Source organism: Colobus angolensis, unplaced genomic scaffold (genome assembly GCF_000951035.1).
Source record: "Colobus angolensis palliatus isolate OR3802 unplaced genomic scaffold, Cang.pa_1.0 Scaffold37, whole genome shotgun sequence".
Classification (NCBI taxonomy): Eukaryota; Metazoa; Chordata; class Mammalia; order Primates; family Cercopithecidae; genus Colobus; species Colobus angolensis.
The window spans coordinates 8303123-8375211 of record NW_012117043.1 but is presented as its reverse complement, the minus strand read 5'-3'; the positions used below and the strand labels follow the sequence as shown (position 1 = coordinate 8375211).

The following is a 72089-nucleotide window of genomic DNA, read 5'->3' as shown; positions in this document are numbered from 1 at the left end:
CCACTGCTGTCTTTTTGTTTGTTTGTTTGTTTGTTTTTTTCCTCGGAGATGGAGTCTTGCTCTGTTGCCCAAGCCGGAGTGCAGTGGCATGATCTCTGCTCACTGCAACCTCCACCTCCCCGATTCAGGTGATTCTCCTGCCTCAGCTTCCTGAGTGACTGGGACTATAGGCGTGCACCAACACACCTGGCTAATTTTTTATTTTTAATAGAAACAGGGTTTCACTATGTTGTCCAGGCTGGTCTTGAACTCCTGACCTCAGGTGATCCACCCTCCTTGGCCTCCCAAAGTGCTCGTATTACAGGCGTGAGCCACTGCGCTTGGCCTGTACCACTGCTGTTTCATCTAAAATGAAAGGGAGAGGGGCGTGGTGGCATGAGCCTATAGTTCCAGCTACTTGTGAGGGTGAGGTAGGAGGATCACCGAAACCCAGAATTTCAAGGTTACGGTGAACTATGATCATGCCACTGCACTCCAGCTTGGGCAACAGAGCAAACTCCATCTCTAAAAAAATTTATTTTAAAGGGAGAGGGAATAATAATGCTTTGCTCTTCCCATGTATTCAAATAAAAACTTTAGGCAAATTAAATTCAGCAGAATTTAATTGAGCAAAGAACTATTCATAAATTGGGCAACCCTCAGAGCCAGAGAGTTCCCCTTTACAACATGGGTGGACAGCATTTATGAAAATGGAAGTGAGGCACAGAAACAGCTTGATTTACTGTAGCTTGGTGTTTGCCCTATTTGCATAAGGTCTGATCAGTGATTGATTGGAGCTTAGCTGTTCTGTTGGGCCAAGACTCAGTTATTTGTTATGACAGTATATCCCTATGGTTGGCTTTCAGTTAGTTTCTGTACTAAGTTAGGTTGCAGGGGTTAAATAAAGAATCAAAGTATAGAGTCATTCTCAGGCCAAATTTGGTTCAATTCAACACAAGCAACAAGAAATTCAAGAATGATAAGTATAAACACACCTTGGAAAATTCATGAAGAACCACATAAATATTAAGGAATACCATTCTCAATAGAGCATTATTGAAATAGAATTAAGAACTGCTCTAGGTCCATGTGATTCGGAGTAGAAGTTTACATTTAATTCCTAAGTCAATTTGTCAAGTAAAGCAATTCAACACATCTCCTCTCCCCAGAGACCAATCCATAACTGTCATTTGACACATTTACAGCCCACTTCCTTCAGAGAAAATGCTTATTGAATGTTGTACAATAAACCGTTTCCTAGTCTTGGTGCTGAACAACAGTGACCCACAGGCCCCTTCTCTGTTTCAATGAGCTAAATGCTGGTAGTTTTTTCTTTTTTTCTTCCCCACAGCCTAACCAACTCAGCTTCCCACCAAATTCCAAAGGGATTAACTCTTACTGCTCAAGGGGGCTCAAACTCTGAGCTAGCAGAAGTGTATTCTTTCTAAAACTGGAAACAGAACAGGATAAAATAGACCATTTGAGTTTTCCTTAGAGCTTGGCTCTTCTTCGCTGTTTCAAAATCCCTGACTCACCATTTGTACTGAACCAAAATGACCAGGACTCCAGAGGATAAAACTACATCCACACTTTACAGTCATGGTAGTTATCTCTGCCCTGGCAGGGTTCAATGTTCAGGTTTTACCTAAAGGCCTCAAGGACTTCGATACCTGTGATTCCTGGACTACTCTCTTAGGTAGACCTTTTAACAAACTCCACCTTGGTGCTTCTTGCCAGTTAGGCTGGTCTTGCTCACTCTCTGAATCTGTTGTCTCGCTTTTGACACCAGGGAACCTGCCTGTTCCTCACTGCCTTGTCTCCTTTAGAGCACTGGTCAGTAAGCGACAAGTCATAGGTTTGATTCCTGATGCAGAGACTTGCTAGTTGTGGCTGCATGGGCAAGTCAGCTTAACTCTTTGAGTCTCTATGTCTTTTTATTTTTTAATCTGCAGAACGGAGTTTCATGAGTTTCTCTGTATGGATGTTATGATAATTAAGTGAAACAATGAATGCAGAAGTTGCTTTTACAACAACTGGTACATGAGATGGTCTCAGCAATATTAATTAAAGTCGGGTGTTTTTCTGTGCCTCCAATATCTGTCTCCTTGTAGTTTCCATATCCTCCAGATGCTTCTAGTGCTGACCTCAGCTGCCTTGCCCATCTTCGTTGTTATTTATACCCCTTCAAGTGCACACACTGACCTTTGCATTTGATGCCTGGAAAACAATTTGTCTCAACATTCTAAGTCTATGTCAATTAAAATAAATTTAATGCATTTCTCAAGCCCTCCACATTCATTTCTACTGGAAAGATCCAAATGCAAATGAGACATCTGGTTCTCATGTACAGATGGTCTGTGCATTATTTGCGTCTTTGTCAAATCAAGCTAATGTGAAACCTCATGTCATATGGTCTTCATGTCCTCTGTTTCTTTGCAAGGGATTATACATGATGAAAAAATATGACGAGGATATGATGAAAATATTTTCCGAAGTCACACTAATTTGTGTTTTGCTATAAGTCAAATCATTTGATTGTTCTGATAAAATATTTGTTGAATGTTCCCATGTCTGTGGCACTGTTTTTGATTCTGTGGGAAATTCTTGATTTTCTGTAGACTCTGCTCAGGAGGGAACATCAGAAGCCTTGTCATTTCATAGAGAAAGCATAGGATTATGCATTGCAAATCCTAGGTCTGAGTTTTGTCACTGGAGTCAGGTTTTTTAAACTCTGGGTCTGATGATTAATTTAAGATCAATAAAATTTAGTAAAGATTTTAAAAATGTATACTATTACTAGTAGTAGTATAGGTTCAATGATGAACAAGCTTCAGTACTTTCCCTTTAAGAGTTTTCAGCTTGATCGAGAAAGGCAGACAAGTAACTGGATAATTGTAATACAGTGGGATTAGTACAAACGTCATTCCTATAAGAAGGCATTGAAAGCATGCACTTGCACACACATACAAGAGCTAGGGTGGATTTTAGTCCCAGCTCAAATGCCAGCTTCCTCCTCTAAACTCCCCCAGCATTTTATCTGAATGTCCATGATGGCCCTGTTCCATTTTTGCATCCTCCGCAAGTATTTGTAGAATGAATGAACAATTTCCTTACCTTTTCCAAACACAGGAAGCTGGTATCTATAGCTGAATAGTTACTGCTCGATATCTGATCCTGCATACTATTAGGCAAGCTGCTAGCGGAGTGATAAAGTCCCTTGGAACCTCACCCCTGAGAACTTGTATCTTTGCATGACCCTGAAAAGGGTGGGAATTCAATGAAATGAGTAAATTATCAAAAACAAACAAGAAGAACCAAACTCTGGAATTTTAAAAACGGATGACCTTGCCTCACATCATGCTGAGGGTCATATGAAAGCCCACTTTGGCCAAAACATCTTCCCAAATATCCACCGAAGAACACCCTCCTTCCTTCCCTTTGCCCATGGTCCCCATACTCCTCAGTTTGCTTCTCCAGCCCCTGTGTTTACCCTGGCTTCTGTCTCTTTGCCTGACCCTTCTCAGGTCTAAAGACTGGCCGTGGTGCCCGTATCTGATCTTTGTTTCCATCTTTATTCTCTGCTGTTTCTGTCCCCTTGACCTGAGTGTTATGTAAGACTTCAAGTAAAGAACTCCCACAAGGTGGCTTCCTCTCTAAGAAACTCTCAGCCTAGGCGGGTCCCCGGTTTTCTACTAGAGAGGGGGAATTTGGATAGGTAAAGAAGGATGGGATTGAGGTGTCTGGGTTCCAGATACAACACTTACCATATGCATAATCTCAGATAATAGGTTGTACCTGTATTTTGCCTACTTTCCCATCTGTAAAAGTGGAGGTAGGATCTACCTCAGGTGCTTATGAAAATCAAACTTGAATCAATGTATGTATAAGCACTTCAGAGGAAGGTAACGTTAAAAAAAAACAGCAGTTCTTTCCTCTCTCACCTCTCCCTCATGTGGCCTCGGTTTCCTCCCAGGCCCGAGTGTCAATGTGATATTCTTCTTAAGGCAGAAGAATTAGGAAGGCCCTTTCCTAAGGACATTCCAGGCTTACCTATCTTTGATGCTTCTTCCTTGTCTTCAAAGATTGTTTCCTGTTCACTCAATTCATCTCAGGAACGCTGAAGTATTCCCCCAGTCCAATGCATGCCAATTATTTTGCAGCTAACTCATTGACAGTTGAACATGACATAAACCCAAGTATTGATAATAATAATACCAAAAGAATCAAGGTCAGCAAGAAAGGACTCATGATGTGTTACGTCACTTCCAATGGTCTCCAGTAGGACTGTTCTGGCTATCTTAGTTTTTACTTTTGCCTTAAGGATTTTATACTGCCTTTATGTGTGCATAATTTTTGCCTTAGTCATCTGGGTCTAAGTGGTTCCTTATTCCCTGAGCCTCACCCTGATGCTCTCTTGAGGAGGAATTTGTAATCCTTTGTTAACATACTAGCAGTGTGGGTGCATCAAGAAAGAGAAGCAATTTGAGGGATTGCTAAAAAAGCCAAGAGTGCATTCCAAGATATGGAATCAAAAGAATATGTCAGAAGGGGCTCAAGTTTTCAACAATTTGGCTTTTATCCTCTACCTTCCAGACCTATGTCTAAATAAATATCCTTATCTTTGATCTTTAAAGGCAAAGGGGACATTTACCCCATTATGTATTAGTCTATCTCCATCTTGTCTCTGTCTCTGCGTCTGTCTCTGTCACTAATCTATCAATGTAGAGATGTACCAATGTCTTTTGGGAAGTTTCTGCACCTGTATTACCATTGTATATCATGCTATGTATGTGAGTGGATAGGTCTGCCTCTATATTTTTTTCTACAATTAAGTGCATAGGCAAGTGCCAATGAACTCCTTATAATACAGGTTTTTGTGTTTGGGACATAAGCACTGATTTCTGGATCTTGGAGTTGAATGCCATCATTGACAGGAAGGAGTGAAGTCAGTTGCTCTTCAGTCCAAGAGGTAGAAGGACCCCCAACCCATTACATTCCCAGGCAGACAAATGAAACTGTCAGAGAGGCTGCTTCTCAGGCCCCCAGTCTTTCCATCCAGACTTTGTTTCATGGCATATCAGCATGCTCTAAAATGTGAGGAAGATGAGAAAGTCTATTAAGGATCAACCTTGTAAAGATCTTGTCCTTCTACCATATTCAGCAGTCGGTGCAGCATGGAAGAAAGGATACACATGCTCTCCATGGAGGAAGTACAACCTAGCACTAAGGCCAGTGTCTGTAGGGCCAGGCTGCCTCCTTCCTCATTCTGCCCCCCACTCCTTATTTTCTAGCTGGGAGACTTTGAGAAAATTATTTATCTCCTTGGACTCCAATTTTCTCAAAGTTAGTAATATTGCTAATTTCATAGTGAAGTTTAATGCTATAAAGGACTTAAAACAGTGGGTATTTACAGGTAGAGCTCTGGACAGAGTTATTCTATGTCCTAAAATCTAATGAAGGACTTACATTCTTTGCTCTCCTTCCTCAATCTCACATCTATCCTGCAAAATGTCTGAGAAGTTATTTTCCCTGATTTTCAGGCATAGAAACTGAGGCCTGAGAGAACAAGGGGACATAGTCTGGGTAAGAATGAAGCTGTCTAAATACAGAAACCAAAGCTCATGTTTTTCTCCTGTAAACCATTCTATATTACTTGCTCTTTAGGATAGGATGAAAGGCATAATTTTAGCCCAAATTCCCCCAAAAGGGTTTCTTTGTTAATACTCCTTTTATTGTTCCTCCTCTACCTCCAAAGAAGCCTTCAACTTTTGCTGGAGTGGAGGAAAAACAATGTCTGCATCATACCTACACAGCAAAAAGCCTGTCTCTCCTCCACCTCCCATCCCCTGGTTATATACAACAAAATATCATGAATGAGAGGTGTCTTAAGGCAGGGACTTAAAAAATTGCTATATCCTCCACTAGATATTTGTTGAATAAATAGATGGTTGATGATTCATTTCTTTTGGTCTCCTTTATCAAGATCTCATTAGGTGTCTGGTACTTCACTCTCTCAAGAAACACTTATTAAAAGCCGAGTATGGTCCAGCCATGGTAGCAGATGCCAGGGATACAGACAGAGACAGAATTGATGCTTTCAAGAGCCCAGAATCCAGTAAGGAAAGTGGGAAATGTAGAGAGATCTGAGGACACAAGGAGTGTTCAACTTTTGACATTACAATAGAGTAAAGGAATTGATCTGAAAATCCCAGCTTGCATTATGTTTGTAGTGTAAACCTAATGGAAATCGTCACATTAGAAAACTTAGCAAAACAACAGACGCTGAACCTTAAGAATCATAAAAAATATGTAGAGAAAGGAAACAATGCTATGCCATTTTCCTGTAGCTAAGAAGTGGTTCAGCCAGATTGTTGTTGTTGTTGTTGTTGGTTTGAAGGAACTATTTCCCTGAAATGTTTACATATGTCCTTTGCAGGCTTCCCTTTGCCACTATATATGGACCAATTCATTGTAGCTCCTAATCAGCCCAAGGACCCAGAAATAAGAGCAACCCTACAGCTAACCACTCTGTCTACTGTACCTGATAAGGATGTAACTGAGCCTCTTCTGGCTGTATCCACTAGGCCTGTTCTTGGCTTACCTGAACTAACTGGCCATAGGCTTGATTGAACTTGAGAAATGAGATTTTGGAAACAAAATGTGATTTTTATCAAGGATCCTTATTAAGCATCTACCTGTATGTGGGTTCTGCCAGATCAGTGAAGACTGTGTGGTTCTGCCTGCCTTCTGATGGCTCCTAACTGAGATGTTGCATGTGTATAGATAAAGGATGGTAAAGGGGCTTCGCCTTTTGGCAGTTGCATTCATGGCCTTTCAGAGGAATCCAGGGGCCTGCACTTTGGCTTATCTAAGCATCAGGATCTCATTAAGCCTCCACGTGTGAGTGAGACCAGATCTCTTTACCCAGATACTTTCAAGTTGTGTCGAAGAACATACACACTTGCCCATCATTGAAATATCAGCATCACAGGACACCCAGAGACACCACACAAAGGAAACAGAAGAATTTGAAGAAACAAATTCTATCCATCGAGAAACTGGTCCATCGTCGGCATCTAGAGAGAGGTAGAGAAGAAAATAATGATGTGGAGACCAAAGGGCTTGCATTCTGCTTGAGTCTAGAACAGACACCACCAACTGCTTCAAAGCTAGCAGATCATAGTCCTTCGCACACAACGTGGTTATCATCCAGATGGAAATCCCAACATCGTAACACATGCCTAGGATAATCAAACACATTGCTGGAGCAACCCTGCTTCTGAGAGAAGTTTCTCCGGGGAAAGTTAGACTCCTTTCTCTCCACACTGCCACACAACCTAGGTGTAATGTAACCAGGTGACCAAACCTATGCACACATTCTAGTCTCTTTTTCAGACCTATCCAGGTTAAGTGACTTGCCTGAGACCACCCAGCAAACAGGTGATCCACTGGTGCTTATCCTTGCCAGAGTTTTATTTCCAGCCACATCTTCTCTACTCATTGTTTCTTCTCAGTCTAAATGAATCTCTTCTTTCTCTCCAATATAGACTTTTTACTCAAGCTAGGCCATATACCCAGGCACCCTATCTAGAGTACGTTTTCATTTCTCCCTTATCCACTTTGTGCTTTTATAATTTGGCACAGAGGTCACCTGCATTAGCAAGTATTTTCCAAAAACCCTGACTTGCGTTGGGCTCTAAATGAGGAAGGAAGGAGATGTAGCAACAGGGATAAGTGGGCTGGGGCCGAGCATAGTGGCTCATGCCTGTAATCCCAGCACTTTGGGAGGCTAACGCAGGTGGATTACTTGAACCTAAAAGGTGGAGACTAGCTTGGGCAACATGGCAAAACCCTATCTTCACAAAAAATGCAAAAATTATCCGGGCTTGGTGGTGCATGCCAGCCTCCCAACTACTAGGGAGGTTGAGGTGGGAGGATCACCTGAACCCAGGAAGGCAGAGGGTGCAGTGAGCCAAGATTGTGCCACTGCACTCCAGGCTGGGTGACAGAGTGAGACCCTGTCTCAAAAACAAAAACAAAAACAAAACAAACAAGCAAAAAAAACAGGACTAGGAGTGGGGTTCAGACAGAAGTTGATGAATAGATAGATGTCAGATTTTTAAGAGACAGATGCCAGATTTTTTGTGTCTTTTTTCCATTTCCTCAACCAGAACTTTTACATCAGCCTTTATATCCATGCGCATGCAGTCCAGTTTGCTTGGTGCATTTCATAGGAGATGAAACCAAGGCTCAGAGAGGTGAAATTACTTTCCCAAGGTTACATAACTAGTTAATAAAAGCTAGAATCTAGGTAATTTTTCAGTGAAGTCTTCTATTTTACAGGAAGTGGTGAAGACGACCTCCTCACACACTTCTCCAAGTTTTCACTATGAGAATGTTGATTTCCATACAAGGAATGCTACGTGATGCTGTTCCCAAAGCTGCTTATCCTATCTCCTGACTCTGGTCCTTCCTTCTGCTGCGTCTAGGTGGCACTGCCGCCGTGGGACACCTCCACCATCATCGCTAATACAATGGGAGCCCCAAACCTTGGTTTGGTCACCTCCTATTCCCCTTGTTGGTGAGGGACGAATTACCACCTTAGGATTTGGGAGGTGTCTGGCACTGGACAGAAGATATTTACAGTTTACTAGCTACGTACACTCACAGTCTGGCAAAGGACCACAACCCACACCATGCAGGACCACACAGTGCTTTCCTTTAAGAACAGAGTGAATGACCAAGGTGTGGGAGACAGGCTTTACAGTGACAAAAGGGCAAGGTGCCCCTGCTTCTTATGGAAGAAAATGATTGACTTATTTAAATAACTTCCTGGGCTGGCAGGGATCTGAAATCCACTATTCAGGAATAAGCAGGAACTGCACGTGGTCCATTTGATGAGTATTGCTTGGCTGGGGGACATTATCTGTGGGAGCAGAGTGAGGAAAGGAACGTGTGGTTAGGCCTTTTGAGGTGCTCCTGGTTTCACCAAATGTCAAAGTAGCACATAACACTGGCCCTGAATTTCAGGCCTTACGCACCAGCCCATCTGTGTTCTCACTGAGGGCAGAATGCCTCCCTCCCCTGTGCTTTACAGTTTGTTGAAGGCTTACCAAAGCAGAGTTTTCAATATAAACAGTTCTTTCACTTTTGTTTTGTTTTACTACTCATAGAATCCCTCTTAACAGGGAAGACATCCAAATTACAGACACAAAGCTGTACTCACAAACCCAAGGCCCCTTTGGACACTGGGATTTTGTTTCTGGTAAGCTCATCTGTCTGCCTCCCTCAGTCCTTTCCCAGGGATCCTCTCAAGCTCTCAAGTGAATAGATCCACGGTGGGCCCTACCCAGGAGCCTGGCCAGTGTTCACAGATGTCACAGACTCCAGAAGTGGTCAGGGTCTCAAACTGGCATCTCTGTCCTACTAGCACTGTGTATTCCAGAGTCAGAGCAAACTGTGTTGAGTCAGGGAAAGTAGCAGCTACTTAGTCCCTGCAGCTATTTTTGTTCATGCAGCCCCAGGCATTTCTGGTTGAATGCTGCCACTCACAGCATTCCCACAAGATCTGGAAGCTATTTGGAGTTCAAAGGCATCCACAGAATTTAGCAAAGAAAAACTGGAAGCAGCTCCTGGCTGGACAAAGGATATTAACATATATGTCAGTTTATGGGGCTTGGAGGTTTCTCGGTAGAGTTTCTGGATGGAAAGTCACTAAAGAAAATTCATGCCTGCAACATTTGCTCTGAGCCCAAACTCAGGTGGGTTTGGAATAGGACTGGGAAGCACCCTTAGCGATACAGTGTCCAGAGTGAGATCTGTCGAAGGTCAGGAAATGAGGGTCCCTGTCCACCCTCTTCTCAGCATGCAAATGGCAAGGACTCCTGATTGCTCAGGATGCAAATGGGATCCTAGGATGCATTTAACCCAGAGTCTATTTTTGCTCCTTGGAGCACACAGCAGTCTTTATGTGATGCTCAGATTTGGAGTTTCTGAACCAACAACAAAAAGATAATGCTCAATTCTGCTTCTTATTTAGTAACTTCCCTTCTCTTTCCTTCCTTTCCTTTGTTTTTTTCTCCTTTATGCTCTGCCTTCTTACCTCCTCTTATTCATCTTCCCTCTCCCCTTTCTACCATTAGTTCCTCCCAAACCCTTTTCTCCCTCCTCCTTTTCTTTCTCCCCTCCCTCCTCTTCTCTTGTTTTTGATCATCTCAGAGCTACACTTTGGCACAAGACCACTTAATCTAAAATCTCACCTTCTTGATCGGAGTCCAGTGGTCCTTCATAACTGAGAGGGAAGAGGGCATTCCTTTGGTGTTCATGAATCTGAGCCCTGAGCTCAGAAGAAGATTGCTTCCAGCAATCTTGCTAACAATTCATCTCTCCACTGAGAAGCTGGACAGACTTCAAGAGTGAGACATGGAGGCAGAAACCACTGGGTAGACTCCCTGGGGCAGGCGTTAAGGAGAGGGAGGGCGTGGAACCTGGAGAGAATCAGACAACCTGTGGTCTGATCCTTACTTTCCCTTTTGTGAGCTTTTGGGTAGGCACCTTCCCCCTCTGCACCTCAGAGTTCTAGCTGCAAAAATAATAATGCTGGACTCAAAGAGCCTTACCAGTTTCTTAATTTCTGATCCATTTTGTTTTAGCATTACCATAAAACTTCAGGCTTTTAACCCCATGTAATAAATGTTACCCTCTTTGATGAATGAACAGGCTTATAATGAGTGGCTTTGACAGAATTTCCAAGCAGAGAGAGGGAAGCAGATTTGACCCCAGGACTATGGATTGCAGGTTCCGCCTTGTCTTCTTCCCAGCTGCTACAGTCTCTGGCTCCCACCCCAGTAGCCCCTTTCTTACTGACAACCCAGTGGCCCAAAAAAATGCTGACCTCCTCCTTTCTTCAGTGTGTGTGTGTGTGTGTGTGTGTTGGGGGAATCTTCCTTTTAGAAACTCAGAAGCAGGTTTGGAGGTTAAAAAATGAATACTTACTAAAGGCAATACTACAAGGGGAAAAAAGGTCTTTCTGAATTCAAGCTTCTGAATATATTTGGGTGCCAAGCTCACATAAACTCTGGATTTAGGTTGTTTGGGGGCCAACTGAGTTTCCGGATCTGATGAGATCTTCAGACTGTCTCGGAAGACTTGCTTGTTCCAATTTTTATGGAAAATAAATTCCATTGTTACCACAAGACTTCTGACAGTCTCCAAAGCTGGCTTATGGGAATATGATCAATGTTAACTAAAGGTAGAGTCATCTGTTGAAGGCGGGGCAATGGTCAGGGGCCCATCAGAGATCACTCTCCTTCTGCAGGGAAGAGGGTGATCTTTACCACGGACTCTGCCCACTTGGACCAAGGTTCTGGTCTTAGTTCCCTCTGTAGGAGACAAATGAAGAGTATCAGACTTTCTGTTCCATGGCCAGTGAAGTGTCGAGGGATGGAAAACTTAATTCAGGAATTCATTTGGGGAAAGAATCACTGGCTTGTTGGTTTGTTTTCTTGTCATCAGGCTTTGTTTTGTCCCTGTTCATAACAGATCATTCCCATTGCCCTGATATGAGCCAGACCTACGTGAGAGGAGTCAGTTATAACCTTGGTCTTTGCTCCATTTCTGTGGTGAGGTGCTGCCAAGAGCTGTGGGGAAAGGGGTGGGGCTCAGAGCTGATGCCCATCTGTAGAAAAATAAAATAAAAGTTAAAGAAAATGACTTGTGTGAGAAAATGGATTGTGAGGAAGGAGCTCTTAGAAGAAATGAATCAGGATAGAAAACAGATGCTGCTCCTGATTCACTGAATTGTAAAATGACTTGGTCTAGTTTCTTCTTTCTGATGTATTTCACCTTCGAATTCTTTGATCGATGGTACCTGGAGGGCATTGGCAACAGACGTCTATGATGTTCATACTTCTGTAACTCTTTAAACATGACAATCTTCATAAATTATTACATGAGGAGATTGATGGAGATATAGCCCTTATCCTTGTGATATGGTTTGGCTCTGTGTTCCCACGCACATCTCACCTTGAATTGTAATAATCCCCACATGTCAAAGGTGAGGTCAGGTGGAGATAATTGAATCATTTACTGTATTCATCCTCATGTTCATGCTTCTATAAAGAAATAGCCAGGACTGGGTAATTTATTATAAAAAAAGAAGTTTAATTGACTTAGAGTTCCACATGGCTAGGGAGGCCTCAGGAAACTTACAATCATGGCAGAAGGCACCTCTTCACAAACTGTCATGAGAGAAAATTACAGAGCAAAGAGGAGAAAGCCCCTTATAAAACCATCAGATCTCATGAGAACTCACTTGCTATCATGAGAAGAGCATGGGAGCATGGCCTCCGTGATCTAATCCCATGATTCAATTATTTCCATCTGATCCCGCCCTTGACGTGTAATGATTTTTGTAATTCAAGTTGAGAGTTTGGTGGAGACACAGAGCCAAACCATATCATTCCACCACTGGCCCCTCCTAAACCTCATGTCCTCACATTTCAAAACACAAACATGCCCTCCCAGCATTCCCCAAAGTCTTAACTCATTCCAGCACTAACCCAAAAGTCCAAGTCCAGAGTCTAATCTGAGACAAGGCAAGTCCCTTCCACCTATGAGCCTGTAAAATCAAAAGCAAGTTAGTTATTTCCTAGATACAATGGGGGTACAGGCATTGGGTAAATATAGACATTCTAAATGGGATAAAATGGCCAAAATAAAGTGGCCACAGGTCCCAGGCAAGTCCAAAATCCAATAGGGCAGTCATTAAACCTTAAAGTTTCAAAATGATCTTCTTTGACTCCATATCTCACATCTAGGTCATGTTGATGTAAGAGGTGGGCTCCCACACACTTGGGCAGCTCTGCCTCTGTGGCTTTGTAGGGTAAGGCCCCCTTCCTGGCTGATTTCACTGCTGGCATTCAGCATCTGCAGCTTTTCCAGGCACACAGTACAAGCTGTTGGTGGATCTACCATCCTGGGATCTGGAGGACAATGGCCCTCTTCTCATAGCTCCACTAGGCAATGCCTCATTGGGAACTCTGTCTGGGGGCTCCAACCCCAACACTTCCCTTCCATACTGCCCTAGCAGAGGTTCTCCATGAGGGCTCTGCCGCTGCAGCGGGCTGGACATCCAGGTGTTTCCATAAATCCTTTGAAATCTGGGTGGAGGTTCCCAAACCTCAATTCTTGTCTTCTGCGCACCCTCAGGACCAACACCATGCGGAAGCTACCAAGGCTAGAGGCTTGCACCCTCTGAAGCAATAGCCTGAGCTGTACCTGAGCCCCTTTTAGCCACAGCTGGAACTGAAGCAGCTGGGTATCATGGACACAGGATACCATGTTATGAGGCTGCACAGAGCAGGGGGGGCCTGGACCAGGCCCACTAAACCATTTTTCCCTCCTAAGCCTCTGAGACTGTGGTGGGAGGGGCTACTGTGAAGGTCTCTGACATGCCCTGGAAACATTTTCCCCATTGTCTTGGTGACTAACATTCAGCTCTTCATTAGTTATGCAAATTTCTGCAACTGGCTTAAATTTCTCAATTTGTCTTTTCTACTGCATCATCAGGCTGCAAATTTTCCAAACTTTTTATGCTCTCCTTCCTCTTGAATGCTTTGCTGCTTAGAAATTTCTTCCACCAGATACTGTAAATCATCTCTCTCAAGTTCAAAGTTTCACAGATCTCTAGGGCAGGGGCAAAATGCCACCAGTCTCTTTGCTAAAGCATAGAAAGGGTCACCTTTGTTCCAGTTCCCAAGAAGTTCCTCATTTCCATCTGAGAACACCTCAGCTTGGACTTCATTGTTCATATCACTATCAGGATTTTGGTCAAGACCATTCAACAAGTCTCCAGGAAGTTTCAAACTTTTCCACATCTTTCTGTCTTCTTCTGAGCCCTCCAAACTGTTCCAGCCTCTCTGCCTGTTATGCAATTCCAAAGCCATTTCCTCATTTTCAAGTATCTTTATAGCAGCACCCCACACTCTGTGGTACCAGTTTGCCATCTTAGTTTGTTCTCACACTGCTATGAATAAATTCCTGAGACTGGGTAATTTATAAGAAAAAGAGATTTAATTGGTTCACAGTTCCAAATGGTTGTAGAGGCCTCAGGAAACTTACATTCATGGCAGAAGGCACTTCTTCTCTCTCCTGCTGTCCTGTAAAGAGGTGCGTTTTGCCATGATTGTAAGTTTCCTGAGGCCTCCCCAGTCATGCAGAACTGTGAGTCCATCACACTGCTTTTCTTTATAACTTATCGAATCTCACGTATTTCTTCACAGTAGTGTGATAATGAACTAACACACCTTGTTACTATGCCTAGAAATGCTTGGGATGGAACAGAATTGGCCTCTCATTTCTCCTTTAAATGCCTTATAATAATCATGACTGCCCCGCAAATCTCTTGGATTTATGTCAATAGACTCTTTTTCTTTCACAGTTGAAAAACAAGGCCAAGTGATTTTTTATGACTTGATACACTGGGGTAGTATTAGAAATGAGACACTATCAAATGCTCCAACTTTCTGATATTTGTCCTGCTTTGAAACGCAGGAATGTGGAAGAATGCTAGATATACATGTTCTCATTCAGAACCTCCCTTTGTAAAGTCCTGCCAATATCCCAGGGTGCATAATTTCCGGTAAAAATGGACACCGAGGTGAGTGTAGATACTATGCTTGGGCAGTAGTGACTGTTAACTGTTAGGAAAACCAATACTGGGAACACCTGAGATTCAAGGAAGCCCCCTAAAGCTACACTAAATTGTTCTTTCTGCTATTTGCGTAATTTCCTGCCTTTGCTGTCACCCTTCCCATTAAGGGTTTATTCTTCAAAGACAAGGCCTCTGGGAACATCACCCTACGCCTTTTGTGACTCCTCCCCATTGTTTCTTGGGCCAGATGGTCAGAGCTAACTTTACTACAGTGTGTGAAAATATCAGGCTATAACTCTGTCCTGGTGAGTAATGATGAACCTGCACTCATTACTCAGCTTGGCTCGGGTTGCTGCAGGGATAGTTTCATCATCCTCTGCATTTCAACTTCCTATTTCATGCTATCTACCACCCCCTCCACTAACCTTTCCTGCCTTTTAAGCGAGAAATCTCTCTTATGCTCTCCCTTCACCCTCAGCTGTCAAAGACAAACAAGAGTCTTTCTAGATGAATCTCAACTTCATAGGCTGTGTCTGTGCAAGACAGATCTCCCAAAAATAAAATAATTCTTGACTTGGAAGTTTCTCTGGATTATACCCCCCAGATTTCCAGACATAAGAGTTTTCCTTTTATGGCACAGACCCCAATAGGAAAAAATAAAAGAAATATACTTCCAAGATGTTCTTTCTTTCAGCAATTGTTCTGCCCTTTGCACTTCTGTCATCAGACAATGCTGTAAATTTTTGCCTGCAATTTCTCCAAATCCTCGTAGTTTTTAACCCACCACACAAGTCATTGAAGTATTTGAATAACAGTTTCTATTTCCATATGATCTTCAATATAAATATGCATATATACAAAACCTAATTATTTAAACTAAGATAGACACACATATATAGTTTCTTCTTCCTGTGTCTGTTAAAGAAGACGTGTGTGTGTGTGTGTGTGTGTGCGTGCGTGTGTGTGTGTGTATGTATATATATATATCTGGGGGGATTTACTTTAAAAAACTTTTTGTTATTTGAATTATAAAAGTAAAAGGTATATGTTTTAACAATTCAAAAGCATAAAAGGCTCTAAAGTCAAATTAATGGTCTTATGTCTTCCTCCTCCAGTCCCACAATGGGAGGTATCCAGTGACATAGTATACACAAATAGATGAATACAAGTAGTATTTTTATTCAAAATTTGCAAATACCCTACCTTTTATTAGTCTTTAACTCTGTTTTTCACTAAATGATGTATCATGACTATTCTTCTTTATTAATATGCAAATTTTCACGTTTCTGTTGTTTTAAATTATCTGTTTTAAGAGTAGATAAACTATGTAAAGAACATCTAGCTAGGAGCGATGGCTTGTGCCTATAGTTCCAGCTACTCAGGAGGCGGAGGCAGGATGGCTTCAGGCCAAGAGTTTGAGAGCAGCCTGGGCAACGTAGTGAGACTCTAAAAAAATCATCCAAAAAAAATTAGTTGGTGTGGTGGTACACTCCTGTAGTCCTAGGTACTCAGGATGCTGAGGTGAGAGAATCACTTGATCTCAGGAGATTGAGGTCTACGGTGGGCTATGATTGCACCACTACAGCCTGGACAACAGAGCCAGATCCTGTTTCTGAAAGTAAAAAAATTAAAGAAATAAATTTATAGTCTAATGAGATGACTGGACAAGGGATTGAAAATTTTCCTTTTGCCTTCTCTCCAGTTAATGCTCTGAAAGAGATTTGGACAGTGTGCTAAAGGAAGCACATTCCCTCTTTATATTTACTGCAAACCATGGATTCATTCATCTGCTTGACTTGTTTGACCTTGTCTTAGCTCACCCCATACTAAATTATCTATATCCCAAATCCAGTTTCTCTACAGTGTTTATATCAGACAAAATTATTTCAATGGTTTTCAGGTGCATCACATACTGGGGAGTGAGGAGTTTGGGCTCAGAGTATGACTGAGTTTGTGGCTCATATCAGTCACATCAATGGGAGAAGGAAGCCATTTGGGTTAGTTTGGGTCCCAAGAAACACGATCTTTGGCATCTGCATAAATTGAAGCCCCTTTTAGGGAGGCAGTTGGGTATCTGATGGATTTCTAAAATAAGAGTTCCATTAACAAGGTTGCTGTGTTGTGCTGTTATGTTAGCAATTATCACAGAGGAAGTCAGTCTGGGATTAGGACCAGATTTTCCAAAGTGGGACTTGTAAACACTATGGAAGTAGACTTTCCTGTTGGTGATAGAAAGATTGACATTTAACAGCAGCCTTTTGTGCAGCAATGACAGGTCTGATTATCCTGAAATTTGACCAAGTGTGTAGGTTGATTAGATTATGGTTTAGTGGATATTTAGATTTTCAGCTCACCAAGAGCTAGCTATAAGCTGTGGGTTCAAGAATTTAATTGCTAATATGTTTGTGCTGCACTAACCTATGTGGTATTTGTAGGTGAGGGAAAGGCTCTGGATTGTGTTAACTATTTAAAATTAAAGAGGAAGATTATATTATAGGCTAGTCATGGAAATCCCAGTCCTATCACCCCAAATAGGCTAAAAGTTATCATGAAACCAATTTGTAGTTTTTATTCCAGAAGAATTTATGTTCCACTTCAGAATTTAAAAATTAAGCAACGGGTGTATTCACTAAATACTAGAAATAAGAGAGTGCGCACATTATCTTTATCCAAACTCAAACTGAATGAACTAAACCTTATTCTGTTGAAGAAACAGTCTCTTAGTTTCAAATAGGACCTAATATCTGGAACAGATTAAAATGGTAAGAAGCTTAATGTTGTTTACTTTTGAGCCAACAAAATAAAACATTGGTGGAAAACAACTCTATTACCCAGAAGAGAGAGAAATAGGAAAGATTTCCAATTAGGTCAACTCCCAAAGAATGTTTTGACCTTACCTCATTAACTTGTCCTGGACCAGAAAAGGAGAGCTAAAAGCTGTTAATAAAAGTAATTACCATGCTAGCATTAATGAGGTAAACTTTTGATGTTATTCAGTGCATTACAAAAGAAGCACTCAGGTATCATTTTGTTTCAATCTGGCTGATTATCTACAAAACCAGATTTAAGACACATGCTGAGAGAGTTTAGCAATGTATAAAAATCATCTATAATTAGTTCTTTCAAAGTATTGTGGAATAAACTTAGAGAAACATGGCGAAACATAAGGAGCAGAGTCTAATTTGAAGTCAGTCTTGATCCTAGTGTAATGAAAATTATTCCTAATGGTATTCACAAACCACTGAGATTAATAATAATATTCTAAAACCCAATGGATATGCTGTTTTGCTGGGTGATGTAAGTAATAACATGGACTGCTATTTGTGATCACAGTGAAACTGGGCTCCACAAACTGATGATTATGTTGGCAGTGTATCCTTGGAGTCTCTCACTGCTGCAGGAAGCAAGAAAAGGGGTGAGGCAAGACTGAGAAATGTTTTCGTTAGCCTGAGTCTCATGAAAGTCTGTGGCTTTTTCCAACAAGATGACACTAAAAGACATCTCAGTGACCCTGGATATTGTGATATAGCAGTTCAAATATTGAGGTGGGGATGAACCAACAAAATACCAAAATAAGGTTTCTAGAAAAATATTGAATGGATAGTAGATATGAACAGGAATGTGGCATACTTTCCATAAATCCTAATAGTATAGAAATCTACAACTGTTTTCTAGACTTCCTTGCCTGTGTCTTCAGCTTTTCAGTTTCGCTCCTTCCTCTCAACCTGTGAAAATGTTTGTTTTTAGAGCTTCTGTTAGCATAATTTATCTTTAGAGCTATTGCTTTTATTCTTTCCTATCATCCTTAAATGTCTGAAAGATTAGTATGCTTTTGTTATATGTGTTTCCTTATCTGTATATTTTCCAATTGACTAAAATATGTTTACAATAAAGTATCTTGCTCAAGTCACTAATGACTTCCTAATTTGCAAATGCCAAAATTAATGAGTGCCCTATATCCTCATCTTCTTTGATCTCTAACGCACTAACACTATCATGACTTCTTTTAAAAATTCTCTTTTCCTTTGAATTTTAGAGAACTTTTCCTTTTCCTTCTGGGCCTCCTCCTATCTCTGGTTTCCAGTCTTTTTTATGTGGGCTTCCCTTCTTCTTCCTTAGATGTCAGCATTCCAGTAGCCCGTCCTAGCCTTCTCCTCAGCCATTAGGAACAGGCTCACTCCTTCCATGGCTGTAACAAATACTAATTTCCATCCCATGATTCCCAAAGTTCAATGACCATTTATAAGTTCAACATTCATCGATCAACTTTTGTGTGATAGGTAATGGAGAGATAATGAACAGGAAAATGTATCTGACTTATGGACCTTAAAGTTCAGTGAGGAAACAGATACAAACAGAGGGATAAAGGCTGAGACATAAATGGAATTATGCTTAAAGAACTACATGAACACAGAAAAGCACCTTCTTTTAGTTTCCATCTCCCTTTTAATTTCACATGTATATTTCCAATATCTTTAACTGAATATTTCTCAATCGCCACAAACTCAATATGCTAAAGTGAGAATAATGAGTTCCTCCATTCCACACTCACCCAATATCTCAAACCCACATCTTGTACTGTATTCCCTATATTGGCTAATACAGTGATAAAAACAATACATGCGCTTGTCTAAGCTTGGAGTTCCGTAACCTTTTTCTTCAATTTCTTCTTTCTCATTCTTTACATTCCAATAGTCATCTCCTAAGTACCTCTCAATACTATTTTTTCCTTTCTCCTTTTTATATTTTCTATCCTCTTCTCATTTTGATTTCTCTTCCTCTCTCCGATGTTGTTCAGTCTTCTGAATGGTCTCTTAGTCCCCCAAATCTTCGTCTCCAACTCAAATTATCTTTAGAGTTAACATTTTAAGTGTCAGGATTGTTTATGTTGCTACCTTGACTAGGAAGCCCAGTTGTGACAGCTGTACTTTTAGATGTCTCCATACTTTTTGCAGCCAATGAGGCCCAGGGCATGTAAGAGACCCTACAAGTCATAGCACTTTCTATCTTCCTGTGTATTCCCTGGGGCTGATTCTGCTTTATAGAACTGGACTTCCTTTTGGGCATTTCTTATTTTTTCTCAATATTGCTGCATAATATTTAGTATTCCCCTAGAACTAAGCCTATTCATGAATCCCAGATTTTTTTCCTTATTATTCTACCTATCACATCCATTTTGTTCAGCCAGCCATGTAGTCACCTCAAAAATCCTTTGTTGAGCTCCTCTGAGGTACAATCCATTATACTAGGCATTGGGGATAGAAATGTGTATAGAATCAACTCCTAGCCTCAAGAGACTCATGATCTCATGGGGACAAAATGTTCATTTAAACAAATAATTTCAATACTTTGCATATAAAGAATTGGTAAAACAGGAGAATGCAAAAATATGCAAAATTAGAGGGATTATCATTCTGTATTTTCCAAATTCCCTACAATGACCCCTTATTACACTTGTAATTACAAAAGTGAGCAACTCACAGAATGAAATCTCAAGATGGCATGTGGAGTACTTACAAAATTCTCCGTAGGAATTCTTTGGGAATAGAAAACATATGTACATAAAGCAGCTACTTTTTAGCCAAATAAAATAAAAATTCAAAGTATAGGTGTCTATGTAGACTTTATCTAATACCATATATTTTAATACAGCAATTACATTTACTCTGTGAGTGATATACTGGTATCACTTTCTCACTTGGTATCACAAGTGAGAAAGAACCCCGGAAGGAAACTGGTCCTCACTTACTCTTAGCCTCAGATTGCCCCCTTCCCTCTTGCTCTGAGCCCTCAGCAACCTAGATTCTTTCTGTCTTTGATACCTTCTGTGTCTTGCCTCAGGGCCTTCGCACATACAGCAGCTTCCTCTGTGTGGTGCTCCCCTGTCCCAACACACACCCATGGCTGTGAACTTATGCATACTTTAGGTCAGCTGTTCTCAAGTGTGTGTGTGTGTGTGTGTGTGTGTGTGTGTGTGTGTGTGTATGAGTGTGAACTGGATTGTTCCCCAGAGAAAACTTGGAAATGTCTGGAGACATTTTTGGTTGTCAGAATAGAGTGGTGGTGCTAGTGTCATCTAATGGGAAGAGCACAGGGATGCTGCGAAATATCTCCCAGTCCTATAGGATAGTCCGCAACAACAGAGAACTATTTTGCCTTAAATGTCACTACCTCTAAGGTGAAGGAACTCTGATTTAGGCCACAACTCAGGAAGATTTCTTTGACAAAATTAGAGCTCCTTGTCAACCCTTCTCAAAACACATTGCTTTCCTTCAAAGGACCTCTTTTTGTAATAATGTATCATTTGAGGGTGGATTCTATGCCTATTTAGCTAGCCATTTTATCCTCAGTGCCTAGCTCAGAGTTAAGTCAATTGAAAACTTGTTTGAAGGAAGAAAGAAGAAAAGCAGGGAAAAGGCAGGCAAAGGAAACAAGACAGGAGGATAGACTTGGGCTTTCCGAGCCCTTCATCTGTTAAAATTTACTGATATAAGTCACACGTTTTTCCCTCATTTATAAGTCAGGAATGCTAATCCATTCTGTTTCCATGACTTGGCTTATGTGAGAAATAAATGTGCTTCATTCTGTGATCAATCATAGAAAGCATGAAGAATGGTGGTGAAAAGCCTCTGATGCAGCAATCTGTGCAGAGGCAGATGAGTAGAGAAAGGGGTAGCATAGCTTCAGTCACCACAGAGAAGAAGCAACAGCCACAGTAGCAACAGTGCTCAGGAGTGAGATATTCGTAGACTGGAACCATCTGCACACCCTCGCTGGGATGGCCAAAGGCATGGCAAGTACCATCTATAAAGACAAGGTTAAAATCCTTAGGCAGGAGAATAGAAAGCTGATACAGCTATCCAAGAAGCAAGAAGCAGCACAAAACAAAAATAAGGGTTGCACTCATAAGAAACTTCATATAAGCATTTCAGCTTCTAAAAGAGCATTTAGTAGACAAGGTAAGAGAGAGAGGCTTCTATAAGGAGAGAACTCCAAAAGGACCTATTGAAAGGATGATGACCTTGTAAGAAGATGGAAAGCATGTGATTAATTTGCATTCCAGTAGCGGGGAGGTGAGCCAACCTGGTGAGTCTGCTCCTTGTGAGAGAAGCAGTGGAGTGGGGTCAGGAGAGGGAACTTAGAACACATCTTCCAAAGAACCCCATCATGGGAAGTAGCAGAGCAGGAAAAAGAGCCAAAAAGTTGGCAAAGAATGATGGGCATGCAATGAGATCCACCGTCCTGTGACATTCCCATATTTTGCATAAAGTGGTTGAATACCATGCCATTCTTATGAATGCATTTCTTGTGGAAAAGACAGAAGACAGAATTTCAGATCCGAGTATGGTGTGGGATAGACCTGCAGAAGCTGCAGGGACCTGGGAGAAGTGGCAGAGAGAGGCCAAGGAGATAATAAATAAAACTGTGGGAGGAGCTTTGCAGGCATTGTTCTCAGGTCTTGGGCCTCAACCTCTGAGGATATGGGGATGTAGGCTTACATTGGGATAAGGGCAGATATTAGGTGAGAAATTATCTAGTGGGGACAGGGATGTTCAATTACATTGTAACACAATCTATAGATATAATATGGAACTTTCAATGAACTCCAGATTGAAAAGGAAACTGAATCTGCTTTTCTTAAAATTGATGCATAATATTTTACATATTTAAGGGGATACATGTGATATCTTGTTGCATGCATAGAATGTGTAATGATCTTTGGTGAAAAGGGCCTGGATGTGTTGGAAGTAATTTTTTAACAAGCTAAGAAAAAAGAATCTCTTTTTTTCTTTCAAACAACAAAATGTCCTAAAGAAGGACATATTTGAATTAGTTGAAGAGATTGTCATATATTTATAGAAAAACTGAAAGCAACTTAAGATATAGGGCCAGGCAGAATATCACAGTGGTTAAGATCCATTTTTATAAAATTGCATGAATGAGTGAGTTTGTGTGTGTGTGTGTATGAAGGTGCATAGAGATATTTAGGTGAAATTGTTCCACTAAATATTACCATTGGTCATCTTTATGTGATGACATTTATATTCTGGTGATATTTATACTCCTTTCTTCTTTCCATTGTGTTACTTTTTATAATAATATACTTTGCTTTTATATTAAAAATCATTAAAGCTGTTTTAATTTGGAAAGGAAATAGCTGTCTCTCTCTCTCTATATATATATACACACACACACGTATGCTATATAAACATAAAATAGACATATATATTACCTATTTATATCTTTATCTATATATTTATGTATAATAAACAATATTGTTATAAACAGAAAGCACTTCCAAGAAAAGTAAAATTTACAACTGGAATAAGATGGGAGCAAATATTTGAAATATAAGGCAAAATATAAACCATGCCATGAAAGGAATTTGAACAAAGAGCCCAGGGATTTAGGGATAAGGAGAAGTCAACTCTAGTTTCAATATCAAAAAAGGCTCTCTGTAGGAGAAGGTTTGCAGCTGCATCATACCTTCTCTCAGAAATTCTACATAGAGACCTCAAAACCTCTCTTTAAAATTCCAAAGGTGAAGGAGATTAGTGTATGTTCAGAAACTATTGTTCCAGGAACTACAAGATGCTACAATACATTATCTATTTAATTTTTACAAGAAACCCATAAGATAGATATTTTTTAACCTCCATTTTACAGATGAGGCAACTAAGGTTTAAGTAAGTTAATTAACTTGGCCAACTTCTTGACCCAGAAGGTAGCAAAAGCCAGAACTGGAACTTAAACCTTTGGGTTTCTGACCCTGCCTCAAGGGCTTCATTCTTAAGGACCCTCAGCATTTACTAAAGAAGAATTGGGTTTGTAGCAAACTCAATGAAGTGGTTGCAGATCAGTCATGATCCCCATGAGAAACACAGGGCACAATTAGTCATATAATCGGGAGCTGAGTAGAGGAACTGCTTATAAAGCCATAGGCAACAGTATCATGCCATTGATAAGAAATGAATGACAGAGTACCCTGGGGGCTAGTAACAGTGAGATGCCACTCACCCCTAGGCTGACGGGGTAGGGGAGGGGGTGGTCAACCAAGACCTGAGGCTGAGAGCTGTGAGGAGAGGACCACCTGAAGGATGAAACTGAAGGATGCTGCCAGCCAACAGTGACCCTGCAGCGGGGGAGAAGTGGGAATAAATATCTTGACACCACATTCCACTCAACCTCTGATTTCTTGCTGTGCTCTCCACTGGCCAAAGTTGACTTGGCTCAGGGCAGATATTGAGGAGGCTGCAAATAAAAGGAAGAAGAACATGGGAAATAGCATCATGGTATCTTGACTGAGACCATTAGACTTGATATTGCTATGATTCCTACATACAACAGTGAACTTTCAAATTGTCCTGGTAGACTGAGTTTTTCAAGTTAAAGGATTATATCTCATACATCTTTCTATTCCCAATTTGAACATGAAGCCTAGAATGTTAGCAGGCTGTTAATACAAGCTTACTAAATTGACTTGAATTAATAAAGGAATTTTGCCACCTGACAGCTATCAATCTAAAATGTTTTAGAAATACAATAGTCATCTGGCAAGTGATGCTCCCAAATTTCTCAGATTTTCAGGCTCATTGTAAGACTAGAAATTGAATAGGGAGCTGAAAAAATGTAATTGAATAACTAAGAGATTTTGTGAGTGGCTCTGAAGAATGACCTATAATTTGTAGACAGAGTTTTTATTGATTCCTCATGTCATTCCCCGGGGAAGAGGGACTCAGCATTAGTCTCTCAGCATTAGGGACTCAGCAAAGGAGGCTGACTCACCTTTAATGCATCTATTCACAATCACTGAACACATGCAGAAGAGCAAAGATGATACTGTCAACACCTCCTCATGGAGCAACATGGAAGATTCCAACACAGTGCATGTTGCTGTAAACAGTCCTTCCAAGCAACGTGCAGTGGGCATGGCGTGATGAGCTCTCAGATCCCCCTCTCTACTGCTTAACATTTTTCTTCCCGGAAAACACTCCTAACTATTCTCACTTTTAATCACAAGCAGCTATGCAATAAAATTTTTAAAGTCAGGGAATTCTAGATCCAAAGGATCCCTAAATATATTTTTTGTATATTTTCATCCTGCAGAAGAGGAAACTGAGACCCAACATAAATATTTGTGGAATGCCTGACCGGATAAAGCCCTACAGGACCAACATGTTGAAACCCTTCCCAAGGAAATGAGGCGTTCAAAAACCTTTGTCTTCCAAATTACTCTGGCTAATGAAAAGTGTTGTTCTCAACCAGAGTCTTACTTTTCAGAACCTCAGTTTCCTCATCTTAGAAGATGAGCGTCACAGTAACTTCCTCCTAAGGTTATGATACAAGTGAGTGAATGGATATAAGTTTTATAAACTCTAAAATGTAATAAAATTCATTCAGTTATTCACTAATAAGTGAATGATGTTTTCTGACAGCCTTCCTCTATTTGGGATTTGAAGACCAGCTTCTTTCAAGGATTTTGCTGCTAAATGTTCTCTTTATCCTGCCTCATTTTTTAAAAATAAACTTTTTGTTTTAGAACAGTTTTAGATTTACAAAAAAAAAATATATGGGAAGATGATAAAGAATTCCTAAATACTCCACATCCTGCCTCATCAATTTTTTTTCTCTCTGTAGCCCTTGGCAGTCTGTATATATGGGAGAGTGTATATATGGGAAAGTGCCTTCCATCTTAAAATAGCAGAGAAATATCTTTTTCCTTTACATTTCCCTTGGATTAATATCCAGTTTCATTCTTCCATTTCACAGCAAAACTACTTAAAGAGGGATTTATCTCTATTAATGGTCTTATCTACTTCACCCCCATTATTTCCATCATCCACTTTTGTCCCCATGACTCCACTGATGCAGAATTGTCAAAATCCTCAGTGTTGCCTAGACCAGGGGTCACTTCTGTGTCTTTATTTTATTCAATGTCTCATCAACATTCATTTCAATTTATTTCTTCTTCCTTCTTAGAGGCCTCTCTTTCCTCGGCTTCTGTGATTCCACAAAGTCTTATTTCACTGGCTGTCTTTCTTGAGTCTCTTTTGCAGTCTATTTCTTCTCTGTGTGCTCTCTGAATGTTGACTTGCCTCTGGGCATGTCAGAAGGTTCTTTCTCCCTCTCTCTCTATTAAATTCCTAGATCTTATTTCATTTCATGGCTTCTATCCACTTTATATCCAATGACTCTCACATTGATATTTCCAGTCGTCATCTCAACTTGGAGGACTGAAATTGTATCTTCACCTACACACTTTGTATATCGACTTGGATGTCTAGTAGTTATGTCAAGTTTTATACAGTCAAAACAGAACTCCCTGTCACTCCCTGCTCCAATCTGAACCTTCCTCAGTCTGCACCTCTGTAAATGGTACTATCCAGTGGTCCAAGCTAAAGAGACAGACATTGTCCTTGATTCTTCATAGTCTTGATTCCCTCAACCCTTCACATTCAATCTACCAGCATGTCCCTTCAACTTTACTTCAAACATATTCTCAACCTGTTCACATTTTTTCCATTTCCAACATCCCACTTCACTTTAAGTCACCAGCCAGCCTGCTGAAATGGCCTGTGAAGTGGTTTACTTGCTTGCATTATTACCCACTTCCTACCTTCACTAAACTCATTCTCCACATGGCAGACAGAGTGATATTAAGTCTTTGACCATATCCTGTCACTTTAAATTATACAGTGGCTTGATAGTGCATTCAAAATCAATCCAAACTATCAAAAATCTCTTGGCCTCCAGGGCTCCCTCTGCATGATCTGGCCTCATTTTCTCCTCTCTCTCAGATATTCTGTCCTATCACTCTTTTCTTGCACATTAGCCACTCTGGCCTGCTTTATGTTTCGCAAATACAGGAAGATTGTTTCTAAGCGTTTTTCTCTGCCATTCTCTCGGCATAGCACACTCTACTCCACAAGATTATTCTATGATCAGCTCTTTACTATCTGGTTGGAGAGACCTTTCTTCACTACCTTTTGAAAAGAACCTTCTTCTCCCCTCCGTTTGTTACTCACCATTTCATATCCCTGTTTTAATTTTTTCTTTGCACATATCATGGTTTTAAATCTTGTTCATTTTAGAGCACACATCTCTCTTATTCACTAACTTCCCTGGGGCCTCAACACTGCTAGTGTATATTAAGGTGCTTGGTAGGTCCATTAATGATGAAATGCATAAATGTCTTCAGTGATAGAGATATAGTAGTAAACAAATCTAAACGCTAGTGATGACTTTTATTATGTTCACATCAAGGTACTTTTGATAGTGACCGTATGATATGGTTTGACTGTGTCCCCACCCAAATCTCTTCTTGAATTGTAACTCCCACAATTCCCACGTGTTATGGGAGGAATGTAGAGGGAGGTTATTGAATTATGGGGGTGGGTCTTTCCTGCACTGTTCTCGTGATAGTTAATGAGTCTCATGAGATCTCATGGTTTTAAAAATGGGAGACTCCTTGTGTAAGCTCTCTTCTTTTGTCTGCCACCACGTGAGATGTGCCTTTCACCTTCTGCCATGATTGAGAGGCCTCCTCAGCTATGTGAAACTGTAAGTCCATTAAATCTCTTTCTTTTTTAAACTGCTCAGTCTCAGGTATATCTTTATCAGCAGCGTGAAAATGGACTAATACAGTAAACTGGTACCAGTAGAGTGGGGTGCTGCTGAAAAGATATCCAAAAATGTGAAAGTGACTTTGGAACTGGGTAACAGGCAGAGCTTGGAAGAGTTCGGAGAGCTCAGAAGAAGACAGTAAAATATGGAAACCTTTGGAACTTCCTAGAGATTTGTTGAATGACTTTGCCCAAAATGTTGATAGCAATATGCTTGGTAAAGTCCAGGCTGAGGTGGTCTCAGATGGAAATGAGAAACTTGTTGGGAACTGGAGCAAAGGTGACTCTTACTATGTTTTAGCAAAGAGACTGGCAGCATTTTGCCTCTGCCCTAGAGATTTGTGGAACTTTGAACTTAAGAGATGGTTTAGGGTGTCTGGTGGAAGAAGTTTCTAAGCAGCAAACCATTCAAGAGGTGACTTGGGTGCTGTTAAAGGCATTCGGTTTTATAAGGGAAGCAGAGTATAAAAGTTCAGGAAATTTGCAGCCTGACAATGTGATAGAAAAGAAAATCCCATTTTCTGAGGAGAAATTCAAGCCTGCTGCAGAAATTTGCATAGGTAACTAGGAGTTGAATGTTAACACCCAAGATAATGGGGAAAATGTCTCCAGGGCATGTCAGAGGTCTTCACAGCAGCCCCTCCCATCACAAGCCTGGAGGCCTAGGAGGAAAAAGTGGTTTCGTGGCCTGGCCTAAGTGTTCCTGTGCTGTGTGCAGCCTAGGGACTTGGTGCCCTGTGTCCCAGCCACTTCAGCTGTGGCTGAAAGAGGCCAGTGTACAGCTTGGGCCGTGGTTTCAGAGAATGCAAGCCTGAAGCCTTGGCAGCTTCTATGTGGTGTTGAGCCTCAAAACATCTATGTGGTGTTGAGTTCATGGAAGTCAAGAATTGAGGTTTGGGAACCTCTTCCTAGATTTCAGAAGATGTATGGAAATGCCTGGATGCCCAGGCAGAAGTTTGCCAAGCAGGTGAGGTCCTCATGGAGAACCTCTGCTAAGGCAATGCAGAAGGGAAAGGTAGGGTGGAAGCCCCATACAAAGTCTCTACTGAGGTACTGCCTAGTGGAGCTGTGAGAAGAAGGCCACCGTCCTCCAGATCCCAGAATGATAGATCAACTGACAGCTTATACCATGTGCCTGCAAAAGTTCCAGACACTCAGTGCCAGACCGTGAAAGCAGCCAGGAAGGAGGCTGTACCCTGCAAAGCCACAGGGGTAGAGCTGCCCAAGACCATGGGAACCCATGTTTTGCATCAGCGTGATCTGGATGTGAGACATGGAGTCAAAGATCATTTTGGAACTTTAAGATTTGACTGCCCCACTGGATTTTGAACTTGCGTGGGGCCTGTAGCCCTTTTGTTTTGGCCAATTTCTTCCATTTGGAAAGGCTGTATTTTCCCAATACCTGTATCTCCATTGTATCTAGGAAGTAACTAACTTGCTTTTGATTATATAGGCTCACAGACAGAAGGGACTTGCCTTGTCTCAGATGAGACACTGGACTGTGGACTTTTGAGTTAATGCTGAAATGAGTTAAGATTTTGGTTGACTGTTGAGAAGGCATGATTGGTTTTGAAATGTGATTACACGAGATTTAGGAGGGGCCGGGGCAGGATGATATGGTTTGACTGTGTCTCCACCCAAATGTCATTTTGAATCGTAACTCCCACAATTCCCAGGCATTGTGGGAGGAATCCAGTGGGAGGTGATTAAATTATAGGGGTGGGTCTTTCCTGTGCTGTTCTCCTGATAGTAAATGAGTCATGAGATCCAATGGTTTTAAAAATGGGAGTCTCCCTGCACAAGCTTCTTTTGTCTACTGCCATGTGAGACATGCCTTTCACCTTCCACCATGATTGTGAGGCATCCTCAGGCAAGTGGAACTGTAAGTCCATTAAATCTCTTTCTTTTGTAAATTGCCCAGTCCCAGGTATGCCTTTATCAGCGCTGTGAAAATGGACTAATACACTATAGTTTCAAAAACCCATCCATGCAGGTATTTCTAAAGTGCCTGGCCATGCAACCTGAAAAGAAGAATGAATTGAATGTTAAGAGTTTTGTGGTCGATTAGTGGATGGGAGGGGGTGACTTTCAGATACTTGCAGGCTTCCTGGATAAGACTGATAGCTTTTAAAGATGTCAATACTATTCATCTACTTGGCAGTACAGAGGTGTACAGAGTTGTGTGCTGGGAGACCTGCTCAGTGCTTCTCTCAGATTATTTCATTGAAGCTTCTCAATAACCTCACAGAGCGTCTTCCCATTTTATAGATAAAATAACTGAGACAGAGGGGAGTCAAGTAAGTTGGAAAAAGGTACAAAACTAGTCAATGACAAATCAGAGATTTCAAAGCCTGTTTTCACACTATTGAATATTTCAATTTTGAGAACTAAGACATATTATCCAGATTATAATAGCAGAGAGGTGAACTAACAATTGGAGTCCAGGTGCCAGGAAGTCTAGAATTATCCAAGTTACTTCTATCTTGGGTTGAATCTAAAGTGTCCCAGATATTGGCAAGATGAAGGATGTTTTGTGAGAAACTTAAATGATTATAAACAAGGGATTAGGAATTAAAATGAGCATTCTTCCTCACCTTATTCATTTCCCCAACTTCTAGCATTAACAGAGAGCCTACTATGTGCCAGGTACCTGCTGGATTCTGGGGATATAGTAGTGACAAGACAGACGCAATGTCCTCTGGAAGTTTCCTTTTGAAGAAATTAGGGTACATTTAATCTTTCACTTATACCATCCACTTTCAGTCCCTTCATAGCAACTGGGTTCTTAACAGAAATGTGGTATGGTGTTAGCCAGGAATTTGTGGATAAGCATGCTCCAGAGGTCTCTATGAAGATGCTACTTGATGCAAAGCATCAGTGATGGAATCTAATGGTACCATTCCCAGCCAGGCCATCTTTGGTTCAGTTTGTGAGTGTGGTTTTCTTTAGTTAGTTAAGCTTTACAAATATTTGCTTATAGTGAAGAAAATCTTCCTGATACACTGTAAATGTATTGCATGAGTTTGGGAAATGTTTAGGAAGTGGTATTGACAGGCTTTGCCGATTGCACAGATATGAAGAAGATGAAGAAATGGAAGAGTCAAGGATAATTTCCAGGCTTTGGGTTCAAGTAATGGGGTAATTGGCAGTGTCATTTACTAAGAGGAAATACACTGGAAGAGAAGCAAGATGTTTTGTTTTGTTTTGTTTTGTCTCATTTAGGAGAAAGATCATGATGTCTGTTTCAGATATGTTGAGATAGAGTTGTCTATAGACCTTCAAGGGATGTGGGATGTTAAATAGGCAGCTGAATACAGGATGGGATTTCAAAAGAGATGTAGGGAAAATGTTGGGAATTGTCAATGAATAATAATAGTCACAAAGCTGCAAAAACATGTCTTTTGAGAAGTGTACCGTGGAATTCAGTAATCTATATAGAGGGAGTAGTTTTTGCTATTTAGGCAAGGCATTTTTCATTTTGTGGCTTGTTTTTTCTTTTTCGCCTTTAACATTCAAGTTTCTTCCCTTGGGAGAAAAATTCAACCAGAAAAAAAAGCAAAGCAAACAAAAACAAAAACCTAATACCGCCTTCTCTTATAATATTGCCTTTAAACAAGCTTATCTTGCGGAGTCCTTTCAGCATCAAGTCAAATAAGCATTTCCCCCAAGGGAAGAAGGCAAGCATGGAAATCGAATTATTCTAACAAAACAAGCCAATATATTTCCCCTCCACTTATGTGCAATCTGTTTCATCCCAGTTGTGACTGATGCCTCAGATAAAAGAGCCATGCATCTGTGACTGATTTACACAGTGTTATGCAACACACACTCTGTTATGATGAAAATTCTTGTTTTCTTTGAATTTTGTGTTGTTTAAAAGGGAGCTTTTTCGGTTTTCCTTTTGCTTGAGAAGAAAGGTAGGATGTACGTGGATTTTGAGACAAAAGGTCTACCTTTCTCTCCCAGCTCTGCAGCTTTCCACTGAACAATTTTTGTCTATTCTTTCAGAAATGAGGTAACAGTTGCCTTTAGGGGGTTCTGAGACTCACACATGCCCAGTGAAGGAGGGAGCTCATGGCAGACACAGTTAGTTGCCTGCCCAGTGTCTATGCTCCCTCTCTCTTTTTCCATTAGAACCCCAATTTTCTTCAGGACCCTAATGAGCCCAACTCTGAGGTTGAAGTGCTTGAGATCGCCTCTTTGTTGGTTAAAAATTCTCAAATGTTGGTTATTTCAAGTGGTTCATTCTCCAACAAATCTCTCTTACCTTTCTTGCAGCTTATGGTGGCACAAGGTTCTTCTGGTCAATGAGGTATTAGAGGGAGATGTACGGAGGTGGCCTTTTCTAAATAAAAAAACTGAGTCCCATTTTATCCTTCCAGGATATAGACATGATGCCTGGAGGAACAACTGACATGTTTCAACTGTGAGAATGAAAATCATGCAATAGAGATGTGGAACAGAAAGCCAGAAGAATAATTTCCTTAACAAATAAAACTTTTACTAGTTTAAGCCACAGATTAGTTAGGTTTTCTGTTGCTTGTAGCTGACTGAAATACTTTCTGATACTGTATTCACCAACTGTTGGTTTCTTTTCACCTCTTCCTTTGATAATATCCCATTTTTTAAAATTCCAAGATGAGTAGGGGCCTGAGGCAGGGCTTCCTCTATCATTATTGGAGTAAGTTCAAGCTACTACACTTACTAGTAGATCTCAGTCTGCAGAAGCTATTTGATGAAATGGCCTTGCCCTCAGAACAATCACTATTGTTTTTTGAGCACACACAATGTGCTAGGCATCATGCTAAGCCCTTTGCATACAAGATCTCATTTAATTCCTGACAACAAGGCTATAGGAAAATAATACAAATCAGTACCCACCTTTTGTAGCAAAGGAAAATCAGGAAGAGAGTTTAAGTAACTTGTTCAAACCAACCAGCCTCTAACAGGCTAAAACCTGTAGCATTCACATGTCTTTCTAGCTGCTGTGTCATAATGTTTTGGTTCGTCCATTGTGCTATGACCAGTCCAGCTACCAATTTTCTTCTTTGCAGAGTTGTTTATTTCATTTCTCTATTCTGCCTTTCTCCATAACAGAGCTGTCAAATAGAACTTTCTGCCATGAGAGTAATGCTCTATATTTGCCCACTTCAAATATAGTAGCTACTAGCCACATGTGGTTATTGAGGACTTGAAATACAAATAATGCAACTAAGGAATGACATTTAATTTTGTTTAACTGTAAGTGGTTTAAATTGAATAGTGACAGGTGACAAGTAGCTGCCATGCTGAACAGTGCCACATTAGAAGACCACCACCAGATGCTGCCCTGGCCAGGGCAAGCCAGGCATTAGGTGCCTGCTCCTGGCCACTCTGCCCTTGACAGTCCTGATATTTTCCAGGACTGGTTGCTGTCCTCCACAGCCCTTTCTTGTGGAGCTGCCTAGAGGGGATCAAGCCTTTCAGCAACACTCATACCGTTCTTCAAACTCAGTGCTATAAACATGACAGCATCTGGCTTCCCTGTGTACAACCCTTGGAGCAGAGGTGAAATATCAAAGTCACTGTGAAATGATGATAATAAATGCTTGACATTTTTGTGGGTTACAAAACGTTACGAGACCATCAGTTTTTGAGGTGAGTGATTTATCTAGAGAACATGAATATTTAAAAGGCACAGGTTTAGGAAATAAAAACCAAAAGAAAGTATAAAATTCCGTAACACTTTTATATTTCAAAGCTAGAATATCACCCATAATTTTCCTACTTGCGACCTGGGTATTAACCTCACTTTTATTTCGTAATTGAGTTCTAGATGGTTTCTGACACTACCGGGTAGGTCTCTGCGTCAGGAAGCAATTGATCTACTCAGTGGAATTTCTTAAGAAAACTCTCTGTGTATAGTCAAGTAGTTGGGACAGATACATGGCTATTTACAAACTTCCTTCTAGTGATCAAGTTGTATAGTGTCTCAGGGCAGAAATGGTGATTACTATTTTAGTTCCCTAACTGGAGACAGGGGCTTAGAACTGTTAGAAGTAGGGAAATAGCAAGAGCATGATGTAACAGCACTAACTTGCTGTTACTTTGGGCAAGTCATTTAATCTCTCTCAACGTGTTTCATCATACAAAAGTCGAAATAATTAAGACGATTGTTCCATCTTCCAAAGTTTGAATTTTAAGGTGCTGGTGCACACGGAGACAGAAGCAACACTGTGCTTGGGGTGAGCCGAGGAATACTGAGAGATTCCAGAAACTGTTGAAGTGGCTCAAGTCAATCCGCCAAGATGAGGAAACAGAGGAGGACGATCTTGAGGGCTTCTATAACAATAAGTCAGTGGTGAAGGTCTGGAAAGAGACAATTAAGCCACAAGAGCAATGGCACAACTATAGAAGTTCACATCCATGGATTACTGAAATTTCTTCTTGTCTGACATTGGCAAGGGGTGTATTGTCAAATAGAATGTTTAAAGAAAAGAAAATAACAATCACACTGAAAAAAAAAGTGTGGAAGAGAACAGGGAAGGGAAAAATCCCAGAAGAGAGCAACAAAAGAAGAGGCGAAGTCACAGAGGAAAACTCTAAGAAAAGAACATTCTACTTGCTATTATCTGCCATAAGTATCTTCTATCACAATCCTGGACATACACTAGTTCTGGCCACAGTCTTCACCTGTCTGGATGATTGCAATAAAGTCTTAATTGCTGCCTCTGCCTTTGATCCTACCTCCTTCATGGCATTCTGCATATGCAGCTAAAGTGATTGTCATAACACACAAATCTGATGGCCACATCGCTCTCTTGCTTAAACGCCTTCGTCAGCCTTCTCATTGCTCCTCAGAACAAAGTTGAATGACCATCATGACCTGACTGTGTCGCATCCCTCTAGCAGTGGTTGACTAATGTTTTCTGTAAAAGCCCAGCCAATAAATGTTTTCTGCTCTGAAGGCCAAATGGTCTGTGTGGCAACTACTCAACTCTGCTGTCACAGCAAGAAAGCAGCTTAGGCAATATGTAAACGAATGGGTATGGCTGTGTTCCAACAAAACTTTACTTACAAACACTAGGACCCTCCTGCAGGCCTTAGTTTACTGACTCCTGCCCCATAGTCTCAAAATCAACTTCATCACCCCATACCTTAAATCTCTGTACTCAAGACCCAAGGAATGACTTGCAATTGCCTTACCATGCTCTGCTCTCTCTCAATATTGCACTTTTGCCCATAATCTTCCCTCAGTCTAGGTCATCTTCCACTTAACTCTGTCCAGTTAACCTCCAGTTATTTTGTGATTCCACCTGAACTTCCTTCACCAATCTCACTTGAACCTGTATTCTCACTTCTCACACTCTTAGACAATTTACCTGTTTGCATATGTCTCTCATATCTCACTATACTATAGGCTACTGGAGAAAAGAAATGATATGTTACTCATTTCTGTAATAACCACAGGGTCCCTGGCAATGAATGGACAATAAAATCTATTATCACTATAAGGACTTAATACTCAAAGTTTGTATGTCTTGCTCTATTGCCTAGCTACAGAATGAATACATGCCACTGACTGGTGAGTAGTTGAGTTTAGAAGATTAGAGGCCATATCTTTAATAGTTCCAGTTTCTAGAAGTAAAGAGTTTGATATAAAGCTCCAGAAAGAAGAAACTGAACTTAATTTGGAGCGCATTTTAGGAGAAAAGAGGGCAAAGGTACTGACATCATCTGACTTTATGAAAGACTATGGGTCACTTAAAGAGATATTGTGAGGAATGCACATAGTAAATTTAGCAGACAGATCTGAAATTTGGACTGGACAACAAATGAGCAGTAGCACTGTGACAAGGAGAGGATGCACCTGCCATGTCATTTTCGTTAGAAACAGAGAACAGTTTTAGCTGGAAGAGCTGACAGCCAGATGCATGCCAAGTAAATAATCTGCATAGAGGGTGTAAGAATGCAAAAACATTTCCGGCACGAAGAACAAGGCCTTGGCAGAGTTTTCTGTGCGAAGAGATTGTGAATAAGCCTCCGTGAATGTGAAAATCACCCAAGAGGTTGACCTAAGAAGAGGAGGAGCAATACTAACATTTTTTTTGGGTGACTACTGTGCCAAGTACTATCTTACCATGAATAATCCTCACAAAAACTCTTGAAGCATGTTACAATTTTATGGGAGATAAAAATGAGGCTCAGAGGGCTTAAGCAACTTCTATAGAGTCACAAATCTCCATTCTTTCCAGTACACTAGCAGATGCAGCACAACCAGGGTCTAGTGTCCAAGAAAGGGAAATGAAAAGAACTCAAGTACTAATGCCTGGCCAACTGAGTGTAGAGTGTCCACCTGGATTTGCAAAAGAAAGACGGGAGACTAAAATCTCATATTGGGCACCTACAGTTTTATGTTTACCAGCATTCAGTCGCCTTCCTGTTCATTCCCCTTCCTAACAGCACTCCAATTTCCTGTTGGAGAATCACCCATGCCATTTTGTATTATCTCATTGGGGTTGTAAATATAAGTCTTTCCCTTTCTTTTCTTTATGGGAGTTTAAGGGATGCCTGGAGGCTATTTCTACCAGATTTTTTCTAAAATCTCCCTGATACGTAGGCTTGGGCAATCACACGCTGTCTTTTAGGACTAAACATTAAGTGGATAGACATAGGGTAAGGAAATGGCTGGAGTTCATTCGAGCAACATTTCGAAGATTGATAGTTCCTATCATATTTTAAACCCATTTGTCCAGCTTCCCCACTGATTCTCTGACTCTTCAATTATCTCCCAGTGAATCTCCATTTTTGGCCAGCATTGGTTTCTATTGCTGACAATGAAAGATGTAACTTGTTGCCTTGCTACCAAAAACAAACAAACAAACAAAACAGAATAAATGATACACAGTCAGCACTAAGATATATGCTTTGTAAACATTCATCAAACTGTATATAAAAGATCTGTGCTCTTTATCGTATGTTGTAATTCAATTAAAATGTTTATAAACCTACTTCTCAATTCCAAAAACTGTAGATGGTTTCCTTAGAAATAACAAGGGGAAAATGAAAACATATGCCATACTATGAGGCAGAAAACCAGGTAAACAGCAAGATAACTTAAAAAATAAGCAAATGTAACAGGAATAAGATCAAATAAATCAATTAGGACAGTAATGTGGACTGGATTATCTTTTTTTACTAAAATCTCACACCCTTGCATTGGGCTGAAAAATCACAATAAACTTGATGCCATCTTCAAGCAATACAAGGAAAACTATGCAAAACAGAAATGTCAGACATTAAAGGTGTGAACATATGTTATAAGCAAACATTAATTAGAGGGATAACTCTTAATATAAAAAATATAAATATTAGACAAAGATGATAATGAAGATGCAATAGCTTTGAAATGTTAGGCAACAAATAATATCACTCTACCTGTCTTTCTTTCTTTTGCTTTCTCAATAAAAGATAAATAGTTCAGGTATACAAACATAACATATAGCCACATTCTCACCAACTGGTTTATGGATATAAAAAATATGGTTATTTCCACAAATTAATCTCCTCAGTGGTTACCAAACTAAATTTTCTAACCCTACTACCCTCTAAAGAGCGTTTGTTGAGACACTTTGGCAATTGATGGGCCATTGTAGTGAATTGTGTGAATAATTTTTACAGATGATTCATTCAATACCATCATTGTTTCTTTTTAGATGCCACACCTCTATCAAACTAACTTATTACTTATAACCATCTTCAAAATTGTGGTAAGAGAGGATTGCTTTATCCTCTATAATTTCCATTAGCAATCCCCTCCCGCTTCATTTACCTGAAACCAATTCTTCATTTTGAGGAATTATCCTCTCAATTTTGTGAGATAGTGCTATGCAAACTCAGGATCAAACACTCCTTAGAAACCTGTTTACTGCCCCCAAGGACCCCCAGATAGAAATTCTGAAGCCAACCCTGCTTCTAAAGAATGAATTTTTAAACACTTCTTATTATTGAATATTTTACACATATATTAAAGTAAAGACAGCAGTATAATGACCTTCCTTGAACCTAGTTTTAATCATTATTCTTGGCCAGTCTTTCACCTGTGCTTCCCTTTGCTCTATCCTCTTCAGATTATTTTGAAGCAAGTATTAAATATCGTATTACATCATATAACTTTTAAATATTTCAATATACAATTCTAAAAGTCTAGGAAATGAAAATTAATTTTCCAGGTTGTTGTTTTTCGACTTCTCCATAAAATAACAGAACAGGTCTATTTTTATTCACCATTGTATCTTTAGTTCTTATATAGTGTCTAGAACACTCTGAATAAATATTCTTAAATGAATAAGTAAGTGAATCAAGAGAGGGTTACCTATGTAAATTAATACTGTGCTCCTTCTCTGCTTGGATTATAAAAAAGATTGTGCTTAGAAATAACAAAGTATAGTTAGAAATAACAAAATATAGTTATAAATATTTTAGAAAAAAAGTTTTTAAAAGTGTTTATTGTACCTAACATGGCAGAAATATTGAGACCTAAAACTATGAAAACAAAATTACTCCCGAAAGTAAAGTAATAAATACCATAGTAGGAAGAGAAACGGAAGGAACCAAAACAAAGGCAGATTTTGTGGGATGAGCTTGTAAGACATTGGTAAGAAATGTTTGTGGAAATTTGACTAATTTGACAATCAGAAGACAATATTAACTAAGAAGCTATATTTAGCATGTATGTGTCATTTATTAATGACAGTGACAAGGATGAATGATTGAATAGATGTGAACATTGTTGTAAAACTATTAAGGACTATTTTTAAGTTTCAATAATTTAGCTTTTTTTTTTTTGAGATGTAGTTTTGCTCTTGTTGCCCAGGCTGTATGTAGCGCAATAGTGCGATCTCTGTTCGCCGCAACTTCCGCCTCCCAGGTTCAAGCGATTCTCCTGCCTCAGCCTTCTGAGTAGCTAGGATTACAGGCATGCGTCACCACACCCAGCTAATTTTTTGCATTTTCAGTAGAGACGGGGATCCTTTATGTTGGTCAGGCTGGTCACGAAGTCCTGACCTAAGGTGATCTACCCGCCTCGGCGTCTCGAAGTGCTGGGATTACAGGCATGAGCCATCATGCCCGGCCTAAGCTTTTTTTTTAGTTCCCCCAAATTTAAAAGGGATCCAGAGTTGGAAGATATTTCTGACCTGAGGAGTTCAACTTAAAGTCAAAGCTGAGATGAAATGAAAAAAATTGTCTGTGGTATTGATCATTTGTGCACCAGAAACTGTATGAATGTGCCAGATGCCTTCCACTTGCTCTTTGAGACCCTCTCTCCACTCTCCACTCACCCCAACCCCTACCCTTTTCTCTGTCCCATGACGTTGGCTTGCAGGAACCCCTCTGGCTCCTGGTGGGTACAGTCAGTGGGGCATGCTCTCAGGAGGTGAGAGGGAGGGTAGAGAATGAGGCCCAGGTGTTTATTTCCCCACCTCCATCTTTGCAGGTTGCTTTACACTGACCACTGCTCCTCTCACATTGGTCTTCTACAGATTGATCTTCTGTTAGGATTCCCTAACTCTCTCTGTATTAGTCCATTTTCATGTTGCTAATAAAGACATACCCAAGACTAGGCAGTTTATAAAGAAAAAGAGGTTTAATGGACTCATAGTTCCATGTGGCTGGGGAGACCTCACAATCAGGGCAGAAGGGTACATCTTATATGATGGCAGACAAGAGAATGACAGCCAAGTGAAAGGGAAAACCCCTTATAAAATCATCAGATCTCGCGAGACTTATTCACTACCATGAGAACAGTATGGGGGAAACCGCCCCCATGATTCAATTGTCTCCTATTGGGTCCCTCCCACAAAACGTGGGAATTATGGGAGCTACAATTCAAGATGAAATTTGGGTGGGGACACAGCCAAACCACATCATTCTCCTTCCTCATATCTTTGAGCCCTGGGTGATAGCACATCTTCATCTTATGTTATTATCCCTGAGGAAGCTCACTCATACCTTTGATGATAATTTCTTTATTCTACCCTCAAATTATCCTAATTTATTTTTCTTTTTTAACTTTTACTTTAGATTCAGGGGGTACATGTGTAGGTAAATTAACCTAATTTGAGTGTGTGCCTGTCTCTCCCTGGGTCTCTACCTGAGAAGCACTGGCAGGTATCATATTTATAGTCATATTGGCATTTATACTGCTCCTAGACAACTACTTTTGCACCAGCCTATAGTTACAACTCTTTGAGAACCCATGTTTCTTTCACCTCGTTGCTTAAAACCTGCTAATAAGAAATAGAAAATCAAATCGACAAGGATAAAGGTGATAAGAGATGGCAAGGAGGAAGAATTACATAAAGAAAAATCATGTGGAAATTAAAAACAAAACATAATAATAATCCAAGGGTCTGGGAGTTGAAAAGGGAAGTTTTATGTAATTCTAGCCAGTTGATGTCATTATAGTCAGCTCTCTGGCCAGGGAGGCCAGGGGAAGGGAGGATGTGAAGGTGAGAAGGACTCAGACATTCTCCTTTAGATCTGAGGCTCAGCCTTATGTGTGCAACATTAGGTCAGTGAGAACAAAGGGATGTGTCTGAGCAACAGCCAAGGCCATTTCCCTGTAGAGATGGTTCCACAATCCCAAAAAGGGGCCCACTGTGAGTTAAACCTCCGTCATCCCTTTTGTGTCTCTCCCTCCCTCAGCCAGTCTTTCTGTGGCCTCCCAAGCCCATCCATGCAGTGGCAACGCCTCGCAGGCTTCCAGCTCATCTGTGTTCAGGAATGGGAGGGTCAGGGCCACTGACACACACCAGTATCCTGCAGCCTATTATTTCCTGCCTGTCCTGGCTCTCCTCCAAGACTCAACATGACAGGTGAATGAAGTTCACGAGAAAGCATTGCAATGGGCCACTTTTCCAGGAATGCTGCTGCTAACTGGATTCACAAACTAAGCCAACTCCCACCACCCTAGGCTGAATGAGGAGGCAGCTGAATGGTGCAGAATGGATTTTCTTCCCTCACTTTTTTTCCCTCTGTCTCCAGTCTAAATCCTGTGATTGTTCCAGCTGGTATAAGGGACTCCCTACTCAAGCTCCAGGGTTCTAAGTGCTTCCAAGGCCTATGCAAGAAACAAAGACGCTTAACTCATGGCTCTTATTTCCAAACCAATGACCCACAACTGAGAACCGAAGGGGAAAACAACCTGTGCCATTGTGGAGCGTGGGAGTGAGGGGTGTGAGGGCTTCAGTCTGCTCTAGCAAGAAAAGTCTCAGAGTAATTTGATAATCGGATTGTGGAAGCAGAAGATAGAGGAAAGGAAAAAAAAGATCACAATTGGCACTCTTAATTGGCAATCCAGAAAGATTTAGAGAGCCAGATTATGTTTAGAGAGGTAAAGTATTTCATTTGAACAGAGTTTGGAGATTGTAAAAGTGGCTGATCCTCCAATATACTTGTGACTCTTTTTTTTCAAGTAAAACTGTGAGCTAATAGGGCAAATAACCATGCAGATGCTTCTTGTCCACACCCTATGCTGAGCAGTTCAAAGCAATCCCAAAGTGACCTATGGTCCATTCAAAAGAGCATTCACTGTGTACCTAATCTTTGCCTTCCTCGTGCTGACAGGGAAAGGAGAAGGTGAGAATAAGGGGAAAACAAATATAAATCCTTACCCCCCGGTGCTCCCAGGCAAGCAAGAAAAGCAGATTTAAATGTATAGATTATAATACGATGTGGTAGAGGATGAGGTAGAGGATGTGAAAATACCATGACAACCTAGAGGAAGGATACCAGCAAAAAATACCAATGCTGAGGGAATGAGAGCTGCCCTCTTTCCAATTCTGGGTGAACAATGCCAGATTAGGATGGATCCAGCCCCAGATTTTAAGGTAGTAAACCTGCTAATGGAACTGACAGTCAAAAAGGTGACTGGGTAAAACTGCAACCTGCAGGCCAGGGTCAACATCTATTTATCTTGGGCTCTCATTGGATGGTAAATAATTACCACCTCCTACTACTATGAGCTCAGGCACCAACTAAGTAGGCATTTTCAGAAGTCCTTAGAAAGTTCCCAAGAATCAGGATGGCTCCTGGGGAAGCTAGTTTTAGACTTCACAGATATCTTAGAGATCTGGGGGGAAACCATTTAGGATAGATGTATGTATTCCAAGGCCCTGGCTAGTATCTAAATAGCTTACTTTTGTTGTTGCCTCCATGGTTAAATATTAAATATATCTCCCAATGCTGTAGCATTAGTGCAAAGGAATGAACCAGGAGAGCCAACTGTCTTCCACCCCAAACAACTTCCACCCCACCCACAGGTGGAAATGGGGAGGGAACTTGGATTTAAGGCTAATAAACTCTCTTACTTTCTCTGAACAAGATTTAGAAGGATGAGCAAAGGGATTGACTCAGCTGTGCATATGTAAAATACCTGCCTCTTGGTAATAAGGTATTTGAAGATTATGTTTTATATAGGAAAATGTTTCACTTTAAAATAAGGATCTATATTACATTTTTGAAATATTGATGTTTATTCTTGAAAGGAGGGGACTATCTGTGTATGTGCATACACCTGTATGTACCTTCGAAGCAATATTTATTTGCTTAGAAACTAGGAAAAAAGATAAAGAATATCTGAATGTCACATTGCTAAGGGTTTATCAAAAGGGACAGCAGAGTCCCAAAGTCCACCCTGGGATGTTATTGGATCTTCTTGAAATCTGAAAGTCCACCCTTGACTGCCTTGCCAAAGTCGTTGTCATGTCCCCTATTTTCCTTTTCCCTCCCTGAGGTATTATTCCAAAAGGAATAGATGAGGCTTTGTAAAATTACTGTAAGTTATTATGTTGTAGTAATTATGCTGTTGTGTTTGGAACAGAGATGAAAATGAATCCTATCTCTCTGAGAAGAGTGGAAGATTGTATTAGCCCATTCTTGCATTGCTAGAAAGAACTACTGGAGGCTGAGTAATTTATGAATAAAAAGAGGTTTAATTGGCTCACAATTCCACAAGCTATACAGGAAGCATGGCTGGGGAGACCTCAGGAAACTTAAAATCGTGGCAGAAGGCAAAGGGCAAGCAGGCATGTCCTACATGGCTGGAGCAGGAGGAAGACAGAAAAGGGGGAGGTGCTACACACTTTTAAACAACTAGATCTCATGAGAACTCACTTACTTTACAAAAATAGCAAGGGGGAAGTCTACCCCCTTGGAGGGGCTTCCCACCAGGTCCCTCTACCAACACTGGGGATTACAATTTGACAATGAGATTTGGGCAGGGACAGAAATCCAAACCATATCAAAGACCCCAAAGGATTAAGGTTATTTGCAATGTAAAGGTTTAATACAAAAGCCAAAAGTGTCACTCAGAGGAAAGGCCAGTCCTGGGACAGAAGAGTCAGGCTAGCTAGTGAGTAGAGATTATACCCACAAGGGGCTTCCCCTGTGATGGTTTTAAGTTATCTTGGTCCCTTGCTTTGCTCTACAAAAACAGTCTTATTTATTTCTCCTATGTAAGTCCTGTCTTATTATGAGGAGAATTATAAGGCTGATTTCTCCTTTGTAATTCCCCTTTTATTATAACAACGCTTTGGTAAAATGTAAACTTTTGGGAACGGCATTTTAGGAATTAGAGCTTTTCTGTGTTTCTCTTTGTTGATTGAGATCCTTGTTTTATTAACAGCATCATCTTAAGAAGAGTAGTCCAGGCATTCTTGATGGGAGTAACTCTGAGACAAAACATCTTTTCCAAAAACACACCAGAGGTGAGAGGTGAAGCCAGCTGGACTTCTGGGTCAGGTGGTGACTTGGAGAACTTTTGTGTCCAACTAAAGGATTGTAAATGCACCAATCAGCATTCTGTGTCTAGCTAAAGGATTGTAAACACACCAATCAGCCCTCTGTAAAATGGACCAATCAGCACTCCGTAAAATGGACCAATCAGCACTCTGTAAAATGGACCAATCAGCGCTCTGTAGAATGGACCAATCAGCAGGATGTGAGTGGGGCCAAATAAGGCAATAAAAGCTGGTCATGGGAGCCAGCAGCGGAAACCCTTTTGGGTGCCTTACATACTGTGGAGGCTTTGTTTTTTCGGTCTTCACAGGAAATCTTGCAGCTGCTCACTCTTTGGGTCTGCACTACTTTTATGAGCTGTAACATTCACTGCGAAAGTCTGTGGCTTCACTCCTGAAGTCAGTGAGACCACGAACCCACTGGAAAGAAGAAACTGAGGACACATCTGAGCATCTGAAGGAACAAACTCTGGACACACCGTCTTTGAGAACTGTAACACTCACCGCGAGGGTCTGTGGCCTCGTTCTTGAAATAAGCAAGACGAAGAACCCAATGGAAGGAACGAATTCCAGAACCAGAGGGAGAATTGAATATTTGGATACAGGAGGGATTACAAGAGAAAAAGAAAAAAAGAAAAAAATCTCATGACTCTGCAACTCCTAAGGAAATTCTAATGTACTCAAGAGCATAAAGCATACATTCATCAACTTTTCCAACTGAAGGGCTCATTTGCTGACCCTGCCTTGCCCCAGTTCGCTTTCACTATTGTATGCCTCTGTTTAAGAATGGGATACAATCCCATCCACCCAGTGCAAGCTAGGAACTTGGGTACCATGTTTGATTGGTTCCTTTTCCTCATTCTCCCCCACCCACCCACACACACACACAGATAATCAGTCTCAAAGCCCCATTGGTTCTACCCTCCCAGAAATTTGTAATCTTTTCATTTGATTCGTCTACAAAGACGTTGGAGAAGATAAGAGAATGAGGAAGCCACTGGATTTTGCAACCAGAAGAGCTTTGCAGACTGATGAGGGAGCAATTTGAACAGCCAGATCACAAGGGGTCAAGCCAGTATGGGTGAGAAGAAGAGAATATGGCCATTGTGTCTGACAAACATTTTGGAGCAATGTTATTCATTCAGTATATATATGCTTAACACTTTTCAAAAGTCTAAATTATGTCTTCCTTAAAGAAATGAACATGCACTCTCCTTATTCCACTGCTTTATTTCACAATTTCTTTTTCCTTCTTAAAATTAATTTTACCTTCTGATAAGTATAAACATTATACTAATAATTTATAGAAATGTTAGCCTTTCTCAGTGTGAGAATCTGGTTAGAAAATCCTTGACCGTTACTCCAAATGAATTTTAGTTCTAATGTCAATCTAATTCATTTACTGTATGAGTAAAGTATACTCTCTCTTGGCTATCCAACAATTCAATCACCATACCTTCCTATTTTGGGGAGAATCCCCCTGCTCTGTTATTTTTGGTGGGAGGTGGTGTCAAATGCTCCATCTCTCCCCTCTGGCAGTTGCAGTAGCAGTAGCATCTGGCTACATTCTTTTGGTTACAAGTCTGTTGTGCTTACTGCTACTGGGCCCTTGGAAATACCTGTGCTTCCAACTTCTTCTAAGCCTTGTCCTTTAGCTTTCTGGTGGTTCTGTAAGCCATTGCTATTTTTCCAATACATTCGCATTGTTCTTACAGATGGAGATGGTTTCTGTTGCTTTCAACCCCAGGAATCCTAATTTACATATTCTGAAATATGTCTTGTTGTTTCCACCACTGTGTTTTTCCACTCTAATGGTGCATCTAGATTGCCCTTCTCACTTCTATGTTTTCCATACCCAGCTCAAACTTCATCTTTCTTAATCATCCTAACATTTTCTGAGTCCACTCTATGAACCAGGTCTTGGGCTAGGAGACAAAAAAGATATAGCCATTGTACTCATGAAGATGTTATGTACAGTGAATGGCACACATGTAAAGAACAGTCACACTTCAAAAAGATAAGAGCCAAGATGGAGGTATGCACTAGGCACCTTACAGTGCTGAAGCAAAAGTTCTCCTGGTAAGCTTCCATGGAGAGGACATTGAACTCTGGGAAGGGCAATGAAGGCACAAGGTGGGCACGAGCCATGAAGAGTCAAAAGAAAAACCTTAGACAAATTAAATTTAACAGAGGTTAATTGAGCAAAGGACAGTCCATGAATCAGCCTCCCAAACCACAATAGGTTCAGAAAGACGCCAACACAGTCAAAGTGGTGGAAGGAGGTTGATGGCAGAAAAAGGAAAATGATGTACAGAAAGCGGAAGTGAGGTACATAAACAGCCAGATTGGTAACAGCTCATCATTTGTCTTATTTCAACATGGTTTGAACAGTTGACTGCCAAAACTTGGTGATTGATAGAAGAGTAGGTTACAGTCTGTTTATGCATCCAGTTAGGTGACTACTCACTGTGTATGGAGAAACGTTTAAGTTGAACTTAAAATATGTAAGGAGGCAGTTTTAGGCTAAAGTTAATTTAACAGAGATGGGAAAGGACATGGCAATACTGAGGTTCAGTGTGACTACAACATGTGGTGAGGGGAAGGAGGGTAGTGAGAGATAAAGCCGGGGAAGTGGATTCCCTGTCTGACAAGTTTAAGGATGTGGGCCCCATCCTCTAAGCCACAGACACCAAAACTTTTTGCTTGTGCATCCCATCAATAAAGTGCTTTGAGCTGCCCCTGAAATATATGTATGCTTGCTTATAAATTTTATACAGTGCTATGATCGATCCATACATGATGTATTAATAATATTTATTTCATATTGAAGGAAAAAAATAACAGTAAATGAAAGGCTGATATAGTCTTTCCACACTCAAAAGGATTGTCTTGCTTAGCCTTAATCTGTTGTATTAGAAGAGTTTATTGGAGGGCAATGGTATAATTTGCATTTTCATAGGATAACTCTACCAGCAGCATGGAAGGACTGGAGCAGAATTCTTGAGCTTTAATATGTGTAAAATTAGGTGAATCTAGATTACTTTAAAAATAAAGAGCCATATTCCCCAATGAGTTAGTGGAACTGAGCAATGATCATCAATAGCTACTCATATTACAAAAAGGCAACCTGATGCATAGTGCCTCCAGATGGAAGCATTTGAAACTTTACACCACCTATATTCTTGCCAAAAACATCAACTCTGAATCTAATGAAGACTTTACACTTAATGAATAATACGAAAATTGTTATTAGCTATTATATACTTAATAAATTATAAAATAAAATATATAGCGGACTACAAAGTTAATTTTTTATAAATTATTATATAAACTAAAGGAAACGTGGGGTCAAAGGGCCATGTTAAATGATACCACAAGGATATAACCAGCAAAATGCAAACTGTGGGAAGTTCTATGGGACAAACAACCCAGTTTCTGCAACAAATAAGAAGCAAGGGGGAAAAAAGAGTGATGGAGGGTGATATGGTTTGGTCTGCGTCCCCACCCAAATCTCATCTCAAATTGTAATCCCCATAATCCCCACGTGTGGAGGGAGGGACCAGGTAGGAGGTGGTTAGATCATGGGGAAGGCTCTTGCCGTGCTGTTCTCATGCTAGTGAATGAGTTCTCATGAGATCTGATGGTTTTATAAGCATATGGCATTTCCCTTGCTTGCAGTCCTTCTCTCTCTTGCTGCCATCTGAAGAAGGTCCTTGCTTCCCCTTTGCCTTCTGCCATGATTACAAGTTTCCTGAGGCCTCCCCAGCCGTGCAGAACTGTGAGTCAATTCAACCTCCTTTGTTTATAAATTGCCCAGTCTCAGGTAGTATGTTTATATCAGCGTGAAGATGACTAATACAGAGGGGCAAACAAAAGAAGCAAGAGATACATCAGCAGTTGCAACGCAGGGCAGTTACTTGGTTTTTGATGCAAAAAATTGTGAGACAACATGGGAAATTTGAACACGGATTAGATATTTGATATAATGGGAATTTTGTTAATTTGTTAAGGTATGATAATGGTTTTTAGTTTTTTAAAGTCTTTATCATACAGAGATACACGCTGAAATATTTACAGATGAAGTGATATCTGGGACTTGCCACAGAATAATCAGGGATGGGATGTTAATTAAATAAGATTGGGCATAATTTGATCATTATTAAAGATAGGCAATAGATACATGGTAGTCCATTGTATTTTTCTCTTTGTTTTGGAATATGCTTCAAATTTTCCTAGTAAAAGGTATTTTGAATTCCGATATTTCGGTTTCATCTCCTAGAAATTCTGATATCATAGACCTAAGGTAGTGCTTGGAAATCCAAATATTTAATAAGCACTCAAAGGAATTCAGAATCAGATGGTCACTAAGACCACAATTTGAGAAAATTAGACTAGACAGTGCAATGACTTAAATGGAGGAAATCAAGTAGGAGAAGTTGACAGTATCTTTCATGGGGTAAGTGTTCGTGATAAATATCTGCCAATTTTGTTTGATGATTGCTTATAAATATTCATCCTAGATCTTAATAGTGTTCATGTCTAATAATCATTTAGGGTGCAATTACCAGTGCTATTTCCTGACTTGGGCCTTTTTTTTTCCTATTAGATTTTTAAGAGTCCTCTAATGCTTGCTACATGAACCAAGGCTAATTCCATGATTAGATAATTATCCTCGTGAATACTTTCTTCATAATCACAATGGCAGGAGAGATGTTGCCAGGTCTTTCAGGAAGGGAGAGACACCCAGTTGTGACCCAATAAATTGGCATCAGCTCTTACTCCACCCCTTCCAGGAGGAAAGGATTTAAAACCTTGGGAAGGGGAGGGAGCCGAGAGGTGACCTGTCTATCCCAGTGCTGTCAGGTCACATCACAAGGTACTCACTCCCCACCCTTTTTTCTTTCCACATTGGAGACCTTTACAACTGGAAAGCATCCTCAACTTAGGGGCTGGGGTGTGTAATGAAGACAGAGCTGGCCCTGTTATAAGGTAAACAAAATACAAACTGGAAACTTTTGTCATAGCTCCTCAGAACATGGGTCCCTCTCCAGCCGTTAACTGCAGGTGGCCCTTCCAGCAAATTAACACAAAATGCTGCTGCTGGCTGAGCCTCTCTGGAATTGCAAACATGCTTTCTATCTAGGCTCAGCTCTGCCGTTCTGCTAGCAGACGGTCTTCCAGAAGAATCTCCTTATCATGAGAGGTTCTGGGCTTCAGACCCATCTGGGATCAGCTCAGCTCAGGGTAGGTAGTTGCAGCGGCTGCATTCCACCCTACTCTAACACACCGTCAGCTGCAACGGCCTTACCTCTCTTGCACAATGCAGGGAAACCTCATTATGCCCCACTGATAAGGTAATGAAATAACAACAGCAAGAGGTGGGCACTGTTCAGATCCTGATTTTGTAGACAAAGACCTTGAGGTTTAAGGTCTCAGTGACTCCTTCAAGGTCACCCAGCTCAGAGTCAGAGCCAGGATCTTGAAAATCTTGCTCCAGATTTTGTGCATTTAACCCCATGAGAGGTATTTTATTTGCCTTGATGCAATCAACTTGTCTTCTAAGTCCTATTCTCCTCCTCTGCCCTAAAGATAACCTACTCTTTCTCTAACATGAACTGCATGTGTTTCCCTGAACCTGTTCTACCTGTTCCCATATACTTCCTTTTTCTTTAGCCTTTTCTTCTTCTTGAAGAAACTTTCTTCCTCTCAATCCCAATATTACCAATTGAAATTCTGCCCCAGCTTCAAGGCCCGTGTCAGCTGCTATTTCTTCCAAGAAGTCTTTCATTCCTCCACTCTCGTCTCTAAGAAACATTTCCCCACTTTGCATCTTCATCACATTCTGCTGATAACATTTTTTTCGCCACTCAGTTTGTTTCCTTTTCTCAGATTTAGATGTCGTTGCTGCTTTATGGCCATGTTTGTATTTGCCTTATGATGACTGTTATGTTGCAAACTCCCTGAGTCCAGTGACCATTTATTTTTATTTTTTATTTTTGTGCTTTTCTTATTCATATGGTCTAGCTTTGACCAGTGACCATTTATCACTCAACTTTTTATTTTCCCCAGGGTTTACAACAGTGCTTTGCATATACTATGAGCTTAAAAATATCTGTTGCGTTGAATGTGTGCAATACTGAAATACATATAACTTAGTTTGCATTTATGAGAATATAATTGAATGCACTGGGGAAATTAGGTGCTGCAAATGAGTAACCCTGTCATTCATCTTCATGGAATTAAAACGAAAAAACTCCTTAAACATTATAATTTATATCTTTGCTAAATCTGTATTTGCATTTATTAAAAATTGGAAATGAATGGCCACTGTGTTTGTAATGTTTTGCTTTCACTTCTCTCCATTACATAGATGAGACAGAGCTGCAGAGCTGCCTGGGAAGTTAATATATTTGGATGCTCACTCCCAACCTTCCTTGCCCTTTTGTGATTCCGGATTGGACTGGGTGTGTGAGGAGGGAAAGGGCAGCTCTCTGGGGAGATTAATAATATGGTCTGAAGGATGAAGATCAAAGAGAAACCTTGGCTGTAGACCATGCAGTGACCGTAGTAACCGGCAAAGGCTCTCTGATCTCTGTGTTCCTTGGTACCCCCTGTAATCTCACACTGCATTTTGCACCCTTTCCTGGGGTCAGCACTCATCTCAATTACACATCTCCACTCCCCCCTTGCTTCTCCAAAGCTCCACCTCCTGCAAGACTACAGATCTGCTGTTTAGTGGTGTATAACCCATTATCCAGTCATCAGAGTACCACCAAAAAGAGGTTAACAAAACTGAGATGAACCTGATGAAAATTCAGGGGAAATTTGTTTATGAAACTTCGGGGGAAATTATTTTAAACATTTTTTTTTAAAAAATACTGTTTAAAAAGTAAAAATACTTAAAAAATACCTAATTGGTCTCCTGTAGACAGTATCTAACTTCACTAATTAAACCACAGCCAATCATAAACCTTATAAAAGTTTGATTGTACATCATCGTTTGCATGTTGTCCAGGATATGCTATAAAATAATCTGATGGTAGGTGGGAGTTGAGAACTGTTGAAACCAAAGATGGTTCCCTGGTGTTCATTACACTATTCTCTCTTGCTTTAGTAGAGGTTCTTAATTTTTTCTTAATAAGTTTTTTCTTTAAGACATTGGTTGTGTTTTCAAATTCTGTCGCCGAAAATTGCAGTGTGGTTAATTTTTCTGTTTTGGAATATGGGAATCACTTAGTTGAGTTCTCTGCCCCTTCTGCCGTCTTCATTGTCTCAACTTCTATCCTGGCCTCTCCTTTACCTAGCTTGGTGAAACAGGGCTCTACCTGTTTTGGTGAATCTCAATTACTGTCCATAGGATGGCTCAAGAACCTTCGGTATTGCCAGACTGAATGCTCAGACTCCTTTCGTCACCATTTAAAAATATCCCATGGTAGCAGGAGTTCCAAGCTCAAGGGTTTTATTTTCGCTGGGAACTTCAAATACTGCCGCTGGGCTGCAAATAGCAACTAGGATGGTGGCTTGTTTCCGAAAGTCGCTGTGTTTGTTCCTTTTCTCTTTTCTCCTTCCTTCTCTCTCTCTCTCTCTTTTTTCCTCTGTTGGAAAAGCATCTACTGGAGAATGATTACCAATTCGGAGATACAAGAACTCTCTGGTGTTAAATATTTCCCAGGACATCAATAGCCAAGCTGTTTGGACTGCTATGAATGACATAGTAAATTGCCACCCTTTGTCCTGATTTTGGAGATGTATACCGTACGGTTGGTCTGGGAGAAGAACAAGCTCCTAAACCAAACCTAAGACCCTAGGGGAAAAGGTGACACGCATGTTGTACTTCGCAGGTGTTTTGGCACCAGCAAGTCAAACAGGGCATTTATTAAATCAGATGAGCAGACAGACTTGCCATTTGATCCACAGCAGAGCTTGTTCTACACAAACCAAGTAAAGAATATTATTCCACTCACTGGGCAGCTTTTTGCAACACCACTCATTGGCAGGCAGCCCTTGAAAGCTGCTCTTGGGAACTTCTGAGGTGTTGCCCTTCTCTAATGTTTCTCTGACTCTATGAGGCCAAAGAGTATTCCTTGAACAGCCAAGAAAGGCAAAATAAAGAAAAAGAGCAGTTCAAATGGTTAGAACCTTGAATTGTGGAGGAGATGCACCAAAGAGCCTGGATTTACAACTGTCAATCATCTCTCTTATTTTATACAGGAAAGGCATTTCTTTAATCCACCTGTTCAATTATTTATCATGTTATGTGTTTCCTCTTAATTGTCACTTGGGCAAAGCCTTTATGCTGTAAGGGGACACCCTCATATTTTTTAATGACCTTAGGGAAAGTGATTGACACTAGATCCTGCAGTCAGGTGTTGCTAGTGACGCAACCTGTTCTCCGAGTAGCAGAGAAGCTTCCTGCCATGATTAAGTTAGAGCTGTTAAAGTGCTAAAATGTGTGGTCAGCCTTCCTCTGATGCAAGCACTTTATTATAGGGCCTAGTTGCAGAGAAGTGTGGCAACACAAACCCTGTCTCCAAATACCCCTTTTCTCTCTAAATTAGCCACTCTGTAGAGAAAGGCAGTGCGCTTTATCCACGTGCTGGGCACTTGAAATACTCATAAGCACAGTCACATCTTCTCCATACTTAAAATTTTTCTGGCTCTACCCCTTTACTCTTGTCTACTTGTTTTTCTGAGTTCATACCATAATGTGATCACAACTGATTTATGACTGGCAGGCTGCCAGTCTCTGAACCCTCATCAACTACTCTAGTCAAGCAAAACAAGAAGCAATCCATTCTGTATTTGAACTTGAAATGGAAAATCATCTGTGTTTGCTTTTCTCGATAGGAGGCTGAGATGGAGCAAAAGTGTCATTCTATTTTTCTTGGACATGGCCTACACTTCCCATCGAAAACGCTTGAGAACTTGTGAGCAATGGGTATCAGATCCACTGCAGCTCAACACTGGATGATCCACTCCATGTTAAAACAACACAGAGAGCTTTCTCAACTCTTCTTGTTTGAGTTTTTTTCTCTGTGCGCACTACTTTTCAGGATTCCTTAGGCAAAGGGTATTTTTAGGATGTGACTATCTGCTGAGTGGCTAGATTGTGAATAGTCTCTATTATCGCTGATTCATTTAGTTACCAATGTTGTACCACAACTAATGCAGTAAGACTAGAACACACATGAGGCTATGGCCCATGAAAATTTGTGATTAACTTGGAAAGGAAGGGGATATCAAGAGAAAGTAGGTTTTACTCCCATTACTTTTATGCTCAAAGTATTATTACTTTTATCCTACTTTGAGCCTACTTGACCAGAATTTCTGGGGTCAGCACCTATGATGAGTCTGATGCAGTCAGTACTCAGACAGGCATTTGGAAACCACCGGTTAAGACCATGTCTTAAGTTCTGATGCAGTCAGTACTCAGACAGGCATTTGGAAACGACCGGTTAAGACCATCTCTTAAGTTCTGATGCAGTCAGTACTCAGACAGGCATTTGGAAACCACCAGTCAAGACTATGTCTTAAGTTCTGTTGAGATGTAAGCTTCTATTATTAAAAACAACAACAACGGCCAGACACAGTGGCTCACGCCTGTAATCCCAGCACTGTGGGAGGCTGAGGCGGGTGGATCATGAGGTCAGGAGATCCAGACCATCCTGGCTAACATGGTTAAACCCCGTCTCTACTAAAAATACAAAAAAATTAGCTGGGGGTGGTGGCAGGCACCTGTAGTCCCACCTACTCGGGAGGCTGAGGCAGGAGAATGTCATGAACTCGGGAGGAGGAGCTTACAGTGTGCTGAGATCATGCTACTGCACTCCAGCCTGGGCGACAGAGAGAGACTCCGTCTCAAAAAACAAAACAAAACAAAACAAAACAAAAAACAAAACAAAAACAAAAAAAAACCCAACAACAACAAAAATCAAAAGCCCCAAACAACAATAACAGAAACCTTAAAGTAACATGAGCCTGTTAGTAAAAAAAACCACACTGTATGATCATGTTATATTTTCTACATGGTTTCTACACTTATTATAGATATTGATGCAAATTTTAACTCGCCACTATATATATATATAGTGGCGAGTTATATATATATATATAAAAATATATATATATATATTTTTTCACATCTGGTACAATCAGAAGGAATGTAGCCGTAGACACAACCAGTTTCAAGGCTTGATGAACCATCCTTAACTTCATGGCCCAAGGGAGGACATTCCATGGGAAACTACAATGCCTGCATTAGCAAGACAGTGGCAAAATTGCAATGGAAAGAAGAATTTGCAGCCAGAAGAGCTCTAGATCTGGGTGTGAGTCATTTCTATCACATATGCACTATTTCATCATGAGCAAGCCGTTTAATCTCTCCAAGTCTCAGTTACCACATCAAAAAATGAGGATAACATTTTATAGAGTGTCTGGAAATAATTAGCAAGGCAATGTAAGTGAAAATGTTATGTCCACCTTAAAGCGCCAGGGAAATGCTAATTGACCCTCTATTAGGTAGTTTGATAGTATCAAAGTTACTTTTTAGCTATATAAATTTGGATATAGATATGCTGAACATCAAGAACCTTTGTTTTGGCCAAAAAAATTGATATATGCGTGGATTTGAATTTTCTCTCAGTATTTGCAATTTATTTTTTTCTAGACACTACTATGGGCTTAAGTATTTGCAATTTCGCTCATGACATAAGCTGCTGTTTTTCTATTAATGTCCTATTTAACTGATTTTCTTGTAGCTTCTGTAGTTTTATGGGTCACATAGGTTCACTCAAAGCATATGTCAACTTTGAGATAGACAGTAATCCTACCTAATGTATTGAGTAGCAGGCATTGTCATAAGCACTTTATATCTATTAACTCTATTAGTAATTACTACAACCCTATTATGAACGAACATTATTCCCATTTTGTTAATGAGGAAACTGAGGCAGAGAGAAACTGACTTGTGCAGAGATACACAGGTAGTAAGTGATAAAGCTGGATTCCAAGCTCAGATGCTTTAACCACAGTGCTATGGTGTCTTTAGGAAGATAGTATTTGATATGATGGTGAGGAGAAAGATTTTAGTTCTAATAATATATTTTTATTAATGATCCCCAAGTGCTTACAGATTGAAGTGCTTATGCAATATAAGAACCTGAACATTTGGCTGAACACGGTGGCTCACTCCTGAAATCCCAGCACTTTGGGAGGCCGAGGTAGTCGGATCACTTGAGGTCAGGAATTTCAGTCCAGCCTGGTCAACATAACGAAACCCCGTCTCTACTAAAAATACAAAAATTAGCCGGGCATGGTGGCAGGTGCCTGTAATCCCAGCTACTTGGGAGGCTGAGGCAGGAGAATCAATTAAACATGGGAGGCAGAGATTGCAGTGAGCCGAGATGGCAACATTGCTCTCCAGCCTGGGTGACAGAGTAAGACTCTGTCTCAAAAAAAAAAACCTGAACGTTTGATTATCTGATTATAGGTTTGAGCTCTATGGATATTGGAGTATTTAACCCCTTTGCTTGGACAGAATTTTGCGGTTGATAGATATCCTTAACAAATTCTTTAATTTTCACCCAGTGAGGTGGAGAGGCTGAAGGCTAGCATTCACCATCACCTGTCGGTGTTCACTCATGGTGTTCACTCATGGTGTTCCCTCTGTCAGTGCTCCTGATTGCTCCTCCTCGATTCCCATCACCTGGCTAACTCCTTTATCTGTCCTGGGCTTATCAAGTCACCACCTGCAGGAAGTCTTCTTTGATTTCCCCTGACATGTGTTATGGTTTCCAGATATGTACTTCCTTCACATTGTGCCTCTAGTGGCAGGCTGAGGCTGGTGTATATTCTGAATTTTGAATTTTCCACAAGAGAAACTCAAGGAGGATGAGAATGAAAGCATCAGCCATATCGTTGGTGGCAGAAGACGTGGCTGGGGTCCTGAGCCTCATGAGACTCCTCAGAAGAGAGTGTTTTGATATTTGTTAAATGCTACAAATAGGTGGAGGTTGTCAGAAAAAGTCCTGGCTTCAGATGGCAAATCATTCCATAACAATCTCTAATTTTAGTCTGGGATTTTCAAAACTGTTGCTGATCTTATTCTTTTTTTTTTTGAGACAGAGTTTTTTGCTCTTTCATCCAGGCTGGAGTGCAGTGGTGTGATCTCGGCTCACTGCAACCTCTGCCTTCTGGTTTCAAGCGATTCTCCTGCCTCAGCCTCCTGAGTAGCTGGGATTACAGGCACCCACCATCACGCCAGGTTAATTTTCTTGTATTTTTAGTACAGACTGGGTTTCACCATGTTTGCCAGGCTGGTTTTGAACTCCTGACCTCGTGATGCACCCGCCTCGGCCTTCCAAAGTGCTGGGATTACAGGCTTGAGTCACTCCACCTGGCCCCACTCTTCAGCTTAGACTCCTGAGATTGTGTTGCTCAGCTTCTGCTTGAGACATTCCTTCAAGAACCAGGTACTGACGGTTTACTGTGTACCAGGCAGGATAGGCAGTGTGGCTAAGTGAGTGGGTTCTGGATTTTGAACTCAGGCCCTAAGTTGTGCTCATTATGTGATCTCAATTAATTGGTTTCATCTGTGTCTCAGTTTCCTTATCTGTGAAATGAAGACAATAATGGTATCTATTTCACTGCTGTAAGGATCAAATGAGATATTCCATGTGGAGCTCAGAGTATGACCTTTGGAGCATAGTGAATGCTTGATAAATGCTGAAGCTGGGACTGTGATGGCTTAAACTTCCAGTCTCCAGTTTGGTTTCCTGATCTCCAGAGCACTTCCCCGAGAATTTCTCTCTCACTGCTTTGCTCCTCCAAAGTCCAAATTTAAATCCTATTTCACCATTCCAAATCCTTCTCCTGTCCCTAACTTGCTGTGCCCTATCAAGCCCACATTCTTGTGCTACGTCTCCTTTCTCAATACTTATAAAGCAGATGTTACACCCATAAAAATGGCTAAAATGAAAAAAAGATGAAAAATACTAAAAAATGGCTGAAGATGTAGTAGTGCATCCAGACTCAAGAGTGCTGGCAGAAGAGCACATTAATTCTACTACTTTGGAAAACTTTCTGGTAAGACTGAACACATACTGTCCTTTAATCCAGGAATTTCACACCTAGGTCTACCCTCAACAGAAACATGCACATACATACATCAAAAATCATGTAGAAGAAATTTCTTCATAGCACAATATTAGCTACCTACTGCTGCAGAACATATTACCCCCAAACTTAGCAACTTAAAACAACAGACCTTTATTATCTCACAGTTTCTGTGGGTGAGGAATTCGGGAATAACTTAGCTGGGTTCAGGGCCAAGGTACCCGTTAGGTACAGCAGGCACCAGGCCTAGGACCCACGATGCTTGTTAGTACAATTTCCTCCTTCCAGTGAGTGAGGTACTTCCTTTTTGTTGGAACGGAGGAAGGGGCCCACAAAGACAAAAGTGCCTAGGTCCCATAAAGTCACAGTGCAGCCCTGGCTGGGTGGGTCTCTCATGAGGTCTGTCAAGCTGTCATCCGGGAACACAGTCCTTGGAAGATTCCCCTGGGAAAAGATCCACCTCCACGCTCACTCAGGTAGTGGCTGGCAGTTTTTAGTTCTTCTCTAGTTGTTAGCTGGAGGCCTCAGTTTATCACCACATGGGCCCCTCCATGGCTGCCTGGGTGTCCTCAGGACATGGTAGATGGCTTCCCTCAGAGAAAGAGGGAGAGAGGGAGAGTAGGAGCAATCAAAAGAGAGAAAAACCAAGATGCCAAGGTATCTTTCATAATCTCGCCTTGGAAGTCAACTTCTATCCCTTCTGCTGTATTCTATTGTTTACACAAACCAACTCTGGGACAGCATGGGAGGAGACCACAGAATCGGGTGAATACCAGGAGTCCAGGATCGTGTGGTGCCCTGTTAGAGGCTTGCTACCCAAAATACTATCGTGAGTCGTTAAAAAACAGAAACTATCCAAATGTTTATCAACAGTAGAAACAATAAATACATGATACTGTATTTATACAACAGAATTCTACACAGCAGTAAGAACGAAGCATTTATAACTATGTACAACAGTGTAGATTGTAGCTCATAAACGTAATGTTGCAAGAAGAAGCCAGGAACAAATAGTATACTCGATATGATTCCACCGATGCAAAGTTAAAAAACAGGCAACACAACTCTGGGTGTTAGAGGCCAGATAGTGGTTTCGCCCGGAGAGATACTGATGGAAAGTAGATACAAAGGGAGCTTTTGGGTGCTGGCAATACTCAGTGTCTTTGTCTGGATGTTAATTCCACAAGTTTATGAAAATTCATTGAGCTATACAACTTTCTCTGTGTAAATTATACTTTAACAAGAGTTTTTCAAAAGTAGGTGTTGTAATACCTGTATTGTCTCCTTTTGCTAAAGAGACATTCTGGAAATGATTTTGGTTATGGCTGAGCATAAAACTGGGTGCTGTAGGCCGGGCGTAGTGGCTCACACCTGTAATCCCAGCACTTTGGCAGGCTGAGGCGGGCGGATCACGAGGTCAGGAGTTGGGGACCAATCTGACCAATATGGTGAAACCCTGTCTCTACTAAAACACACACAAAAAATTAGCTAGGCGTGGTGGCGGGCACCTGTAATCCCAGCTACTCAGGAGGCTGAGGCAGAAGAATCACTTGAACCCGGAAGGCGGAGATTGCAGTGAGCCGAGATCGCACCGTTGCACTCCAGACTGGGCAATAGAGTGAGACTCCATCTTAAAAAAGAAAACAAACAAAAAAACAAAAAATAATTGGGTGCTATGGACTGAATCCCATCCCCCAATTTATATGTTGAAACCTAATCTTCAATGTGGTATTTGGAGATGGGGCTTTTGGGAGTTGATTCGATTATGAAGGTGAAATCCTCTTGAATTACCCTTGTAAAACAGGCCACAGGGAACTCCTTCGCCCCTTCTGCCATCCCGAGGGCACAGCAAGAAGGCTTCACTTATGAACCAGAGAGTGGGCCTTCCCCAGACATGGAACATACTGGCACCTTGATGCTGGACTTCGCAGCCTTCAGAACTGTGAGAGAGAAACATTTCTGTTGTTTATAAGTCACCCAGTCTGTGGTACTTTTGCTATAGCAGCCCAAAGGTTTAAGACACTGAGGCAACTACAATGTGTGGTCAACGTATTGGTCCTGGTGCTAGGGTTTGCCTGCTATGAGCTCTTAGCTCAACAGTTACTTAACCTCTCTGAAATACAGTTTCCTCAATTGTAAAGTGCAATGGACACGTACACTCCTAGCCTCAGAGTGTGGTGAAGAGTATCAGGTACAGTTGAGTCCTGTTACCCTATCAAGCACTTTAATATCAAGATCTTCCAAGTTCAAAACCATAATACTTCCCTGGAGACCAGGATATCTATCGTCTATTTAACATCTCTCTCTGTGTCTCTCTCCTGTGTTCCTCTCTTTCTCTTTAGGGATGGTGGGGGTGGAAAGTAGGTTTGAGGGTTTGTGATCTGTCTCTTTGGGGTTCATCCTCTGGCCTCAAATTTCTTTGCTATCACATGATCTCTTTGTGCAGTTTCTCTAGGCAAGATTCCCTAGATTAAACAAGATAGTAAGGTGGGGAGAGCAGAGCCACCACGCAGCTGTGGTTCTCACCTGGGCCAGAGACCAGCTGCACAGAAAAAGGCCAAAATTTGTTTCTGTGCGCTCTGGGATGCGTGGGTTTAGGGGGAATTCCACTAGGTGATACAGCTGGTTTCTGATATTCTAGGGAGGAGTCAGAATATCTTTTTAATACATTTATGCATGCATTTTATGTGCATTCATTTAACATCTGCATAAATTTGTATATAATACAACCATTTGTAAAGATAGACCTTACCCAATAAAGACATGTTATGATATAATTGTGATAATTTGTAATCCCAATTTGGGTTTATTCACCTCGTGGGAGTTGGGATTCACAGTGTGTAGAACTATCTCTGTGTCTTACACTGTAATAGTATATACCTTCTAATGTGACTAGAAGCTCCCTAAACGGGGCAAATCTTTCCTGTACTAACAGAACGCCAAGATAGCCACTGTGAAGTGACTTAGGGAAGTGTGTAAGGGTGTGATAAATGGGGAATCTCTGCCAACTCACATCTAGGAGAGATCTGATCCCATTTTGGTCACTACAATTTAGGTCATTCCATAGAACTTTCTTTTGGGACTCAAATAGCAGCATGGGGCCCCCTGGTGGCCGGAAATCATGAGTTTGCTTTTCAAGCATTTTGAAGGCCAGGTCAGGCTAGAGAAGTAGAGAGAGTAAATATTCACCTCCAACTGCTGCTTACGGTGGAGGCATAATAGAGAGTGAGATGGCCTCTTTGGGGGAAAGATGAGAACTAAACTTTTTTCTTTAACGAGTTTAGGATGAACTATAATTCTGGATAAACCATACACTTTCTGATTTTTTATTCTTTGGCTCATTTAGCACCTTAATTAGGTACTTATTGAATACTTAATCTGCTTAAACCATTATGTTAGGTATTACACTAGGGTTAAAAAGAGGATCTATCACACACTTCTAAGGAGCTTTGGAATAAGGATAACACTTATGCCACGAACACGACAGAAAATGAAAGGTGCCATCAGAGAATAAAAGATGAACTCACAAAAGAGCATTTACATTCAGATAAAAGGGAAGGCTTCCGGGAAGAAGTAGCATTTGAGCTGAGTACTGATGAGAAGCAGGATTTGGGGAGATTAAAATCAAGGAAACAATGCATTATAAGCGAGGGAAAGCACAAGTTTGGACAGACATAGAGGCAGGAAAACCAGAGTCGGGTGCAAGAATGGTGAATAGTCTATTCTGGCTAACTCATAGGAGGTTTGGGGGTTAGAATGAGCATGAAAACTGGATACATCCTTTTGGATCAGACTGGAGAATCTTGAACCTTGTCTGAGTAATTTATTCATACAGCCATGTGGCGGTGGCGGGGGTGGGTGGGTGTGGGCTTTGAATATCTTTGCACAGAGAAGAGGTATGTGAAGGCACAGAGTCACTTGCATTGAAATGAGCACAGCCTCCTAAACTTGCATTTGGTTGGGGAGGAATGTTGATCTGTATGTGACACCATCTGACCTGCAAAGTCATTATTAGGGTGTTTCCACTTACAAAAACTACCTGTGCAAGAGGGAGTAGTAAGGGCTCAAGGGCTTCTGCCATGTTTAATTAAATTCCTGGATAGAAAGACTTTCAATGACTGTGCTATGCTAGGCTGATTTTGTTTTCCAAGTTTTAAGAAACCTTCATGCCTATCTTTCTATTCTAGTTTAAACGGTTTAAACTAAATGAATGAGCTGTATTTCTGGCTGGAGTTGTAGGGTAGAGTCCTAGCTGTGGATTAGCTCAATGTCCACTGAAGAATTCAAGCAGTAACTTTATTTGCATTGTATTAGATCTAACTGAGTAAGAAGCCTGAGAATCTACATTATGCCTGGCATATAGTTGGTGCTTGTGTATGTATTAAGCAAATAATTAACAACGGATTCCACAAAAATGTAATATACATTTAATAGCACATTATAAAGTTCCTGACCAAAGACACTGATTTCCTAATTATAATAGCACAGAACTCCTTTAGAATTTAGTAAATGTAATTAAGACTATTCAGGACAAATGAAAAACCAATATGATAAAAACAAAAAACCTCTAGTAAAGAAGGAACCTGTCCATTTGAGAGAAATATAATAGAGAACTTGCAAATGAGACAAGGGAATATAGCAATTTGGAACTGCAATAGAAATAACTACAACAGAAACAACCATTTAAGAAGTTTTAGCAGCAATAAGTATTTATTATTCTGAATGAAATGTACACTTGATTTTTATATAAAAATCATCAAAAGTGCTTATATTGGATTATTTTACTATTAATTTAACCCCCAACAGCGTCTATTAGCTATACCTTTAATGGGTTTTTCTTTACTTCTGACACATCATTACAACTGGCTAAAACTGTCCAATGTTAAAATATAAAAAATATTAGTTTACTCTTCAAGATAAAGTACCACCAGTGATGAATTATTAAAAGTGAAAAATAAAAACAGATGCCAGTGAATCAATGTATTGAAAAAAATTATCACAGAATTTCATAGATATATGCGAAGCCCAAGGTAATTTAGATCCTTGGCAGAACATTTTTATGGTACATCTTAAGACTGTGGGTTATTTCTTTTGGAGGCAAATGTCTAGTGTGCCAGGCCTATCTTGTTATTTTCTCATCTTTTCTTGGCTACTTTACAGGGTGAACCAAACACTGTCTAATGCCGTGCACTCCCGTGACCCCCAAAATGTTTAATGTAAATAGAAAGCTGATTTTGCAGTCTCAGAAACAGCCCTTAGGATTAAGTTTGTCGTTAAAGAAGATATGAGTCATTCCTCACAAAGGAGAAGCCCCTCCACCCTCCCACCCCTATTCTTCCAGTCTGCTCCAATGCCAAATCTGTTCTCTCCCACCATGGTTCTGGGTGAATTGGGTGACAAAGTCAGAGCAGGTTTTCCAGGCCCAATAGACCATTTGGTCTTATTCAGTCTCAAGCAAACAAGCTTCTCTGATTTGCCACGAGAGCTGTCTGACTCTCCCGTCTCTTGGCTTTCTTGCTCCTTTGTCTCACTTTCCAGCACAAGGCGCTGGAGGCTAGTAAAAAAAGTCCAGATGACAGAACAACCAGGCCAAAGATGGAGATGATGGAGCCATGGGAATTGAAGCTGTAAGCCACCGCAGTGACCACGATGCCAGCGATGAAGACAACCACAGCGAAGGGGATGATGCAGCGGTAGCAGGAGAGCTCGGTACCCCCTGTAGCAGCCATCAACTGAATCTCACTGACCAGGGGGACTGTGGTGACCACGACTTCACTCTTGGGGCTCTTCTCCATCGTCGCCACCATGTGAGCCTTTGGGGCTCCCAGGTTCTCCTTGATGGGCTCTTCAGTCATTTTTACAACAGCGCTTCTAAGCTGGGTTTGCAGACTAGATCTGGACAGTCTCACCAGGGTGAAAGCTGTGAAGATAACAGGAGATGTCAGCTACATGTATCAGAATGAACCCTGCAAGCGGAAATAAAAAGCTGGACAGGCACCTCTTTTCCAGGAGGCATAGATCCATGTGAAAAGCAACTTTACTCTTTTTTTGAATTGGTTGCATTTTCTTTGCATTTAGGCAAAAAATAAGATGAAGCAGATGCACGTGAAGGGAAGACAGAAAAAGCAGGAAGCACTTACAGTGTTTAATATACCCTGGCGGTCTACAAATGTTTTACAAGCTTTTCTCCTTTGTCTATTGCTTCTCCTTCCTCTAAACACACAGAAATGCCTGAATCCTAATCCAAAAATGGTTTCGTTCAAGAGAGAATACATTACAAACAATATTTCACACCGTTAATCCCAGAACTTACAGCAACTCAGACTCCACCAATCTTGCTGGGCATAACATGCATTCTTTCCAAACTGTCACCTATTCGCTGCCCACAAAATCAATGTCAAGGCAAGTGGCCAGCAATAAATGATGTTCTTCTCCATTGAATGACAGTCAAAAAATCTTTATTGTGTTACTGTTAACCACAGTGCAACCTGCTCCCTGGGATCTTTTTATTAACCATTTTAGGTGGACAGTTCAGCAAAAAATTCATTGACAATGAGGTGGGGATTTTTGATTTGAAATGTACTACTATCTTCCAATCTGCTATGAAAGAGAAAAAATAAGAATAAAAATTCAACCCCTTCATAGGATATAATTTTGTGCTTTCTCCTAGCAAAAATAAAATCAATTATTACAGTAATTAGTTATCAATTTGCAAATTTTCTATTAAGCTCAACACAAAATTTTGATATTATGTATACTACAACATGCAGAAACAAATAAGCATGCTAGGTTTTCAGGAAATCTCATTTTCCTCCATGCCCTTGTGTATAAAACTTGCTGCAATGACGCTTTCTAAGTATTTTGAACCTGAACATTTCGGGACAGAGCTTGAGACTTTTGATCAAAAGCATCTGGTTGAAATGCTGTCTACGAGAAATCAGTGAAAACGTGTCTGCTGCCCAGACATGGTTGAGTCACTGTCTTCCATTCTCAGAAAGCCGTCTAGCTGCTACACAATTGAGCAGTTGTAGTTACTGAACCAGTTTAAAGAAAGATACTTGAGACTGTTTCAATGAGATTAATATTTTGAATATATTAAGCATCCACTGAAAATAAATTCAACTCCAGATCAAACATCACTGGCTCTTCGCCGCTCTGGAAAGTCAAAATATCACCCCCTGAGCAAGGAACTAAATCTTAGAGCTGCCTACTCACATGTCATTTTTAATCACCAAACTAATTAATCACTGTTGTCCAACGACACCCTGACTTCTGGTGAGGCCAGTTAAAAGATATTTGAGATTATGTCCAAAAAAGATATCTTCACCCCAAAGCTGAGATTGAGCTAATCTGAAAATCAAGATCTGTCCCCAAATTACTTACACTCACCTCCGAGAGAGGCAATCCATTACTAGAGTAACCATTTGACTTGGAAGGGAAGAAACAGCAACACTTGAGTCTCTTCGTCCAACTTCTGGGAAAGAGCCTCTAACAGCAAGGCTGTCAATAAAATAATAGGTTAGAGATCTCTTCTGGGGAAAAGAAAAGATGTAAAAATACTTTACTATAAGGTCTGGTCTGGTTTGGGATCCTGGAGTTCCTGCTTCTTCAGGCTACCTCTGTTCCTAAATGACGCTTGTCTTTCCCTCCCTCTCTCTTTTTATTCCTTCCCCCTCCAGTTTGCCCCTCCCTAACATTTTTTTTTTTTTCCTTCGTTCTTTTCCTTGCCAGCAGATTCTGAGTTTTGGCTTCCCCCAACTTTGCTCAGTGACATGATAAGTCCAAATCATTTCTCCAGATACCCCAGAGACAGGAGCCAGCTTTTACTTTTCTTTCTCTTGCAGCATTTACTAAGTGGACTGCTTTGTGAATTTGAATGACTCACTTTTTCCCCTGCCGACCTCCAGATCTTCCTCCCGTCCATCAGGCATTTTTATAAGAAAATCCCAGAGTCAGCGTTGCAGACCCGGCTGAGGGGACAGAGCTGAGGGGACAGACACTCTAGGGCGGCAGAAACAGCTGTGAAGTCATCGGGCAGCTGAATTTAGTCTGTAAGCCAGCAAAAATCCATGTTCCTAGGTTTTCCCATTATTCTTTATTTATATGTGCATGATAGTCATCTGAAGCTTAAAACCCCACTTGTTCACTGTTAATTCATTTAGGAATGAGGGTGGGAGGCACAAATGTTTGCGGTTAAGGGGGGAAGCCAGTCACATTGATTTAAACATGATTGTTTACTGCTCTTGCAAGGAGGTAACTTTAGCAGCACCAAGATTATCATCATCATGATAATTGCTACCATTTATAGAGCACCTACTCTGGACATGGCACAATACTAAGAAATGTCACACATTAACATTAATTCTCACTAGTTCAGAATTAATGAGGAAATAGGCTCAGAGAGGTTAAGGAATTTAATGAAGATCACCCAGTAACAGAGAAACCCTTGGTTTGAACCCTAATCTTTAATGGATACACATATCATCTGGGGAGATTGTTAAACTTAGATTCTGATTCAGTAAGTCTGTAACAAGCTCCTACCTATGTCAAGACCTCTGTTCCTTGGCCCACTTTAAGGAACAAGGTATTTTAAACATTCAAACATACACAGCTTGACACATCATATGCTCAAACAATAAAGTTAAACATCTATTTCCCACACCCATAAACCTGTAAGTGGCTTTATAGGTTTATCGTTTCTTACAGACAAACTGTGACCATTTTAAAACCTTGAAATACATAAAGCCCAAGATTGTCTTTTTGAGGAAAAAAGATAATACTGGGAGCTCATCCTACACTTTGTAGTTAAGAGTTTTTCATCCTCCATTTTCTTCATCTGCACGTGTGTTAATAACCCCTTCTAATTAATACTGTGAACAATAAATCCAAATTAACTCTTGGAAGAGATTTGCTTTCTGTCTTTCTGTCAAATTGTTATATTTCTCTAATTGCTGGCAAAGGGCTTGGATGTTCTCAAACATCTCACCTCTCCTTTACCACAGCACAGCCTCTCCATCCTTGCGTTGTAGCAATACCCTGACGACTTGTCACAAAAAGAGAGGGACCAGAAGTTGTTTATTCTAGAATGAAAGCCACAGAGAGGGTTATGTCATTATAAAAAATAAAGTTGAAAAGTCCTTGAGGTGTGGGGGAGTCATGGCAAGTACCCAGAGGACCTTCGTCGCCATGATCCTCACACTTCAAAAATGTCGGACCTAAAGAGACAGCCTTCGTCCCTGAGGAGTGTTGTCACTTGGTGTTGAGGGTCAGGAACACTTAGACCCAGGACATTTCAGAACTTGCCAAAGTTGCCCCTGGAAGATGGTGAGATGGGGGCCGCTGGCTACGCACAATGGAGGTTCTTGAGAAGCTCCTTAACAGAGCTGTCTTCTCACCTGCAAACTCTGGCCCTTGAGGGCAATTCCCCTCTATTTTCTAGTACCACTTCACCTGCAAGATAGCCCAATAACCGCACTGAAGCTCTGACTATCACCTTATTCTGTTGAAAACATGCTTTCCTGTTACCAAAGCTAAAGGTGCAAAAATTGAACTTCTAGAGAGAGGACAGTGGCACCTTTTTGCATGGTAAGCCCTTGACTGAGTCTACAATGCGGCACAGTGAGTGTGTCTGTGCCCTGGGAGCATGGGCGAAGCTGTCATCACTTCCAATACCAAAGCTTTCTTCAACCTTGTCAGGCTCAGGTGCCTCATTCACACCAATGCTCCTTCACAGGGTGTGTGCACCTGCCTTGATACACAGTCACACATCTCTAGACTCTGAGTAGACAACTGATGATTTGTATATTAAATTCAAAGAGGTAGAAAGTTTTGGTATAAAGCAGAAATTGTATCAGAAGAATAGATGCCTGTCATCCTAACCACTGACACACGCTTTAACCGACTTTACCTCTTCAAATTGAAATTCAAAGAGAATTCCTAGTGATCTATGCCTGTTGCCTCTGAATGTTTATTCCTCCTTGCACTCTGTGTCTATAAGGTATGAAACACCCCTGGGCATGCTTCAGGGACCCCTGCCCCCAAATGCAAAATTTCATCCACAATGTGACCAGCCTTATTTCTGCAAGCCCTCTATTTTCACAAGGAAGAGGAAATCTCTCTAGCTCTTTCTAAAGCACATGGCTTTAGGAGACTCCTTTAAGTTTGGAGAACTTTTCTCAAAGCCTCCAATGCATGAATTGTATCTATGCCCCTAACCCCCACGGGCATTCAACATTTCCTTCCCAGATCTTTCAAAGAGCAAAGCAAAGATCCTTACCTTTCCCAGACAGAGTTAGACTGAGACAGCTGCCTGCCCCGCCAAGAGCAACCCAGAGAAGGGGATGCAAATCACCACACTAGGGACCGTAAACAAAGTACTCAGCAAGGCTTAAACACAATTAAGGGATCGGAGACAATTTGGTGAGAGGAAATCCCTTAAATGCTGCTGGATTTTACTGTTTTCCTCCATGAAAATGTAATCCATATATGTGTATGTATGTGTGTGTGTGTGTGTGTGTGTGTATTATATATATGCGCATAGAGAGAGAGAGAGAAAGGGCACCAAGTTTGAAAAGAATATCTTCCTTCACTTCTCTCTGTTTATATCTTTATTCAAGCACAAATTTGCAAGATTTTTTTCTATCCAAAGCCCTCATTCTGATGCTCTCCCTCTGTGAATCAGAACCTGCAGAAAAGAACTTGTAATCTTTGCTCTACATTTCTAAGGGAGCATGGGGTTGAAAGTGTGTATGTAGCGGAATAGGACCATAAACTATCCTCTTTCACCATAACATGCAGGTAACAAAAGGAGTACAAGGAAGATAAAGATCAGTGGTGAAAACGGCATTTGGTGCCTGAGTGGACCCTCTCCATAACGTCAGAGGGGTGGTCCTATTGGTGCTCTTCATCAGAGGATGTCAAGGCACCATAGAAATTATGTGATACTGAAAAATCACACCTCTGAGGTGACCTTCCACCAAAGGCATTGTAAACAGCAGAGCTGGGAACATTTGCTCTTCCAGACAGAATGCCCCCAAATTGGGAAAATCTCATTTTTTTTAAAGAAACAAAATGAGAGACAAAGTTACTTAAGGGAGAGGGGCCTAGAAGGGGAGGAGGGCAGGGAGCATGGTGGGTACTATGACAAAGAGGTCATTTTGCCCATTTCCCTAAAGTGGAAGCCAAAGATTCAGGCTCTAAGGTTGCAAAAGGGGATGTTTTGATTTTCCCATTGAGTTTATGCTGTTGAAGATCTGGAAATTTCTCCTTTGAGAACACATAAAGTTTGCATTTTGTGAAGCATGCCCCCACGTGCATTTGATTACTCGTCTGTCTTTATTTCTAATTTGCTTTTGCTTGGTGTGTTTGAGCTGGCTAATTTCCAGCAGCCTTGAGGATGCCAGTTCCTCTTGGCCCTCTGTCCAATCACCACATGCCTTTGATCTCAGTCATCACCCAGTCCAATTGGATGCAGGGAGATTTGGGAAGCTAGCCAGGTTTTCTCCTCTCTAATGCTTCTTTTAAGGGTGTGCCTGCATTTATGTTCTGAAATCATGGACATTTTGGAAAGTGATCTGTGCTTCTGTGTTCATTTTGGATAGCAGATATCATGTTATTATTCCCCTTTTCCTTTTTTTCTCCTCCAAAGCACTTTTCTTTGAGGTCTAGGACATTAAATAGAGAAATCTGATAGTACCAAAAGGAACAATGAATGTGCCTTAGATATAAATATATATTTCACTAATTGGTGGTCAATTTCTAGGTATGGGAATCTCATAAGATCCATGTGAATATAGAAGGGGAAACATCCATCTTGTAGATGCACATTACAATCTCCATTCTCTTACCCCATTTTGTTCCGAGTAACTATGAAAGATCACATAAACACAAAAAAATAGAGCTGAGTAAATAATCTCTCACTTCAACAAGAACTAATTGCCATTCTGGCCTCAGATGAGAATAATTGATTTTCTTGTCTCAAAATCAGAATGTACACTGAAACTCCTGTCATCCTGATACAACCCTGTGCATTTTGCATAGCATTTTATATTTATGTACGTTATTCTTTGGAGGCCAAAGATGAGAAAGCCCAAAGTTCGAGAATTACCTCAAATTGGGCTGACACTTTCTTTCCTAAGACAAATGCACACTCCTAGGATCAGCCTCCCTTAGTGAGTGAGCTCTGGGTCACATATGCTGGGGCTTGCAGGAAACAGACCATACTTGTTTTTTTTTTTTTTCAGGGAGGAGAAGAGAAGGGATCACAATGACCTCACCCCTTTGCCACTCCTTCCTATACCTGATAGCATGGAGCCCTTTGATGCCTGTTTACAGGAGAAATCTCCCCCTAGGCTCTGGTGACCAATATCACTTGTCCTGGTCATAAAATGATGTACATAAACATTGTGTGACACCCAGTTGACTCCTAATCAGTGTACAATTTTAGGCTTCAACACCAATCTGGTACTGGAAATTGGAAATCACCCTGCAACATGTACAGTGTCCTAAAAACTGATAATCCATGGTATCTCTGTAAGGATCAGTTAGCTTTTCTCCATTCCATAGTCACAGAGCAGAATATACCTTCTGACCGGATTAGCCACCTCCAAGTTAGGTAGCACTGGCCTTAAAATGACTAGCTCAGGATGGGCTCATCAGTGCTGGCCGCCTCCAAATAATTGAAAGTAAGAAGACCATGGAGGATATTTTTCACAAATAACTTTTTAATTCTCTATTTTGCCGAGAAAGAAATGGAGAAGAAAAAAAAAAGAAAGAAATGGAGGTTCAGAGACTGGCACTGTTTCTGGGTTTAACTCCAGAAGCTGGCCTCCTTCCTTCTGAACTGACTCACACAATGCGCTCAGTTTGAAGAGGAAAGGGGCACATTAACACAAACATCTAACATGCACTACCCATAACACAGTCATCTCTCAGCTATTTGTATTTTATTTACAGAGAAAGTGGCAGAGCCAGGTTTCAAATCTAGGTACCTCTTTCTTCTTCTTCTATGTTGTGTTGTGAGGAATTCATTTTTAAAATCAGATTATATACATTTTCCTAAGTTTAGCTTAAGTCTCATTTTCTTGGGTTCAGGGTGATATACTGTCACTAGATTTAGTTTGAGAAAAGTGTTCTGGAAAGGGTTACCTATTGCTTCTAGAATGATTAAGCCATGTATTTTGCCTTGTACACATGTGGGTATTAAAATAGAGCTGCATTAAGCAGATTTGGGTAGGTTTGAGGCCGGGACAGACATAGGCTTGGTACCTGCAGAATCCGTGGAAGATGTCGTAGCAGTCGGGCCACTTCAAAAGTCACCTAGGCCATTCCTCTGCCTTCAGGAACATTTTATTTCCTGTGCTCCTTTGGGTGCCAGGAACTTGCTAAATGCTCTAGCTGAGCAGATGCAAAACAGTGGGCAAAGCATGGTCTCTGTTTTCATGGAGTTTACCATCCAGAACAGAAAAGTCATAGGGACACCGATGTGGGTAATCCTTTTCTCTAGAAACGGGCCAGGGAAGATGAAATCAATTCAGGCCTAGGGGTGTGTGTGTAGTGGGTGGGGTGTGGTGGTGGTTGTAATCTTCATGACACACAGGCATTTGACATTATAAATAGAAAAGGAAAGAACATGATTCTAGATGGAAGAAGCAGCCTGTATTCCAGCATAGCTTTGAAAAGTACAAGTCTTCTACAAAGAGCACTGAGTAGCTTGTTTGGCAGAATTTTGAAGAGCACAGGGCAGGCAGAGAGCCGTCAAAATAAGACCGGAAATAGTTTATGGTCAGATTATCGCCTCAGTGGTGAGTTTGGACTTTATTTTGAGAGCAATGTGGTTTTGAACAGGATTGCACAGTCAGCTCTGTGCATTATAAACAGTAGACTGACTTTAGAGTGTTGGGATGTCCTAGGAAAAGTCAATGGGGGGGAGAGGGAAAGCATGTTGAGACACCAGTTGGGATGCCTCTGTGATTGTCCAGGTAAGAGGCAATGGGCAGGGGTTCCCTGATATTGGGAAATGTGGACAGGTAGGAAATCACTGCAATGGCACAATCAGCAAAACTCAGCAATGAATTTCAAGTGGGGAAAGTTATCAAGAGAGAGGAGTTTGTAAGGTTTTAAAGCCTAAGTAATTAATAGCTTGAGGTTGCTGTAAGCGGAAATAGGTCAGGACAAGGGGTAGATGTGGGGTGAGGAATACGTGATAATTTTGTTAGTATAGCTATTCACTTCTCCGGTGGAGAGGCAAATGCTGAAGGTTGGCATTACTGCCTAACTAGTAAGTTATGATGCATTGTCTGAATTGTCAAAAAATTCTGTCGTAGGCTCACAAATAAAATATCCAGTAAAATTATGAATAATTTTATAATTCACTTCATTCCACATGCATATGCATGCACATAATTGCTGAGCACATACAATATATATGCACAGGATGCGAGATTGCTAATGTTTTGCATAGAATAAAAAAAATTTAAGAATTCCAATTTGAGACTTTATTTTTACTGACCATATGCAAAGAATGTATTGATTATATGTTCAATTTTAAATTCCTTGAAAATAAGAACACAATTATACAATTCTTTTTTACAGTGTTAGACATTATTTTAAAATAAGCACTACATAGATATTTTCTGGTAACGAAAATATTTTCTGCAGTGGCCACTACTCTAAGGTACTACTCATGAAGAAGGAATATATAGAAGGTTCTTGTCTTGCCACTTCACATATGGAGAAACGCTTTTGCCTTACTAAGAACTAATTTTATGTTGCCCCCGTGAATGAATGCTTTAAAAAAATAGCAATCCAAATCCACTACAGATTTATTTTGAAATGTCCTGTTTTGGGCCTCATGCAATGGAAGCAAGCCTTTATGTTGAGGGGCTTAGCATGATCATGTTGGTTGGGAAATCATCTGTCAGTTCCTCAAGGATATTATCATCAATTTTGCATGCTTAGAAAGTCATTGCCAAATAACTCAATGAATAAATAAAAGAATCACTCTACATTGAAATCAGATGTAAATGTAAAACTTAGATAATGATTTAAATGGGTTATTTGAAGGTACCCAGATATTTAGTGCTAAGTGCATTAATTATTCCTTATCATTATAGTGATAAATACTAATTTATAAATGAATAGTAATTATAATGATTATTCAGTTACATTTGGAAAATGGTGCCTAGGACTAGAACCAAAGTCTGATTGATGCCAAAGCATGTCTTCCTAATCCCTGTGGAATACTGTTTCTGTGTTCAAATGATGGCATGCTTTCTGTAGCTCATAAGGAGTCAACTTGCTTTCAAATAATCTCTTGGGTTTTAAAATGATTGCTTCACCAAAGAAAAAACATGCCATCGTCTTCCCACAGAACCTCTGTAGTGGTATATTAACTGAGGATAGAACTAGTTCAACAAACCTTTTGGGAGCATTTTTATCCTCTTAAAAAAAGTCTTTGATATTCATGATGTGTGTGGGTAGTAGGAAACAGAACAATTTGCCCAGCTGAACTGAGTTCAAAATAGAACTGTTTATCTTATGAACTTATCTTATGGAACAATGCAGAGAACAGATCTCTTGCTCTCTTTCTTTAGATAAAATTTTTAAAGTCTCATTTTGTAAAGGAGACAGAACTTTGCTGTCTCCTTCTTGTTTACTTAAATAAACTATACAGGAAACAGGCATTATTGTCTTTGAAAAAGCAATGTAAAAACTTGGTAAAACCAATGATCCCCAGAGAGTACACAGCCACAGAATGAGAACACGATGTTTCTTCCATCAGGGCACACAGAGGGGCACCGAGTCTACTTTGAATTCCAACTGTACATTTGTACCCAGTTAATGAATCTGCCGTTGATAACTTTGGATGACTTCCAGTATGATGGACTCAGTCGTCTCAGGGAAACCTTGCTTCCCTGATTTATTTCTTGCTATGTATTTTCT

General features: G+C 40.7%; 1 protein-coding gene across 4 annotated transcripts; it reads right to left on the bottom strand.

Moving 5' to 3' along the window:
* Positions 1–60551: 60551 nt before the first annotated feature.
* TMEM100 (transmembrane protein 100) lies at positions 60552–66445 on the bottom strand. Of its 4 annotated transcripts, XM_011953746.1 has the most exons (3): positions 66424–66445; positions 63537–63647; positions 60552–62067 (listed from the first exon to the last, which is right to left on the bottom strand). In XM_011953746.1, exon 3 carries the CDS (start codon positions 62000–62002, stop codon positions 61598–61600), a length of 405 nt encoding a protein of 134 aa, XP_011809136.1. In that variant the 5' UTR covers positions 62003–62067; positions 63537–63647; positions 66424–66445; the 3' UTR covers positions 60552–61597. The 4 variants fall into 4 exon arrangements, with proteins under 4 accessions (XP_011809136.1, XP_011809135.1, XP_011809137.1 ...); XM_011953745.1 differs by lacking the exon at positions 66424–66445 and having other exon boundaries at positions 63537–63781; XM_011953747.1 differs by lacking the exon at positions 66424–66445 and having other exon boundaries at positions 63531–63652.
* Positions 66446–72089: the final 5644 nt, after the last annotated feature.

Excerpts from the sequence above, each read along its gene's own strand:
- TMEM100 (XM_011953746.1), bottom strand. The coding sequence starts at position 62,002 with ATGACTGAAGAGCCCATCAAGGAGAACCTGGGAGCCCCAAAGGCTCAC.